General features: G+C 41.2%; 1 long non-coding RNA gene across 2 annotated transcripts; it reads right to left on the minus strand.

Moving 5' to 3' along the window:
* Positions 1 to 6,878: 6,878 nt before the first annotated feature.
* LOC114704880 lies at positions 6,879 to 44,113 on the minus strand. 2 transcript variants are annotated; one of them, XR_003736326.1, is made up of 5 exons: positions 43,729 to 44,113; positions 42,043 to 42,116; positions 40,045 to 40,099; positions 36,064 to 36,188; positions 6,879 to 7,161 (listed from the first exon to the last, which is right to left on the minus strand). It is a non-coding gene; the product is annotated as an uncharacterized LOC114704880 (long non-coding RNA). The 2 variants fall into 2 exon arrangements; XR_003736325.1 differs by lacking the exon at positions 6,879 to 7,161 and having other exon boundaries at positions 27,724 to 36,188; positions 43,729 to 44,107.
* Between the last annotated feature and the right edge of the window lie 27,976 nt (positions 44,114 to 72,089).

Here is a 72,089-nt window from a genome sequence, read left to right on the forward strand (position 1 = left end):
TTCTAATGCCTCATAAAATAAGCATGTCCAACACCTTGTATCACCAAATTACTGGCAAAAATTGTAGAAATCCTTGGGAGCTATGAAAATCAAGTAGTACTACTATTATCAGAATTATTAACATCTAGACAAATTAACAGATAAATAAGTAGAATTTATTACAAGAAATGTCATGATCCAGAGATGTCCTACAAATGGACAGTTAGCTTCTTGAAGGCTTCCTATGTACTTCAGAAATCTTGCTAGCTGCATATATGTTACAGGCATTGTGAACAATTTCTAGGAATGACTTACGAACATTATACACATTGCCTAGGAATTGTTTACAATTCCTGATTTAACATTCCGCTGAAAAAAAAATACCAGTTAACATGGTCATACACTCACTGGCTTCAAAGCAGAAGGCAGCATTTCTGCAGGCCTGCCATGTAATGGGAAGATTGACTTTTATATAAAAAAGGTAGACAATGGCTAAATAGCTGTGCTGTTAGCTTCAAAGACTCACATGCAGAAGACTACGCATGAACTGACGGGAATAAACCTAAGTGCAAAGAAAAATTCCTTGCATTATTTTTAAAGTGAATTAATTGTATGGCAGTCATAAATCCAAACATATAATGCATAAATATTTCAATAATTGAATTAAAAATTTAAGTCTACATTTCTTTCTTTTCACTATTTTTTTAGTAAATTAGCTACTAGCAATATTTCTTTTTATTACGCAGGATTTGTACACTCAGATATGTACTGAATTGTCTTAAGCAGTCCCCCTAAGAGTATGTTCTGATATTGCCATTGTTCAGAATATTTTTGAAATGCTGCTTTGAGAACTGCCTTCTGAGCCAGTTTATGAATGAGACGATAACAAAGCCACATTGTATTCTTATCACATTTCAAAACTTAGCCATTCAACATAGTAAGTACACAATTTGTATCAAGCAGATTAGTCTTAGAAATCAAAATGCAGCCACATTGTATCTAAAGCCCTGTTCCCTGCCACCCTCAGAACCTTTGCTCAGACTGGATGCAAGACAGTCCCTCCCTCTCCACTCAAGCACCCTAAAAGACATGCCCAGTTGAGAAGAACTGACTAAAATTTGTTCTAAAAGTCCAAACTAAACTTTTCCAATGAACTTTCATGGTATACTATGTTTGGCTAGACCAAGCAGCTCGACTGTAAGCTTCATAATATCAGTTCACTGACTTATTATTAGCACCTACAGCCATGTTTTGGGTGGTGTTGTTGCTCAATAAATACCTGTTGAATGGTAGGTGGATGGATGTGGGGGGAGGTGTTGATGGGTGTATGACTAGATGGATAAACTTCTTAAAGAGTTATTATGGATCCATCTTGAGATGTAGCTCAGTGATAGATAGAGCACTTGCCTAGCATATACTAGTCCCTGGGATCATACCCCAAGCATAGAAGTAAAATAAAATAGCTGTCATGGCACAGCAAGTATTAATGGGAAAGTGAAGTACAAATGATGGCTATATGGAACATTTTCCTTCTAGCAGTGAGCCCAGCATATCACTGTTTGCCAGTAGCTAACAAAGATTCTGGTGGTGGCTATAGCATACATCTGGATTGTGAGCTGGGTAGTTTAGAGCCATTAACAGAAGTTAGTAGTACCTTGCCTCTTTTGGCCCAGTTGCTGATACACATACCAATCATAGGCAAGGCCTCTGACATAGGTCAGCTTGCCTGCAAACAAGTGCCACGGGGTTTCATGTTCAAGGGTAACTAGTGAAACACCATTATCTAAAGTGGGTCGAGATAGGTTACAGAGCAAACTAATGAAGGATGCAAGAGCTCCCCATCTAATTTGGAATAGATCCTGTCCTAGAGACAGCAGCAACAGCAGTAGCAGTGCTACTAGTATAAAAGTAGTAAGAGTAAATACTAAAGCTCTGCTGGTTATAGTGTTGATAACAGTGCTGGACTGGCTGAGTGCTTAATCCATGGGATACACTAGATATATGTAGTACTTTGTTAGTTCTCCTGACAAAAGTAATGAGTCAGCAATGTTACCATTAGTTTTGTAGCTAAACAAAGTGAGCCTATGATAGGTTAACACACCAAGCTAGTCAGGGGTCAAAGCCTTTGCCTGCCTGACTCCGGTGCCAGAGAGCGAATCACAATAGCATGCTGCCTCTATGCATTATATTATGCCCTCTGACACATCCTCCCATGGCCAACAATAAAGATACAAAAGAAAGCTAAACCTATACCCTAGTTCAAGCCTAAAATGAAGTGGTCCTACTTTACTGTATTTGATAATAGTAGCTGCAAAGCAACCCAATCCTAGAGCCTGAACATCTGTTTTTAAGACCTTGAGTGAGTATGTTTTTCTGGAATATCCCTTCAGAAATGTTTTTTGAACATTTGTTCAAACAAGCTGAGGTCTGGACACCCTCTGATGCCTTTCTCGATTGGTTATGTGCCAAGTATGACATGATCTTCTGCATGTGGTTTGAGTTAGGTGGAAGTGTTGCACATGCCTGGGATACTGGGCAAGCTCACTAGAGCTGCCCCTGGATGCAGACAAGGCTGACTCTAGCAGGCCCACTGAGGAGATGGTAGATCTGTGGTGACTGGAATGGGAGCACCAGTTGGATGGGTCACCCCATCAACCCCATTGAGCTAGGCCATTTGTATTCCAACAATTCTTTCCCCCTTTGCTTGGATATTTAATTGTGTTTGGGACAAGTTCCAAACTACCCAGTGCTCTTCTCAAGCCCTGTGATTCGAGAGAGTTTCAGAGTGCTGAGCCTGAGGCACTTGTTACTATGGTCTGGCTTTCTTGCTGCAAACCACAGGAGCTCTACCTGCTGTGCCATGGGATCTTTAGGGAATTGATCAATGTCTTTGGAAAGCGCCTCCTCGTGCATATAACTGGAAGGGACTACAATCCCAGACAGTTTTACAGCTTTGGCAGGATGGAAGTATACACTGAGGATAGATTGAATGTCACCTCTTGGCCTGGGTTTGTGGGAGATGGCTGAAGAGCCCATCAGCAAAGCTGCCACGTGGCCAAGTCCATGTGAGTGATGGAAACATGGCTGGGGGAAGAGGCCAAGGCCAGTAATGAGGGAGGAGACACTCAAACCTATGGGGAATCCCTGAATCCCCAACATCTGTGAGAAAGATCAGATGAGGCTGGGGGGGAAAAAGCAACAAGAAAGCATTCAGCAGTTCTAAGTATCCACAGAAAGAAATGAAGAATACCCGTGTGCTGTGGGCAGGGAGAACTACAGGTGTCAGGCCTGCCTGAACATTCAAGTTCAGAGGCACAGCAGACAGTGAACGTGCTTCAAGATAAAATATAATTCTTAACCAGGAGCAAGTATTTCCTTATGCCTTACGCTATGGACTGCTGAAGTTGCCTCCAAATATTCTTGAGAAAACCCTTCTTTCCTTTCTTCAACGCAAAATGCATGTGTGCCACTGAAAATCACCTCTCCATACACTTAGCCTAACAACTGGAGGAAGGAAGGCTGCAGGTTATATGTGTGTTTGTCTCCTGATTGATTTAGTTGATAAAGTTTAGAGAGGATGAACCAGGTAAGAATGAATCACACATTTTCGATGAGAAGTCATGAGGGCCTAATAAAGGGTGCTGTAGTGAAGTGTGGAAGAGGTTGCCTGTTGGGAGATGAAACTGTGAAGGATCAGTACCACAGCTTAGCAACCGACTAGGTTTATCAGGGTAATGGAAAAATGTAAATGCCATTTTTTATCATTGTCAGTGATTGGTAAGGTGAAAGCAGCGCCAGTAACAGGAACAGGGAGAAGAACTGGTCTGGGGGAGAGGAGAAATACGCTTAGGGTGCCAGACTGAGACCTAGAACATTTTAAGATTCTTCTCTGACCCAGAAGAGAGGTCAGGGCTGGAGACAGACGTCCAGGCAGGCATAGCTTACATGTTCCTTTACCTAAATCCAAACCTGCTAGTTCCCAGTCACTATCAGCAGAGGCTGCAAACAATGGATATCTGAAACTTCGGCCTTCCTGCTTCTACTGCTAAATTCCCCTGCTGCCCAGTTTCTTCTGTCCTCTATCTCCAGAATGCTATAATAGGAGAACCTACCTGGTCTCTTCATCTATCGTAAGCAATCACAATACATGTAATATCTGTATTCAAGAATGACTCTTTACATTTCCAAACACATGTAACATGTGAGTAACAAATGATCCCAACAGATTATATTAATCAGTTTCCATTTCCTTGGACATTACTTACACAGATGGAAAACTTGATATGTATGAGAAAAACCTAGAAAGGAAGATAAGGTGAGTGCTACAGAGTTATGGTGACCATATTTTCTGAAACAAAAATTTGACACTGGTTCTTGTTGAAAAACTTGCTGAAATCTTCCCTGGTTGAATGAGGCAATTTAGGAGATACAACTAAAACAATGAAAATTGCATTTCCCAAGACATTTCAATTGTTCCCCAGGAACAATAGGACAAATACTTATCGTGGGAAATGCAGAGTAGAATACCAATAACATGATATATTTGTGGTTTTGTGCTTTAAAGTTTTTTCTTTTATTCTTTTCATATTCTATAACTTCCAGTCTAGATTTAACAGTCTTGGCATTTGCTCCTTCTCTAGAGAACCTGAGGGACCAAAAATACTGAAGGCCAGTATGAGAAGACACCTCAGAGATAAACTGAACTCTGTTTGTTTGTTTCTGAGACAGTATCTCATATATCTCAGGCTGTCCCCAAACTGAAAATGTAGCTGATGGTGACCTTAAACTTCTGATTCTCTTGCCTCTACCACCCAAGAGCTAGGATTATAGACAGACATGTACCACCATGCTTTGTTTATGTGGTATTGGTGATAGAACATAGAGCTTTGTACATGCTAGGAAACTACTCTACCAACTGGGCAACATCCCCAGCATAAAACCACTCAATTTTTTTTTTTGAGACAGGGTTTCACTATGTATCCCTGGCCGGCCTGAAACTTACTATATAGACCAGCCTTAACTCAGAGAGATCCACCTGTCTCTGTCTCCTGAATGCTGGGATTAAAGGTATGCACCACCACATCTGGCCTCCAAACAAACTTTTTAAGGTACAAATAAATTGAGATACAAAACTAAGAAATGGCTTGCCTAATGTCATACCACAAGTCAAGGGCAGATCTAGAACTAAAATCTGGGTGTCTTATCTTGACCTTACAAACATTCTTTTCTGAACACCAAGCCTCCATTCGGGGAACAGCCTTTCTGGTTAATCTTTACATCTCATCCCTAACCTTTGCTTTGAAAATCCCTGGAGGAACAGGGCTCACTACCAACAAGGCACAGTGCCAAAGCCCAAATAGCTGTCACCTCAAGTCCCCTTGATATGCAGCAGCTCTTGGCACACATTTCCTCAATGCCTTTCTCTTTTCTCATCTGGAACAACCACATCTCCATTACACCAAGTTTCTTCCTGTCAACTGGGACATCAAGAGAAATGGGTAGAACTTGGGAACCTGTTATTCCCATATGGTTAAAGGTAAGACCTTTGCATACATGTGTGCTGGACCGTCAGCACTTTCCACACCTTTCTGAATGTTGTTATGAGAACCAAACATCTTGCTCAGGGACAAAGAGTTACTGGTGAGAGAAAAATTCACTGCTGATTGCATCTCACTCCTTGAGTTTGCTAAACTCTTCCCTATGGTGAAGCATAAAAGTCATATTATATCTGTGTATGTTCCAAGAAGTGAATTGCTCAAACCCCACACAAGAGAGCTCCAACATAGGACTTAGTACTGTATGTGGCAGAAGCCTGCTCCATGGTCCTTATTAATTCTATGAGGCTGTTATAAATGGAATTCCATCATGTGTGATTTCTCTATGCGAAGCAAGCTTCTACAATGCCATTAACCATACGAGATACTTTAAAGGTTCCCCTCTGAGCCTATGAGCTCCTGGGTGTGTGGAAGAAGGACCTGTAGATAAGCATTATCTTTCTAGCCCCAAGGTCAACAACTGAACAGCGAAGAAACAAATAAGGAACTCAACTTAAGTCGGGGGTGTAACAGGAGATTAGATAGGAAAGGGAGGTCGGCACTAAAACGTGGAGGGTTTCACATGAAGCTTGTGGAATATGCACTTTCTGACATAGGCTATGAGTATGTGTCTTTGTGTCTTTCACAGAACAGAACACTTTCAATATCAGAGTAGATCTCCATAGCAAGTGAAACCTTTGAAAGCTATCCCCTCTTTAGTCCAGTGCCGGTACAAGAAGTTCTGAGTCTTTTTCTCTTTTACCATATGACAAACTCATAGTTCCCAGGCACTCACTTCAATGTGTCGCAAGCAATTTCATTGAAGCATTGCATATACCTTGGGCCTGAGACCAAGTGCAAGAAATTTCACCCCATCAGGAAAATCATTGAGGCAGCTTAAGGTAATGGAAACTGGTGCTTTGGATTAAATCTGTCTCTTTCCATCTCTGTTTTTGGTGCCTAGATAATGGCTGTGAAGGGAAAAAAAACTAGAAAGCATATAGCTTGCATATTTTGGAATTAGTGAGGGAAGAAAGACCAAATTGAGAGAATAAGGAGATATACTCTATTCTGTAACTCAGTTCTAAACTGCAATCTACAGAATAGTAAAAAATAGTCTTTAAACCAATGGTCAGAATGCTCCATCAGCACTACCCAAGCTCAGAATACTCTTTGGGCTGAAATTTGGGACTGTAGCCTTTCTCTGTGTAACTCTCTGTTGTGTATTATCAGAACAGAATTTGTCAGACCTTAACCATGGTGTTGGAAATCAAATGCTAAACGATAAAGAGAAATGAGTCCCAGGCATACAGTGCAATACAGTGCAAATTACCTATCACAGTTTTAAATGGCTTGACGGTGAAAAGGGTGGGGGGGGGTAGGAATAGCAAACACAGATGACTTTACCATTTTCAAAGATCATTTGCTTCTAAGTAATGTTCCCAATACTAAGGAATAGTTAGATAAGACCCCTTGGTCCATCATAACAAGATATCACAGTGTCCTGTAAACAACACATTCATCATCTCACAGTTGTAGAGGCTGAAAACCCAAACTCAGTGTGTCAGGATTGGTTTCTGGTGAGGCTTCTTTTCCTGGCTTGTAGATAATCATCATCTTCTCACTGTGTCCTCAAATGGCCTTTCCTCTGTATTTGTGCAGAGAAAGAAGAGGGGAGGAGAAAGAGGGAAAGGGGGAGGTAGGGACCCCAGGGGGAGGAGGGGAGGAGGGAGGGAGGGAGGAGGGAGGGAGAGGGAGAGAGAGAGAGAGAGAGATCTGATGTCTCTTCTCTTCTTATAAAGATAGCAGTTCTACTAAATTACAGTCCCATTAATATGATCCCATTTAACCTTAATTACCTCCCTAAAATCCCTATTTCCAAATATAGTCACATTGGAGCTAGGGCACCAAACTGAATTTGGAGGAGGACACAATCCAATCCCTAAAAGTACTGTCAAATGTACTTTTTTTTGAAGACAGGGGATCATGTATTCCAGGTTGGCCTTGCAATCCCGACCCTCCTCCCTCCTCCTTCTGAGTACTTAGATTACAAGTTTGTGCATCCATGTCTATCTTTTTTTTTTTTTTTGGTTTTTCGAGACAGGGTTTCTCTGTGTAGCTTTGCGCCTTTCCTGGGACTCACTTGGTAGCCCAGGCTGGCCTTGAACTCACAGAGATCCGCCTGGCTCTGCCTCCCGAGTGCTGGGATTAAAGGCGTGCGCCACCACCACCCGGCTTCCATATCTAGCTTCTTTGCTGAACTTTACTAATAAGGTGTAAAGCTGAAAAAGGTTTGGTGATTTGCACATACTGGTAAGTAGCTGAGGTCAAGACTAGAACTCAGCACTGTTAAGCTATGACCTTGCATTCTTTCTGTTATATTCTGTTGTCTTACTAAATGAATTAGGGTGTACCCCTCTGATTCTGTTTTCTTTCTTAGGAAGGCTGTAGAGATTGGTATAGGTTCTTCTTCAGGGAATTTTGGTCAAATTAATCCATGAATACACCTTGGTCTGATACTTTTAAGGAGATTATTATCAAACTAATTTTCTTAGTAGATAAGGGCCTTTCAAATAACCAATTCCCTTTGAGTTTTGATAGATGATCTTTTTTGAATTAAATTTTTAGTTAGGCTAGATATTAAAGGTTTTGGTAGATTGTCTTTTGGGGAATGGTATATTTCATCTAGGTTATCAAATTTGTGATTATAACATTTCATTATTATCCACAAGACTTATAGCTTTGCCTCCTCCTTAATTTCAGATTTCAGTCATTCATTACCATTTTTCATATTTTATCTGAACTTTCTATTAGTATATATTAATTATACAAAGTAATATTCATTATAACATCTTCATACATGAGATGTATGAAGGGAAATATACTCTGTTGTTGAAATATAGATGTCAGCTAAATCGAGTTGATTGGTAGTCCTGTTCAGTATGACTATATTTTTGCTGATTTTTTGCCTACTGGATCTGTCAAGAACTAATAGACTTAAGGAAAATCTTGAAATACAATAGCAACATTGTCTACTTTCGAGTCTTGTTTTTTTAAACCACAATGAAAACCTCTAATTTTTAAAGATTAACTTTTATTATATGTATTTGTGTGGATATATGCACATGAATGCAGGTGCCTGTGGAGTCCAGAGGGGTTGAATACTCCTGGATTTGAGGTTACAGGCCATTGTGAGCTGCCTGATATGGGTGCTTGGAACTGAACTTGGGTCCTCTCCAAGAGCAGCATATGTTCTTAAGCACTGAGCATCTCTCCAGCCCCAGCTAACTTTTAATTGGGAATACTTAAACTAATGGATGTTGAAATCACCACTGATGAAGTTGGATTAGTGTCTACCACACTTCTTACTATTTCTCCATTCTAGTTGTTTCTTGTTCTTGGTCTCACTTTCCTTCTACTACATTGCCTTTGGTTAAACACAGTATATGATTCCATTTTGTTTCACTTCTTACATTTTGGTTCACTTCTTAGTGTGTAAGCTATATATTTTCCTTTTTACTAACTGCTGGAGATATAACCCATGGTACTGCACTAGCTACATCACAGCCTCACATTTACTGTTTGCCATTGACTTTATAATATAAATTCCTAACTGATCAAATTCCATTTTCAATGAACACTGCACCACTTCACAAGTATTCCAAATATCTTACAACAATATTCCCCAACTATTCTTCTCATTCTTTACAATACTGCTGTAATTCATTTTGCCTATTAGATAATCACCACATAGAATATTGCTGTTCATCTATTAGAAAAATGAGAATAGCAATGAAAAAAAACTTTGTTTTTTAGAGTATGAGAGAAGAATAAATAAATATATCAAAGCTGCCTATGCTTCACATAAACATAAATATGCACCTATTGGTAGAAGCCAGTTAAAGTATTCATGCTAATCCATTACCATGGCTTTGTTTTAAGCCCAAATAATTAGCTCTGCCCATGTATACATTTCAAGACTCCATTCAAATTTTTGTGTTCCCTATAGAATTTGGCACATAGTAGGTATTCCACACATGGGGAATTTCTTTAAAAGGATTTTCATAATGAGTGGGGTAAATGTTATTATGCATATGATCGATTCCATGTGTTTGGAACGAGCATCATGTTTTGGAATGACCAAGAAAGGCTTCATGATGGAAGCTGAAACTGAATATTACCCTGAAGAATGGATAGGATTTACGTTGAATTGGAGGAAAATGAAATGGCATTTCAAGTTTTGGGCACAGCATGAGCAAAACTGCAGAAACAGAATAAGAAAACACTCTTTCTACTGTTAAAAACAGCCATCACTGGGACATCTTTGTGGCTTGAGATCTTAGAAGACATTGACAAAAACTATAGAACTGATTAGGTATGGTTATAGAGTAAGTGCACCCAGCTTGGGAGATACTAACTAAATAACAAAGACAAAGTTTTTTTCGAATAGTATTTAATAGTTAAGCAGTGCTTCTCTGCCAGTACTCAGTACTAGGTCTTTATTTTTAACCCAGGATTTTACTTGGAGCATTATATGTACTATGAAATTCAAAATATTCATTACTCAGCCTATAGCACATTGACTATGAAAACTGAACATAGAATGATCTTGATTGTTCTTCATTAAGAGGAGAACATAGTCTGTAGAGAGCATATTCTGCCAACTTGCTTTATATTTTTAATCTAAGTAGGTGCAAACACAAGAAGCATACAGGATACCTTCTCTTCAAGTATAAAATAACATGATTTTTTTAAAAAAGATTTTTTATAAGATCTTGAGTCATTCTATGAGCTCTGATAAAGGTATATGTGTGAGGGAATTTGCTAACTGAAGTCCAAAGAGAGAAGGCAGCTTTCATAATATCATCCAGTGAAGTGTGGACCCTGGACACCAATTCATCTCTATCTAATGTTAAAAGACATTATTTAAACAACATCATACTTCTCAAAAAAAAAGTTCAAAAATGGAATGACCTTTAATTGTGTCCCTAGAGGTAGATCACTATCAGGAAAGGATGTTACAGTTGTAATTTAAACATGGGGTTAAGAAGGTAGATAGACTTGATACTCAACTATTAAAGAGTCTTATGATCTAATCAAAATGTCTTAACATGCTTTACTGTCTTATAAAGTAGATATGCAAACAAGCATATACTTATATACACATGAAACAACAGGGGTTTTGCTTCCCAGCAAAATTCCCCACCACATATCCTTCCTTTGAAATTTCATCTCAGCTTCCCAATGTTCTGGGGTTTTGTGAGCCAAAATGCCAGCTCTTACAAGCTTCCTATTTTGAAATAAGTTACTGCTCCCTATACCCAGGAATATTGATCCTGCAGAATCCTCTAGACAAAACTCAAGTTATCATATATTCTCCACTGTAAAATGGCTGTCTGGTGAGCACTCTAAAATGTATGAAACAGCTGTGAATATCACTATAGTAAATTTGAAACACCATGAAGAAAATTGAGCCATGTACTTTCAAATCAAATAAAAAAAATATCAAGGATTTCTCTGAGTTGGGAAATCATTCAAGTCTTACAGCATTGTTTTTGCTTACTATTCTTAGTAAATTCAATTGGGTACTTAGAAAATGTTGACTGTTTACAACCCAGGGCAGATACTGTGCTGTGGCTGTAAAAGTACCTTGAGTACAGCCTCTGAGAGTCTCCTCCCATGCCAGCTTCAGGACATCCTGCCATCTCAGAGCTACAGGGATCAAAGTGCAATGAAATGGATCTTAGGCTTGAGATAGTTGGGCAGAGATGAATACAGCTTGAATCAGGCCTGAACTGCTGTCAAAAGCAACATCTTGCTTCATCTCCCTTCCCTCCCACCCTCTGAGTTTAGGGTCAGTCACCTGGAACTGGAATGACTAGCAGGAGCAAATTTTTGCTCAGACAGCAAGATGGGATTTAGGAATAGTTTGTAAAATGACAACAAGTTTTTGTTATTTGCTTAGCATAATCTAAGTCCAACATTGCTGTTAGACTTCTTCAGAATTCTGTTTTGGTTTCACTTCCTTTACTTCCTATCGAGTTACAGGAAAGCTCTCTTTCTCTCTTCAGCCCTTTCTCTATCAGCCTCCATCTCTCGCCCCTCCTTCTCAGATAGACCTACTAAGCTCTCTTTTATAATTGTGGAGGAGAGTTGGGAACTACTTCTCCCCTACCAGAGCATCTATCAACTCAGAAAAGACCAATTACAATTTGACAACTTGAGGCTCCCCAGATAGTAAAGGGCTCTAAAATAATAATTCTTTCAATTAAAAATATTGGTTCCCATAAATGTTCACACCCTGTGTTTTAACTATCTTTTATCCTCTTGCATGGAAACTTGGGATATGATACAGCCTTTGCATCTAAAAATTTGAAAAACTACTTGGGGTTAACAACCTCCATTTGGCTATAAATTAAAGGCAAGTTGGAGTCACAAGTTGCAGGCCTGTGGTGAACGCCTTTGAACCAGGGCAAAATGAAAGCAGTTGTCCATAACCAGCAGCCTTTTCCAGTACTGAGTGTGACTGAAAGGCTTCCAGGGCAGACTTTGAGCAGATTTCTTTGAGGAGTCCTCCAAAGCCTTCCCAAAGGGCTATTACTAAGTCTAAGATGGTGATTTCAGTTGTCTCTGTGTCCAGCTGAAATCCCTCTACTGAATATCAACTTGATATTAGAAAATAGATGAGCTTGACTTTTACCAGCCTTTAAGACTCCTAAGGATTCTGAATTTATGTGGCATGAAACCTATCTAGCAAGGCTTTCAAAGCCAGAGGAATAAGGTCACAGATCTGGGCATCTGAAATAGGGCCTTACTCAACGTGTGACTGACTATTTCCAACCACTCTGTATATTATGTTAAGAAGAAAGGAATGGCCAGGTGGTGGTTGTGCATGCCTTTAATCCCAGCACTTAGGAGGGAGAGGCAGGCGGATCTTTGTGAGTTTGAGGCCAGCCTGGTCTACAGAGCGAGATCCAGAACAGACACCAAAGCTACACAGAGAAACTCTGTTTCAAAAAAAAAAAAAAAAAAAAAAAAAAAGAAAGAAAGAAAAAAGAAAAAAACAACAAAAAAAGAACAAAAGAATGAGCCATAAAAATATTTTAACACAATTTTACCCAGTTAATTTACCAAGGGGTCAAAAGGTTATCTGAAATAAGGAAGAAATGGGAACAGATTTAAGTCCTAAGTCCTGAGCTGCCACTATGGAGCTCATAGTCAATAGAAATACTAGATACTGAATAACAACAACAAAACCTTCTTATTGAGCGTACTGAATTTGCACTTTCTTCTAGGAATACAGGCAAATAAGACACACTTGTATGTTCTCAAGGATGGTTACATTCCAACAGGGTCAACTTGACACATTAGCTGCTTTATAACTGCATATAGGACAAGAAAACCATACTGGTGGCTGCATTGGTATCTATGTGTTTGTAATGAATGTTTCCCCAGCTGAGCTGTGAGGTCTTCAAAGGTAATTCTTTTATTTATTACATAGAGCAAAGATAGTAGACACATAGTGTTATAGATTATAGAATAAAAATCAGGAAAGGGTCAAAGTTGGAAGCATATTATCTCATTTTTCCCCAATCTGCTCGCTCTACTTAGAGTAAAAATTTCCTGCAGATTTAGTAAGATTACTACATTAGGAAAATGGTTGTGCATTGCCTTGGGGATAAAAACATGAACATTTTATGAATGCCCAAGACAATCTATAATGTGCTCTCTGCCTGCCTCATTTCTCACCATAGTAGGGATGGTACTACTGTGAGCATGCACTGCAAATCACTTGATGGTGAAGATCACATCCCATTCACCTGTATGTTACCAGTGCCTAGATCAGTGTATCTCAGTTCCTACTTAGACGTAGTAGTATCTTCTAGTGACATTGGAATAATATTACTACATATTCAATTATCCTCAGATTCTCTTTCATTTAATTTTGCCTCACAGATCTTGTAAAAATTGTCAAATAATTACATATATTTCTATATGAGTCAATTAAATTCAGCTTCCAATCCTATCCATCCTGCACCATAATTTATCTCTGTGTGTGTGTCTCCTCACTTAGAAATATATCACCTTATTTTCTGCATTACATAACTCCTGAGATATTATATATCCTGGACTAAGTTGACACAAATAAATATTCTCATGTACAAATATTTTGTTGAGCAGAAAAAGTAATTTTATAAATGCATACTCAGAGTTCCAATGGTAATTAATATGAGCTGACTGAGTATGGAGGCAGACTGCTTAGATTTGAATCCTGGATCAGTCATCTGATCAGGGACTATTTTTTTTTATCACTTTCTTCATCTGTAAAGTGGAGTTATAATTATACTTTTTCAAGTTCTGTTGACGATTAAATGAGAAAATTCATATGAAGTTTTTAAACCATTGCCCTAGTGCACAGTAGATAGTAAATATGCTTACTTAGACACATGAATTCTCGGTGTACAGGGAATCAGTGGTCTTTGTGGATCTTAAAGCCACAGACTCACAGAGATGGAAAATTTTTGTCTCGTCTCAACAAAAAGGGATGTGAAAGGTGAAGCTTTAATGTAGGGCAAGAGCTAAGGGTGACTTTAAAGGATGAAAGAAATTTGAGACTTATTTTAACTGCTGGAAGACAGACCTCAAAATGGAGAGGACAGGACTGTGTCAAATAGCTTTGTGTCAAAAAACTGATCAGAAGATGAAAGGTCATATGGTTGGCTGAGCTCAGATGGCCTCATCTCTGTGAGAGCCACTCAGCTGACAACAGATAGAGTAGTATTGTTCTAGTTTCCAGCAGTTCGTTAAAGCTGAATTTATGACACTTGCAGTGAGTTCTAAGTGTATTTTTAGTATGTGTGTTTTTCTCTACCCTCCCCCTCCACATTTATTTCTGATGTTACTTTTGAAATGAGCTATTTTGGTTGCTTCTGTAGATCACACACAATTCCCAATAACTAATTTTAACTTTTTCATCTGGTTCCAGGAATGAACCAGTGCCCAACAGAGAGTTGCTGTTGCTTTTGGAAAACTGCACTCTCCCGAAAGAAAAGTGAAGTGTGAGCCTCTAATTCACCAGACTAATGGGCCTGTAGGTAGAGTGAGGACTAGTAGGGGTTTTGGAGTGTCTTTTTTTTTTTTTGCATTCTTTTTTTTAAATTAATTTATTTTATGTATAAGGTGCTCTGTCTGCATGTATGCCTGCACTCCAGAAGAGGGCACCAGATCTCATTATAGATAGCTGTGAGCCACCACATGGTTGCTGGGAATTGAACTCAGGACCTCTGGAAGAGCTGCTAATGCTCTTGACCACTGAGCCATCTCTCTAGCCCCCTGGAGTGTCTTTTAAACACCAAACTTCTCAATCCGACTTTTAATTCAGAATTATTCCTTTTAAACTCCTATACTCAAAGTAGATTTAAAATGTCCAATTCTTCAAGGGCTTACAGTCAAAATGGACTATTAAATAAACTATTTTAATAAGTTAGTTGTCTTTAGCAAAGAGCTGATCCACTCATAAAAAAATTCAAGTCTACTTTTCCATGTCCAAGTACAAATTCTAGGTCACTTTGGTCTAAAAAAAACCATTCTGTTATCAGTTCAATTGATGACTTCATTCAAATACATAATTCAGTTTACTAATGACCTGATTCTGCCTCAAAACTAATTAATTCAGTATAATGTTGTCTTAGTTATCAATGAATCAATCCATTCAGTCAGGGAAGATTTAACAGATTGTACTCATTTCATTCGATGAATAAATAAAAATGCTTAGGACAGGAAGGCACAGAGTTCTTGAACAATTTGGACAAATGAAGTAATAAATAAATTACTTTCCTTGTATATCTAAACATATATGCATACACGTTTGGGTGCTTTTGAGATGTGGCCCAGTCCTCTTGCCTGGGTCTCACAAGTGTTGAGGTTTCAGGCATGTGCCACCACCTGGCTTCCTTGCATATATTAGGTGTGTTAAATTAAAGAAAACTCATAAAGACCTTAAAGAACAAATTGTAAGAAAATAAAGTTGCCAACAATGGCTACTCATTAACAAAAATCATGAGTTCTTAATTGCCTGTGGGGTTGTTTTTGGTTGTGGCTATCACATTTTGAAATACTCCAGTTTTTTAATTCCACTACAAGAATGATTTTTCAATTTTTATCTTTAACAAACCATTCTATAAGTGAATCTTAACATCATCAGAATGTCAAAGATAATTTAATAAGAAAGCTACCACATAGGGATATTGAACCAAAATTTCTACAGGATAAAGTAGATATACAAATATACTGTATGCAGTTATACTGTATATAGCAGATATGCAAAACTACACTAAAATATTAAATTCAGAATGTGCATAACCATTAACCTGTAGGCTTTCACTTCCAAAGACAATAAATATACCTTATGAGTATATACACATGTCATATCAAGGGAGTCTCTGATTCTCTTCGAATTAATTACAGAAGATATTGTGAAGTTGGAAACCCATATTAAAGGAAATATTCTTCACTTGATATTAGCCAAAAGGCCGAGAAGCGATTAAAGCAAATATTCTTACACCTCCATTTTCCCTTCATCGTACCTCATGAAGACCACAGGGCCACATGTTAAATATACTGAAATATTGTAAATTCTCAAGGATGCATTCGTTTCTGCTTCTGACCTCACCCCATCTCCAATGTATTACAATTTGCAATTAAGATTTCTATAATGAAATGTCTTTCTTAAGGCCTTAATTTCTCATCCTACATGACCACTAAAATGTTCTTTAGTAATTGTGAAGAAACCTCTATAATTATGAGTTCTTTTGGAATGATTAAAAGAGGAAAATGTTATGTTCTTCAAGATAACAAAAGAATATGGACATTTTCCTGCACATTATTTGACTATTCTAAACCAAAATAATAGGAATCAGGAAAATGCATAATGAAATGTTTACTAAGCTCATTGAAAGGAGAAACTGTATTTTCACCAGGAGTCCTCCAACACCAGAATGTCTGGTATACAATATATTTTGAAAATAAATGAATTAATTCCTACAAGGCATTTAATCATCAGCAAACATGAAGACATGTCTCATGTTCTCAATGAATTTTTTTTTTTTTTTTTTTTTTTTTGGTTTTTCGAGACAGGGTTTCTCTGCATAGCTTTGTGCCTTTCCTAGAACTCACTTGGTACCCCAGGCTGGCCTCGAACTCACAGAGATCCGCCTGGCTCTGCCTCCCGAGTGCTGGGATTAAAGGCATGTGCGCCACCGCCGCCTGACTCTCAATGAATTTACAACATAACAATCCATATATAAAGTAAGTGCTAGAATGGAATACACAGGTGGACTGTGAGAGTAGATGAACAGCAGTTAATTTTGACTGGAGGCATTTTAGAAAGCCCCCTGGAAAAGGCAGCACTTGCACATCAGTTCCAATTTTATACACCCATTTTGTGCCAGGAACTTTCTGACCTGGCTACTTTTCCCCAACCATTTTGATGTGACTTAAGATAAATAAACCATCATGTTTTCTTCAGTTTTATAAATTACCAAGTAATGTGTAAAACAGATGTCCTCACCTCTTTGCTGAGTCTTGCCCCAGTGCTAGCCTTTACCAGAAGGTGAAGAGCAGGGTGCAGAGTAGAGTTGGCATAGTTATACTTTTCATTTACAAAGAATGGTGGCCTGGCCTCCTTTACTCGTCTCTAAAGTCCAACAATTCTACTCAGTAAATTATACTCTCATTCCCTGAGAGTTTACATGTATCTGAATCTATATACTTCAAATACTCCGATTTTCTCCCCTAAAATTCAGTGACACTAAAGAGAGATGATGTTTGACCAACACTGTATTCTCTTGTTCTTAGACTTGAAGTACACAGGAAATTTTCAATTGGATTTCTAACTGCAATTTCATGCATAATATAACATTCCTTTAGCTGGGGACTTCAAAAGTATGATTGACACAACCTAGAAGTCAACTTGTAGATGCATGTTCCTCAGTGGTACAGTGCTTGAATTTGCAAAGCCCTGGGTTTGATCTGAAGCAGAGAGGTATAGAGAGAAGTGGAAGGAGAGAAATGGGAAATAAGTTAACCTAAGTGATATATATAAAGCTGGGCATGGCATGTAGATGTTATTCCAGTTCTGAAGAGGTAGAGATAGGCAGATCTCTGGAACTCCTAGCTGAATTGGTGAGCTCCAGGTTCAGTGAGAGACATTATCTCAAAAAGTAAGGTGGAGGGCTGGAGAGAGAGCACAGTGGATAATGTGCTTGACACACAAGTGTGAAGACCTGAGTTCAAATCCCCAGAACCTACATAAAAGTTGGACATGTATGAGCACCTGTGACCACAGCACTGCCACCAGGAGAAAGAGGTGGAGAAATGGGAAGCCTTGGCTGCTCACAGGCCAACAAACTGGACATACACAGTAGGAAACAACAGAGCCTTTGTCTTAAAGCAGAAAGCAAGGAAGACATACAAGGGTGTACTCTGACCCCCATACATGTGGTGTGGCACATGCACAACCACATTCACAGACAAGCAATCATACATATACATCACACACCAAAAAATATAGGGGGTTGAAGAAGTCACCTGCTGACTTCTATCCCCGCCTCTCTCTCTCTCTCTCTCTCTCTCTCTCTCTCTCTCTCTCTCTCTCTCTCACACACACACACACACACACACACACACACACACACACACACACACACACGCCCACATACACACTCCAAACAATAAAATAATCAAAGAAAGTAACACAAGAAAAAGCAAACCTCTACCCTAACTGGCACTGCAATTAGGTAGGGATGTTACACCAGATAGCATTAGTTTCAAAACAAGTATAGTTCCCTGTTGGCTTTTTTCATAATAACAGATCAAAAATGTCCTGATTTAGATTTTTTTAGTGCTGGTCATGGAGTCCAAAGCCTTGCCCATTGTAGACAACAACTCTGTCACTGAGTCATAATCCCAGCCTCCAGGACTGAACTGGAAAAGATGAGGGTCTAGAATAAAAGAAGCTGGTGGTAAGTGAGAGCCTTACCAGAGTAAGAAAAACTGTGTCATCAAATGAGGTGCCATTATAACCAACAGCTGCCTAAAGATGTACCAGCTTAATGAAATGGAACCATGAGGAAACATTTTGATACCCCATGGAAGTGAGAGATAGTAATAAAGGTAGAACTGAATAAAGGTACAAAAGTAGAAATTTTAAACCTGTATACATGTTTATATTTGTCTAAACTTTATTCTGTGTTACATACTACAATAGGTAAGAAAAATGACATGTTTATGTTTTCATTTTATCGGAAAGATAATACACTGAGCAATCTATTTCCTGAACTATGCATGTCTAGGTAGTGGTTCTAAAGGTTCTAACCAGTCCCCTGTCTCCCAATTACTGCATACCAGAAAAACTAAATGGAGGCAAAGCCTGTGAACATGAATGCTGTAGAAGTGGTCCATATCCTTAGAGAATCTGATAAAAGCCAAAGACTCAAGGAAAAAATGAATATGAATATACACACATTTTGTAATTTCTGGAGGTTCATAGGCTTGAAGTTAAGGGCTCCTGTCTTGGTTTCTTTTGGCACTGAGCACATTGTTTCCTTTCTTGTCTAAGCATACTGCATTCTTAGCTGGTTATTAGCAGCATCACCTTCCAGAAACAGGTTCCATACTCACTCTTGCTCTTTGCCTCAGATGTTATGCTAATGGAGTGTGGATAGTGGCTTAACTCAACTTGACTTGGGGTCCTTGGGAAACTGGCATGTTGCCACAACTGCTAGCCCTGTCTTGGAAGCTAATGTGCCATCTCGTGTGTAACAATAACACAGTAAAAATAACAGAACAGGAATTCCCTAAACCATTTTTTTAAACCTAGCACATTGACAGGCATGCAAAAACCCGACTGGAGGTGTAATTTTTTTCGCCTTCTTTCTTACGTTAATTTTTCTTCCTGATTTCAATTAGCCAAACTTGAATGGAGACATTACAGACAGTTCAACCCCACCTCAGAGCTGTGCAGACAGCTCTTGTTGCCAAGCTGTCTATCACCAAGACAACTGGGCCAATGTGCTTTGCTCTGGGTAAATAGCTCATCAGGGCCAGTTGCAGAAGGAGCCATTTTACAATGACCTCCCATTGGATCAAAATCCTTATGCTCAGCAATCCAAAATATGTTTTGAAAGCACATGGGGTTATAAATAAATAATCATTAATATTTCCACAAAATTTTTTACACTGATGAAAAGTGGCTTAGCTCCAGAGGTCGTTTGTTTGCAAGTTAATTTGAGGGATCTAGTAAGTGCAGAGTTCCTCTGTTTGTGAGTCATTGTTATTTTTTTTCTTTGCATTAATCATAAGTTTCTTCCAACATTGTCTTGTCAACCACAAACTCACCTGAAGTCATCAGTAATATAGCAATCCTCCTGTCTCTGGTCCCTTCTCTTGAAAGCATTTTGAATAAGAAGTTATGATAAACATGTGAGATGGTTGGCATTCTTGCCTCAGATGAAGCACTCAGCTGAGGTTAGTGCTTGGACACAGTGCCACTTAACAAAAACAAATTTATATGTGCTGATAAGTTCAGCACATATAAATGCGTCAGAAATAGAGAAACTCAGCAGATTCAAAGAGAGTTGCTTTTCAGTTGTTGTTGTTTTAATTTGACATACAAGTTCTGAGTTTGGGGTCTTTAGGGATCTAGCAGAGGTGGCAGACCACTGTTCTCCTATCCAGCCTCCGTTGATGCTGATCCACCCTAGGCAGCATTGTAAGCAGCCCCTCATCGCTTTATTGTTTTCTGGGCTCCTTGGTGGCAGGTGTCTGCTAATCAAAGGCTTAAGAAGGTGTGGGGTTGAGGAGTCAGCTCTGACTGCAAGGAAAACTTTCCATTCAGCCTTGGGCAACAATATTGGAGCTTTTTTTTTTTTAATGTTGTAATCAACTCTGTGCCAAGTGGGGCCCAAGCTCCCCCTACACAGCCCCAGGAATCCAAAGAAAGAAGTGTTTTCAATTCTCTTCAGAACGTCTGATCTCCCACACTGCAGACCAAATAAAAACAGTCTGGGCCAATTGTGCCTCCTCCTCCCCCCATCTATTGTGGAATCCGCCTGGGAGAAACTCAGGAAAGTTGGCCTTGGGCCAGCACTGGCCTTCCATGGCAGCAGAAAATTTCCCTCACCTTCCCTCCATCAACTGTTTTCAGAAAATGAAGGACAAGCCCCCATCTCAGATACCCCATGGGAAGGGACAATTAAGAGAGACAGAGCCAAGCCTAAAATGATTTAACTGGAATAGAACAACCCCCAAAACTCTAAGGCCTGAGTTGACATCTTCTGTATACTTACTGCTTTTTGTTACCTTTGCTCCTAGCTGGGAAGAAGAACGCACAGTTACTTGGGAGTTGAACTGGCCACAGATTGGCACTCAGTGCTACAGCTTACTTCCTAACGACAGACTTAAACTACTTATTCCACAGACCAAAACTCTCATCCCTGGTCTCCACTAGCTAGCAGTGTGGCTCAGCCACACTCGGACTTTCACTTTCATTCTCCCATTGTAGAAACTCGAGGTCACTACTAGTGACCTCCACCAGTCAAGCATTTCAAGTCACTTCTGGAGTCCTGAGTTGTGAAAACACATAAGTGGGATGACACTCCTGAAGTTACCATCTACCTAACTCCCAACCCCCACCAACTTCGACAACTCTTGGCCACAGATTCCTCTGGCTGTGTCTCTTAGGGGTCTCGAAGTCCTGAGAAGCATGAGTAGGACATGCTACACCAAGTCATTATAAAGTCCAGGTGGCCATGTTCAAAGCAAGAATAACTTAAAACTAGGTTTCCTGGCCAGACACCAGTTTATACACTAATAAAGTTCACAGCAGATTTTTCCCTAAGAATTTTACCAAGCAAACCTTCCAAGGTGAGTGAGAAGTACCTTGGAGAACATGGCTCAGGACTACCAGGGTTTTCAACTATGAGCTAGAGGAGATGGCGAAGGCCTAGATAAAGCACAGATATTGGAATGGGGACTCTTAGAAACCAAAAACTTCTCTAGACCTCAATAAACAAAAGGTAAAAGGGCTAATCCTACAGTTGCAGGTGCATAGGAGTGTGGTAGGGAACAGTTGGAAGACTAGAACCGCAGCTTTGGAAAGAACCCCATGCGGCCCTCTTCTTCCATTCTTAAGATAGAATGGTCCCTACCTAAAGTTGTTGGGGGAAGGCTGTGAGGGAGAACATAGTGGAATTTTAGGCAGTATAATGCTTAGTAGAAATACAGGCTATTTCCATCTTCAAAAAATTCTAGTCTGGATTTATTAAAATAAAACTAAATAAAAAAGGAACAAGGCTAAACTCAAACTTATGTTTTTGTGTTCATGACACTAAATAAACAGATTTTGGTAAATTCTCCCCTTTTAACTCATTGGTTGGTATTGTATAGATGCAGCCAGCATCTAATATGCTTTCAATTGTGTCTTCAGCCCTCAAGACCCTGGGGGTCTGAAATCTCAGCCAACTTTGCAATTTAATCCAAAACCCAAAGCAGTTCAGATTCCAAGTAACCTGTTACCCTCTGCTAGCAAAACATCACTGGTGGTTTGAAAAAGGCCATTTTTAATAACCCCTTTTCAGTTTCCTGGCAGGCCCCTAGCTTTACTTCAAAGTTGATTTTCCCCAGTGAGAGTACAGCTGGAAGAATCCAGAAGTGCGCTGTGCCATGCTTCCACTTCGAAGGCCCAGCTGTAGGGCAACAAAGAGGACTGGGATTGGAAGGCAGACAGGGGGCTGGGCAGGCTGTGGGGGGCTGGGCAGACTGTGGCTTACAGGGAAGTTTCCTCAGCTAGGGCCTTCCCAAAGACAAAACAGTGCATCACCCATAACAGTGAACTAGCACAGGAACAGAATCCAAATTGAATTTTGGGATTGTATCACTTTGGCTTATTTTAAAATAAATTTGATAATAAAAAAGAAATTGGGGCTGCCTCTTGAGTGTTACAGTAGTTTGGGATTTTTTGTTGTTGTTGTTATTGTTTTCTCTCAGTGGCCCATTCTTCAGATGTCACACAACAAGGTGCCAAGAAAACAGTCTGAAGAGAGACGCTGGAGGCAGGGAGGAGGCAAGGGAGCAGAACTTCATTTGTGCAGATGAATGAAGACAGCTACAGACTGAGATAGCCTGAAACTCCAAGACAGCAGTAGCCTCGCAAGCCTGACTTTTCTCTTGTGTTTCTTGCCCAGGACTAGTGAAGTTGGGGTTGCCAGTCAAATGACCACTTAACTCCAAATGTCTCATTTAAACTCCAAGTCGTCTTAAAACAGCAGAGAAGGACTGGGGCCAGAAAGTGCTTTCTAGTACAAACACTAGTGCACTTTTATGAGGCAGGTAAAGCCTGAAATTATGTTGCTAATTAATTTTATATTTCCTCCAGCTACCTAGAACTAACTGCAGCCCAACATTCCTCAATTGGGATTTGGCCAAGAATTTAGATAATGCCATTTATGGACTATGCCAACAGTTGAGGTCATGCTTTCTGTCTAAAGGGGAAAAAGAAATAGGGAGGAATTCATGGAAAGTACATATGGGGAGGGGGGACAAAAGAGAGAGGAAAGAGACGAGAGGTAAAAATCTCTCTATAGCAACCAAGCCCAAACAGACACACAGAGGAGACAGGCCCAAGAGGCATCTGTACAACTTGGGGGCGGGGGGAACATGAAGCAAAACAGTCTAAAGCAGCATTCACAGGGAAAGCTCAAGAAACAGCAAGGTCGAGTCACAGAAGCAATGCCTCCAAAATTGTGAAGGACATCAAAAAGCCTGGTGCCTTGCATCATGGCTGCTAGCAAACGTTCTTTGCTTTATGCACGCCAGGAATGTGAACTGCCTGCCACCTGGTTCAGGTTTGGTAATTAGAAGTGAGGTTTTGTTTCTAGCAGGAATTCAAGGATAGGAGGACTAGAGAGAAGCTCTAGAATCAGGGTAGCCTGAATATTGCAGTTGGATAACCCTTTGGATGTCATTGAGTCTAATCATTCCTATTGAGATGTGAAAAAGGAGGCCCTGAATGGGAAAATAGCACAGCCAAATGGTGCTGTTAGCCACAGAGAAAAGACTGGCACCAGCTCCCAGCTCTTCATATTGAACATTCCACTGCTCCAAAAGAAAATGCGAAAGGCAAGACTGTGCAAGATTATTTTATAAAGTTAAAGTTTCTAATCCTGATACTATATCATCTCTGCTTTCTTTAGTGTCAAAATATCTTTTTGGGAAACAATGACCCCCAAAAGTAACTGTTGTTTTAAAAGGTTTTCTCTGTTTTATAGTATAACCAGCAAGAATAATAACTAGAATCTCCATGCGACACATCAGTATTTGGGGGCAAATATTTGCCATGTAAAAACAGTAGTCTAGTCTGGTCTCCTGCCACATATCACCAGTCCACCCAAATTCTCATCTGAGCCTAAGTTTGGAAGCCATTGAAAATGCTACTGAAGTGTTATGCAGGGAAGAGTGCGTTTGAAATAGGATGGCTTTGCTGGGATATGAATGCAGGGTGAGCTTGGGAAGGGAGGAAGACTGTGGAGAACCAAGCTGCCTTGGGTTCAAATTCTCAGCCTGTTTTGTTTTATTTTCTGTTATTTTGTGATGACAACTTCAAATGATCATTGTATCCTGCTTTAATGGCAAATATCTCTGCTATTATATAGTTATATTTTTGATTTGAGAATGTTTTTAAATTTTCCTCATGAGGAAAAAAAAGTCATAACACTCATTTCCCATGTGGTATGCTTCTTGTATAAAAGTTTAGAGAGGTTTTGTGACTTACCTAAAATTACCTGGTTCCTACATGTTCTGCTTCATTCTAGACCTTTTAGTCCTTCCTCTAGTCTCCATGTCTATCCTATTTTTGTTAATTTAGCTTCTCAGTATGACCCATCAGCTGGAAGCACTCCCCACCCCCAAATGCTCAGAAGCAGCACTCTGCAAGGCAGGGCCAAGACGCACCAGGCTTCAGGTCCCAGAAAAATTTACCGGGGGTGTAAAGATCTCTGCCTCCTCACAGCCCACTGATGTGACCTCTGGGAAATTTGTGCCCTAGTTGTCCCATCACTGCAGCCACCCTACTGCTATTGCTTCTAGCCAGATAAAGGCCAGAGCAGAGAATCTGCATGTCAAAATGCACACCCAGTATGATCTTTGTCATCTAATTCTCATGATCCTCATTGAGATGACTCAACGATCATGTTAGGAATATATTTCCTCCTAGGGACCACCCTGTACTACTCAATTAAGAGTCAATCTGATCATGAAAAAGGATTTAACCATTAATCTTAACCAAGGTAGAGTAAATAACATGGGCAAAACAACCACAATATTCCAAATCCCAAGCTGAATGTGTTTGAGATTCCTATTTGGAACTGGGGCTGTTTCGAATTGTTTCTAGCTGGGATCCTGGTTGTTTGTGATGATCCTCATATATATATGCCCCTTTATGTGTGTGTGTGGGGGGGAGAATCACATTTCCTAAGAGAATAGCAAAGATAGCCTCTGGCTCCTGGCGAGTTTGGTGATTAGCAAGTTCCAGAACCCTGACTTAGCAAAAGTACTGCGAGGGAAGACCTAGTAGTTACTTAGCTGTGGCTCAGACAGAACCTGCATCATTTGTAATAAATAACTTTTGAAAGAAGTTGAACTTGTATCTATCTCTGGGCAGGCAGGAGCCCAGTACAGATCATAGATCTGGCCCATCAATAAATGTTCATCTCTCAGACCCTGGCAAAATAAAACAGGACTCAAGGGCTTTGGGTAAAACAATCAGCTTCCCAGACTCACATGGGAAAAAGTTAATATGGTGGTAATGAGCCACTTAAATGCCTGTCTGCCTATGTTACAATAACATGCCCTTTTCATTCCTTCCAACAGCTCCCAAAGGGCACTGTGGACAGCCATGTTTTCTGGGTATTTAGCTCCCACTCCACAAGCCTACCAAAAGCAAATCACTTCCTACTCTCCCAATGTTTTTTTTAAACATGCTGAGTCCCCCCTCCCCAGTCTTTTTCTTTTATATTGTCTATTTGTCATGAGTTTTCCTTCTCTTATGCCTTTTACAATTCTTTCCCCTTTATTCTTTCAATGTTTAGGACTATTTTTTTATTGTTGCTGTTGGGGATCTATTTGCCTTTCCCTCTCTATTCTATTTCTTTGCTCTGCCTGTCATATTTTTAGTAATTTCTTTTTCTGTTTAGTAGAACCTCCTTTACTATGTTTTTGTTGGGTTTTGCTTTGTTGTTTTTATGGAGTTTTGTGTTTGTTTCTTTATTCTGTCTTTTTCTCACTCCTAAAAATGGGGTTTGGTTTACTTTTTCTTTGCCATGCTTTTTTTCTTCCCTTGGGTCTTAGCTGCTCTGTTTTTCCTTTTTGCTTTTTAGGAGGTTTGTTGGGAGGGAGAATAGTTGTTTTTAGATTTTTTTCATAGATATATTTCTTTTAAAATTTTCATATATATATATATATATATAGTTTTCTTTAATTAAACTTTTGTCTCTGAGCCATCTATGGTGGTACACGCTGATAATCTTGGCATTTAGGAGGTGGAGGCAAGGGGATTATGAGTTTAAGGCCAGCCTGAGTTACACAGTGACATCATCTTGTCTCAAAAAAGAAGAGAGATCCATTTTCCTCTCGTCCTCCACCACTGTATTCATGTGTTCTCCTTTGTCTTTCAACTTGAAGCAGCATCATTATTTTAACACAACTGTCACAAAGACAGTATTCAACATCCTCAACAATGGGCTTCCTCTATTACTAATGTCTCTGATTCAGGATGTATAATTTTTATACATTTTATTATGTATCATGTTTTAACTAAGGTCAATTCTTTATTCAAATGTCCTTAGTTTCTACCCAATGTCCTTTTTCTATGCCTGTCTCCCATCTAGGATCCCAATGACATTTATTTAGGTTTAGGTCACATCTCTTTAGGTTCTTCTTGCTTGGACAATTCCTCTGACTTTTCATCTTTTTGGATTATAGCGATAGTTCTGAAGCATAGTGGGCAGGTGTTTTGCAGAATGTCCCTCAATTGGGACACAATGATGCTAACCTTAGTCTTGTGCTTTTTTTGGGTTTTCCCACTATGAATGGACTTTCTCCTTTATTCTGAACTGCAGTTTTGGAATCAAATCCTTGCTTGGGATGGAAAGGATTAAGCTCTACCTTATGGAAGATGGCCAGTGCCACATTATTTTGTTGCTCTGGTTCTTTCAGATTGCCTCTCTGGTTCCTTATCATCACCCTTCCATATATTTTTTTCACTCATTTAACTTTCTAAGCTATTTCTTTTTATTTATTTTTCTTTGATACTTATTTGCTTCATTTTTAATTTCAATTTGCTTTCCTCTATCTCCTTTCTCCATCCCTTTTTCTTCTTTACCTTTTAATGTTCTCCCTTGTTTCTTTTTATTCCATTTACATTTCATTTGTTTAAAAGTAATTGTCTTCATTTGTATGTCTATTAATCCTTTTTTTACATAACATTTTCTTGACTAAGGAAATTAATATACACTACATAACTAACATATCTTACATAGCTAGGAGAATAATACAAAGAGGCAAAGGGGAAAATGGAACCTCATTCTCACCCTCTAAGCCGCACTTGTTCATTATCTACTGGACTTCACACCACTCTTTTTTTTCACACCACTCTTGAAAGCTGTGTGCCCTCCTGGAAATGATCAACAGACCCTGTGCTTTCTTCAACAACTCTGATCCATCCGTGGTCATAGCCATTAAACTGAAAATTGACTGGAATATCAAGGTGATAGTTGCATATTTTCTTGTATATAAGCATCCACATTACAATCACCTTAGCCACCTATGAGTAAAGGAGCTGTATTCTACACAGACTTTCCCTAGATCTTTTTAACTCTTAGCATCAGGAGCGTGCATGTGTGTGTGTGTGTGTGCATGCTTGCATGCATGAGTTGTGTGTGTGTGTGTCTCACACTCAGTGAGCAACTAGAAACCAAGGTTAAGATGTGAGTTGGAGCCTAGGGATCTTGGGGAAGGAGGCTTTGTGAGAAGTGACTATACATGTGTCTGGAAGGCATCAGGGAGGACTCCCCCCCCACACACACACGCTTCACAACTCAGATGGCCTACTTGTAGGCCTCACTCCCTCATCACTCTCTCTTATCCTAATGATTTACTCTCTCTGGGTGTGAGCTCTGGAACACTGACATTCCGGGCCTGACCCCATATGCAGCAGGGCCAGCGAGCAAAGCTGAGCTGCCAATTCCTCTGCTGGTTTGCACTCCAGTTTCCCTGAGTGGGACAAACAACAGCACAGCCTTTCCTGACAAGCCCTGCATTATAGAGCGTGCTTTAGGTGTAACTCCGCACAGGAGCTGGGCAGGGGTTGGGCATACGCGTGAATTAGATGGCCTCGTAATCCCTTTCTGATGGTGAGATTCATCTGAGAACTTTTTAAAAAATGTATTTCACTTTATTTTATGTGCATTGGTGTGAAGGTATCAGATCCCCTGGAACTGGAGTTACAGACAGTTGTAAGCTGCCATGTGGGTGCTGGGAATTGAACCCGGGTCCTTGGGAAGAACAGTCAGTGCTCTTAACCACTGAGCCATCTCTCCATCCCCCATCTGAGTACTTTTGTCGTTGCTGTCAATTAAAACTGACACCAGGAGGCAATCAAACACTGAGCTAGGAGCTGAAAGCAAAAACATCATCCTAGCTCCTACCAGAGCCCTTCTCCCCCCACCTCCTTTTCGTTATGATACTACTACATGTTGAGAAAAGAAACCAGGAACAAGTCTATAAAATGATATATCCCATTCTTCCAAGCCAAGGTTTCATTGTATCCCAGTTAGAGTTGGATTGTGCTGCTGGTCCACCACCCTCACTGAAAAAGTAGTTTTCTGGTGGTGAAGATCCACTCTACATTGTCACAGAGTGGTTCTTCCTATCTTCTGCTTGCCTCTATACATCAGCCAAAACTGGCATTGGGCTAAAGACCATACAACTTTATCTTCCTTCAATGTGGTATTAATTTTCACCAGGAAAAAAAAGCAGTCAATGAAAATCGGGCACTTAAGGTAGTAAGGGGGACAGTTTTGCCTTAGGGCAATGCATAAGGGTTTGATTTTCTTTGAATTCTCAACCTGATTTTGAGGTTAGCAATAACTAGTATAAGGGCAGTGCAAATACATGAGGTGAAGCCCTCATCCAAGAGCCAGAAGAACCCACTGGCTTAGCAGTACAATGATTTTAAACAGTCCACATATTGAAGGGCTTTTAAACAATGTGGTTGTCATCCACAGTGACCAGATTGAGCAAGTCTACTATACAAAGCAAGCTCAAACAGGCAAAGTAACATTGGGATGGAGGGGGCATAAAGAATGGTTCATAAGAATGATAGAATTTCTGCATTTCTGGTTCATTTCCTTGTCTACAGCAGAGGAAGAAGAGATGTTTACAAGGGCAGTTGGATATGGGAGATGCTCAGAAGGCCTCCATACAAGCATCAGCCTCTTTGAGACTATACGGATCACTGTTGGTGTTAATTCAAGCATCAGGAATTCCCTAGGCTGACCCTAGGAAAAAATATTGACACCGTAAATACTGAAGTAGAGAAGTAGAAGTAACAGAGGAAAACTTGACCTTGGAAATGTAAAGTACTTGTTTCAAGGGAACCAATGACTTACAGAGCAGGAAATGGTCATAGAGATATGTTAATTGTCAACGCTAACTATAATAAACAGTTCCCAAAGGCTAAAAATTATAAATGACAGGGAGACTTTGAGTTGAGAGCAGAAAGAGGCTGTAAGCTATGTAGGAAGGTGAACCAGGAAAACTTTAAAAAAGTTAGGGGACTTTATATGTGATCTTGAAGGAAAGAGGCAAAATGGCAATAGGAAAGATGAAAGGGGACAGGAAATGCTAGACCAGCACACAGCAGTTATGCTCAGTTCTGATATTAAAATGAATTTCCAATGAACCATAAAGGTAGAAATGACTCTTTTGAATGGCCATACATATATGTGATTTTTTTTCAGTTCATGGTAAATGAACTCACATAGGTACTTATAGGATGGAATTGAAATAGGGTGCTTCTAGTAAAGAAAACCCCCAGCCAGCCAAGCCTGATGTTACAGAACTGTAATCCCAGCTATGAGGGAGACTGAGGCAGGAGGATCACAACTTCAAGACTTTCCTAACTCCCAGTGGTGGTCAACTTAATGAGCTATCTGGTCTCAATATAAAATGGTCAAGAGTGCTGTGGTTGTTTCAGTGCTAGATAGCCTATCTGGAATGTGTAGGGCCCTGGGCTCATTTCAATACATGCTGAGCTGGCTCTTCAGCTCAGGTCAGAAACAATTGATTTTCCAAGCATGTTTGCCTTTTTGGAGGCTGCTCTCCTGTCAGGTTTCCTTCACAGCAACATGGAATTTGCACATCATGTCAGAATCACCAAAATTTAGGCAGGCACCAGTCTATTTCATAGGAACCAACTCTCAGGAAAAAAGTAGCAAGAGCTTTAAGGGTCCAGAACAAACTGCAAGAGTGTACACTCTGTAGTTTATAGTCTACACGGAGGAAAAAATAGTTATTTGTTGCTGTGCATACCTATATCTTCATCAGAATGGATTACAGCAAGAATTAAGTTCTAGTAGGTACTTGCTTTGTGAGTGTATCTGTCATTGGTACTAGAGATTGAACCTATGGCTTTGTACATGCTAGTTAAGCATTTTACCATGGAGTACCAGCAATTATAAAGATAATATCCATACCACCATGATTTGTATATGGTCCGAGTGTGCCTCACAACTTTATATGTTGAAACCTTCCCCCATTGTAATGTATTAGGATGGTACAAAATTAATTCAGTGATAGTGTTTAGAGACAAGGCCTTTAAGATATGACTATGTTTAAATAAGGCCATTATGGTGCAGCTCTCATGGTTGAGTTCTGGTAAATTAAGGCAAGAAGGAAGACACGGAGTCACACGCATGTCCCTTGCCTCTTGTCATATGATACTCTATATAGCTTTAGGACCCTGGTTGCAAAGTCAAGGGTTCTTGAACTAAAGTAAAGTCTTTAGTTTATAAAGTCTCCAGTCTCCTGTATTTTGTTACATAACAGTAAATGGACTAATATAGATATTTAGACTTCGCAGTACTGTTGTAAGTACTAAAAGAATGTATGTGCATGAAAGTGTTTCAAACAGAGCCTTGTATAGGATAAGACAATATATGTATGAGCTACTGTCGTCACTATAGCTGTTGATTGTTGTGGCTCCTGATGCTGTTACTGTAAAAGGAAACATCTTAGAGTTTCTTGAAGCTATTATATATTTTCTTCAGTTTTTTCCTCACAGGTTTCTCCCAAAATGAGAGTGGTTAGCTGTCACTGCTCTTTCTCTGAGATACCATCCCCACCAAGAGCTAAACTCTAGAATGAATAGTTAATCAAAATTGTACCCCCAAAACTGCCCTGGACACAAGGAAAGCTTGCCCTTCCCTGCCTGTCATTCCACAGCATCACTGAAGCAAGCTGCCTCGCATGTCTTACCACTATTCTTGTACAGACATGGAAAAGATGCAAACAGGCCAGCACGCACTACACTCTCTGAGAATTAGCCTAGAGCATACTGCTTCCATTCCTTTGTGTGATCCAGTTTTTCTTCCTTCCTGTGCTTCTCAATGCTTCTACAGAGTTGCACGTTACTGACTAGCCACAGACAATGCATTGCCTTATCCTTAGCTAGGCCTTTAGGCAGCTGGGACTGGTGGGACAGGCTAGACTCCACAGGCACTGGCTCATTCCCATTGTAGCTGGAGTCCTCCATCTCATTCCCGTAAGAAACCAATGGGAAGGAGAAACCAAACTCACAGATGCATACCCCGTGTTTGCTCACCCCCCCTTTTCAGGTAAAGGGCAACTAAGACATTTACATTCCCCCCCAGCAAGTTCTGTCACTGTCATCTGCTTACTTTCTCCTACACTTTAATTGATCCTCGACTCCTGGTGCAAGCCTTTGTATGATCATAGGGATTTCAACATCCTTGGTCCAACTACCATAACCCCTTCCTTCACCTACACCACTTATCCACATCCTCAGTCACGCCCAGAATCTTTTTGTCACCAAAAACTGCCCCACCTGTGTCATCTTCTACTCTCTGGCTGCTTCTGTCCCACTGGGAACTTTTCTCTGTTTCTACTTATTGCATTCATAGAACTCTTGATTTCTCCCAATTTACCAGCCTCATTCAGCATAATTACCTTCTCTGACTGGCCTGGGATCTGCCATCCATTATTTCAATCACTGCCCTTTCCATACTCTTAACCTTCTCCATCATCCCCTGGTGCCACCTGCACATCCACATTCTGCTGCTCCAGAAGAGTTCTTCCTGGAAATCCTGGCCAGTTCCCACTCTAATCACCTCTATAGCCTCATCTTTCCACTGCTCACTGCCTTAACTCCTGAATCTTTACCTATGTCCTCTCTACTGGGAACATTATGCTCTGACCTCTCATCTTTAAGGCAAAGCCTCTCAGCCTTACCTCTCTATTTGCTCTCCCCCTCCTTTTCTTCCTAAGGTTTTGGGATAAATAGTGTATTGTTACTGCCTCTTCTCACAGTGCAGTCTGCTTCTGTTTCCTGAGTACATCCTCTTATCATCAGTACTGTTATTATAATTAATAATTGTACTGTAGCCACCACTAGACATAAGGACCTCAAGTGGGAGCATCTTGTCTAACTTAGCTATGTGGCCCCAGAGCCTAGCACAGTGCTTGATTGATAGGAGGTGCTCAATAAACGAATTATGTCACAAACACTTACTGAGCACCTACTAGGAACCAAGCACTATATCGGCTCTGTTAGAATCCACAGAATTTGGGCCCTAATCCATCATAAGACCCACATTCAAGAACCATTGATTCTCACAGAAACCATCTCTCCTTTGTGAATGCCCATGACCACTGCTCTGTGCTGGGCCTTCCTTGCAAAAGTCAGTCAAATTTTATTGAATAAGCCTGATAAAACCCAGCAGATCACAAAAGACTAATTGCTTATATAAATGGCCATGGGTAGGTTTGTTAAGGGGTATGGAGCTGACAGCATGTTTTTCAGGCTTTCAGAACCAGTTCTGAACAGCTCTAGGGCAACACATTAACTTGCAACTCTAACTCAACACAGCTAAGCTCTACTAAGCTTCTACATGACCTTGCCCTGGCCCTTCAGCTTCTCTCACCAAATCTTTGTTTCTAGGTTTTTATCTTCCACCTTCAAAACAGTGAAGAAGTGTCTTGGTCGCCTACTCAACAGTATGAAGAAATACCAAGTAGAAGTTCTGCTGAGTTCAGGATCCCACTTCACATAATGTACTTCCCCTTTCTACTCAGAGGCTACCTTTGGTAGCTCTGCTTCATTCTACCAACTGGATCCTATGCCAGGTGGTCAATAGGAATAGAATTTGGTTTTAATGGCCAGGGAAAGGCTTCACGGACAAGAAAGGGACACTTTGTGATTACAGATCAGCAGATGGAAATGCTCTGGCTAAACATGAAGATCTCTCTCTCTCTCTCTCTCTCTCTCTCTCTCTCTCTCTCTCTCTCTGTGTGTGTGTGTGTGTGTGTTGTGTGTTTGTGTGTGTTTCATAGTTTTCTTCTTGGAAGGAGACAGCATGTATAATGCAAGATCAAGAGGTACAAATGGAGTAAGTGCTCTCCCCACTCCTGCCAGGGTCTCCTCTCTGGGTGTCATCACTGTTTCTTCTGTGGCCTTCTAGAGATGGTGGATACATTCACAAATACTGGTATAGCTGCATTCTAGTCACTGACTTAGAACATGGCCAAAGATACCATAAGCAGAGGGAACAGGTATGTGCAGAAATGTTAAAGTAGGAAATGCCCTTTCATCCAATATACTCTTCTTAAGTCCAAATCTCTCTTAGTAGCCTCTTCCATCCTGCCAGGGAGCCCAAGTTCAAATTTCTAAACCCCTCCAATTGGTACCATTGTCTGCAGTTTGAAGAGTATAGTCATAGCCCCTGTTTCTTGCAACTTTGATACAGTTCTGTGAAGTCACTTTCTCCTTAGCTGTCTTTGCCTTAGAGTTAGGCCAATTAATAATCCCTGTACCTCCACTGTAGCTAATTTGAAAAACATTTCCATGTGCAGCTACTTCTAACCACTGTCCATTTGCAAATTTTATCCCTCTCCTTCAGGTCCATGTTGATTCTCATAGGCAATACTGGAATTTGGAATGAATGCCTACCTAGTGGCCTCAAGCACCTTAGGTAAAATCAAATGACCTAAGTACTGTTAGAGCTCACTAGCACTCAACAAATATTTGTTTCTTTCTCATCTTCTCTCTGATATCTCCTTCCCACCACCCTTCATCCATTCTCCACATAACATATGCATGTAGATCATCAGATGGTGTACAATTCATGAAATATTTCTTTATGTCTTTTCTCTAATGAAATCAAGATCAGAACATTATAACATGACAACTTACCTGAACCCTAGAGGAAGGTACTAGGAAATTCCAGGTATATACACTGCAAAGGAAAATCACTTCTAATGCCTCTTAAATCATTGACTTCAGAATGTAGAGTGGCATTACTGTCACTTAGAGGCTAAGAAGGTCAATACTTACCCTGCATTGCAACCTTAAAACACTACGTATCTTTTATGACTCATCTCCAAAGTCATCTTCTTCCAAAACCTGGGCCAGTTCATCTGTTTTCACAGAAGTCTGAATGAACTTTTTCCTTTCTGTGCATTGCCAAAGGTGAGTCTGTTCTTCCTGGTCTGATGCAGTACAGTAAGACTCCATTACCCATTCCAACTCATTATCCCACCTCCTAAGGCATGTCCAACTAAATGAGGTGGGTGGCTATTGAGGAGCACATTAGGAGCTTCCCTCAACTCGTATGTACTAAATTAAACTTAGAGTATGCTTTACCCTGAAACTGATTTATTCTCCTTGACCTAGTTCAGTGCATATGATGTAAGTGTAACTTAATTTTTAACTTATATGCCATCTGCTTTATTTCAATGAAGTTAAAATGTTTTTCATGTCATCAACTGTTCTTTGAAAATAATTTAATGATTTTATAAGGCTTTCATCTTGTTTCAGTCCATAGTATATCTCTTCCCCCTCTTCGAAGGCTCATCTATTTTTCCTATTTTAGCTTTTACAGATAACATTATACTAAAGGTGTATAAATCTGTAACTGAACATCTATTTCTCAGAAGACATACTTTGAAGTTCAGTTTCTCAGTCATGAGGTACTAAGATTTATCCATGTTTTTGTAGAGATTATCAAGCCACTTCCTATGACATGGTGCTGATTTAAACCACTGGTAGTATACAAGAATGATAAGATCATTGCACTGTGGCCAGCACAGTTCATAAATCTTTTCTAATATGATAGGCAACAACACTTGCCTGTCATTGTTACTCCAACTTGAATTCTTTTATCGTTAGTAAGATGGAAGAGTTTTTCACTAATGTTAACATGTGTGATTTGTTTGCCCCTGTCTTGTCATTTAACCTATGTATTTCTTTTGCTTGCTTTCTGATGACGATCACATTGTCTCCCTTATAAATTGATATGTAGTATATGTAATCAGCATGTTTGCTAGCAGTCATGCTTCTTGCTATTCACAATTGATAAGTTTGATAAAATCATGGCAAACATTGTACTAGTGAGTGCTGGCCCATAGCATATAGATCTGATTTATTAACAACAAAATCACAGCCAGCAGCACCGTCACACATGACTGAAGCTCATGTGATACCCCTAGTTTATCTGTGAGGTATCTTCCAGCCTTCTTTAAGTTTAGAAGCACTAAACATTATGCTTGGGGAGTGTTTTGAACAGTGAAATCATCAAAAAATGTGATGATTGTGGCACCAAACACACCATGCAGAGAGCTTTATTTATAGCCTAAGATTGGAAACAAAAGCTGTAGTTGGGATTCTGCATTTATCCAAATATGACCACATAAATAGCAGAATTGATCTTTGGTTTATCACTAAATTGCGGCAAAATGGATGATTTTGCAAATATGCAAATCATATATAAGGACAGAATGTACCTTATTATATTATTGTCTGAGTGCCCAGATGACCAATTATATTTTAATGTCATTCAAGCTTTTATAGAATTTTACATTTTTAATTATGTAAGCATATAACTCTTCCCTTTTGTTGTTTCATATATTTAGTTTATAGAAACCTGAAATAATATAGTCACCTTCATTTTGATGTACACGTGTGTACAAATATGTACATATTTTATTCTAAAAATTCTTTTTAATAATACACCTTCAACTTTACTTGATGAATGATGTGTGAAATCATTTGGACAGATACCAAATATAGGTCATAAAGACCCCATCATGAGCACTGTGGCATTCCAGTTCCCGGTGCAGGCTCCTCCGAACACAGGCAGGCCAGTTCTGGAATACATAAGCAATTGCCAGAAAATAGAAAAGAAGGGAAGAATGGCCTTACCTTCACCATTCCATGAAGGTGCTGGCTCTTAGGCCACTTAAGTAGTGAGGGTGCTGATCTCTCCAGGCCAGAAAATGGTATTCTCTGAAGTGCTTCTAGAGCTCATTCTGTGCCTCTCTGTGAACCTGTTGAGTCAGAATATGGGTCACTGGGTGTCTGGAATCTGCATTCTTAAATCATGTTAAACTATATAGAACATGAAGTTTACCAATCTTTTTTAATCACACAGTTCAGTGGCATTTACCACATTCCCACCGTTTGCCGCTGTTCATCTCCAGAACTTTCTCAGCTTCCTTCCCAAAGTTGAAACTTTGTACCCACTTCACAGGATCTCCCATCCTCTCTTCTACCTCACCAGGATTAACCACTATTCTCCTCTGTCTCTTGAATCTCCATATCCTAAGTAACCTACAGCAGTAGCATCTTACAGTATTTGCCCTTTTGTGTAAAAAAAAGTTTATTTTAATAAGAAAATGGCCAGTGCTAAAGCGCATGCATGTCTCATGCAGCATCACTTATTTTTGAAAATCTTAAATTTCTCAGGGACCTCTGAGGGTCCCAAAACCCTCCCAGAGGAACTCATGAGTCAAAATTACCTAACATTAAGAAACTGTGAGAGGACTAGATAGATGGCTCAGAGATTAAGAGCACTTGCTGCTCTTGCAGAGCATTTAACTTCAGTTCCCATCACCCACATAAGGCAGCTCTCAACTGCCTGCAACTCAGAATTCAGGAGATCCAATGGCCTCTATGTGATATGGCAAAAGACTGAATGAGGAAGACACTAAGTACAGTTGTAGTGGGTAGCCATTCCAGCTTTATCTGGAAGTTCCAACCCCCATTGAGGCTTTGGTAACTGTCACGCCTACAAGGCGGGGCCGAGAGAGGACCCTGAAGACCCCAGATGCAGATGGGCCGGCTCTCTTGGTTCCTGGACTCTGGGTGCTGGAGGTAGACTAAGCAGAGTTCTCCAGAGAACACCGCTGGACTGTGCTACACCTTTCCCAGACCCTGTAAACTATCCCTTCACTTGTAAGTTACCCCACAAAATAAACCTCCCTTTTAACTATGTGGAGTGGCCATAATAATTTCACCAATATACAGTTACCAAAAAAATGAACTCATAGATGTTTTATTTGGAAATTATTAATTGTTTCTAATCAAAAATAAGTTTTGTGAACTGTTTTGAATTTATTGAAGCTCTTCTTGAATTAGTAGGTTTTTGAATTCTGTTTTCAGTTCTAACATGCTAAATATCAATACACATAGCATACATAAACAAAATGTCCAAGGATCCCATAAAACATTTAAGAGTGTACAAGCAACCTGAGTATGCGTGCACACATCTATATTTCCAGGTACTGCTGAGACTGAGGCAAGGGGATTGAAAGTTTGACACCAGGACAGACAAGGTAATTTAATGAGACCCTCTCTCAAAACCCAAATCAAAAGAGGTAGAGGTGTGGTGTAGTGGTAGCACTTGCATAGAAGACATGGGAATCTTGGTTGGATCACCAGTTCTGAAAAAAACAGTGTATGTAAAGAGTCCTAAAACAAAATTGATAGCCAAGGATGATGCCACACACCTGTAATCCCAGAACTCAGGAGGCTAAGGCAGGAGGATTACAAGTTAGAGGCCCACTGGGCTATAAGGAAGATCACAAATTAGAGACCAGCCTGGGCTATATAGCAAATTCAAGGCCAGCCTGAGCTATATAGAAAAACCAGACTCAAAGGGATGAGGGTTGGTTTTTTGAGATATGGTTTCTCTGTGTAACATTCCTGGCTATCCTAAAACTCGCTTTGTAGACCAGGCTGGCCTTGAACTCACTGAGATCCACCTGCCTCTGCCTCCCAAATCCTGGGATAAAACCACCACCTGGTTAAGGAGGGGGGGACTTTTATTCTAACCTTTCTACAATAAATGAGACACAGAATAGCTCAGAATTGGGCTTTAAAAAAAAAAAAAAAGATTCCCAGGGGAAGCTCATGAGTGTCACCGCCACAAATAATCAGCATATCATAATGACTTAGGAAGATAGTGTAGTTTATCAGGTATGCTGGCTAAAACACTTAGGGAATTTAGCCCTAATACATATATACATATGGCAGTGTTGAGCCAAAAATACCAAAAATGAATTAATGAATCCTTAGGATACACCAATAAAAGGATAGTGTCCAGAATGAACGAGATGGTTTTCCTTTTACTCCACATCATTTCAGGAGTACTGGGTTTAGCTTTAGAGTACCATACACCAAGAGTGACAAAAACAAAATATAGTATGTCCTCAAAGGGACAAATGAGCTAATAAGGAGGCTGGAATGCAAGACAAATGCAGAATTGTTGAATCTAGAGGCTAATCTCTAGAACTATCAAGCCCAGAGAACTGGAAAAATGTGGTTGAATAGCTATCATGTGGAAGAGACCCTTCCTTCTGCCCAGGTAAGGCCATCCACACATGTGGCTAGTAATTCTCAAATCTGTTTATCCAGAAGGGGGCACTCCTCTGAGCTTCAGTCCTCCCCGGGTTCCCTCAATCCAGACTTCCTCAGGCACCTCCAACTCCACAGGACTAGAATCAAATTATTGGTCCTATTTTCACAAGTAAAGAACCAGAGGCTCACTTGTGTTGAGGTCCTGGTCCAGTTCCATGGGGGCTCCTCAGCCACTGGTTCACAGTTCATGTGTTTCCACTAGTTTGGCTATTTGTCCCTGTGCTTTTTCCAATCATGGTCTCAATATCTCTCACTCATACAGTCCCTCCTCCCTCTTGCTGATTGGACTCCTGGAGTTCCACCTGGGGCTCGGCCGTGGATCTCTGCATCTGCTTCCATCAGACACTGGATGAGAGTTCTATCATGACAGCCAGGGTGTTCAACCATCCAATCACCAGAGCAGGTCAGCTCAGGCACTCTCTTGACCATTGCCAGTAGTCTACAGTGGAGCTATCTTTGTGGATTTCTGGGGACCTCTCTAGCAACTGTTTGGGAGGCCCCCAGGCAGTGGAGCTGGGACCTGTCCTTGGTGCATGAGCTGGCTTTTTGGAGCCTGGGGCCTATGCTGGGACACTTTGCTCAGCCTTGGTGTAGGGAGGAGGGGACTGGACCTGCCTTGACTGAATCTACCAGGCTGGACTGACTCCCCAGGGGAGACCTTGCCTTGGAGGCAGTAGGAATGGGAGGTAGGTTGGGGGGGGGAGGCCTGGAGGGGGGAGGAGGGAGGATGGGGGAATCCGTGGCTGATATGTGAAATTAATTATAAAATAAAATATTAAAAAAAAGACCCAGAGGCTCAAAAAAAATTTTTTAGTGTATTTCCTTCTGGGCTCCAGGAAGGGAATTAGTCCCAGTCTGCCTGACTCTGAGTGTATACCTTTACATTTCCATGATGTTAGTTTATATAATAATCAGGAAGAAATGAAAACACAACCCTACAGACCTATCTTGTAGCCATTTTCACAGGGGATTTGGTCTTGCCTCAAAAATGAATGTGCTTTGAAGCCTAAATTTTCTAGATTATATTAAAAATTAATTTCTGGCACTATCAGGGACAAAATCATTAAGTAAAAAAACTTGGAGAGGTCCCTGCCCCTCTTTAGACCACACTTTCCTGATCATTAAAGGGAAGATCTCCATGTCTTCTTATAAACGGGTCCTTCCAAGTGTCTATAGCGGACAATGTTCTGGGGAAGGTACAGACATTATGAATAAGTGCTCATGCCATTTGGCCTGTGTAATAGCTCAGCTGTGTTCCAACCTCATCCTCCAGGACCCGCTGGGCTGCAGGCTGATCATATATCTTCACAATACTCTCATCAGCTCCAGGCACCCAGCCCAACATGACGTAGTTGTGCACAGTCCTGATGCGCCTCTGGAAATACCAGTGGGTTACTCAACTGGAGAAGGGATCAGGTAAGAATGAAAACCCTGAGGCACATACAGTACCTTTCCCCATACCCCAAGAGCCCATGGGTCACTTACTAGCTTCATTGCCTTGGACAAGTCATGGGACTTCTCTGAGCCTCAGTTTTCTCATCTGTGAAAAGAAGAAAAGGGGGAGGGGGATAACATATAAGGCTAAGGATGTCGTTCAACTGGTAGGATGCTTGCTTAGTATGCACCAAGTCTAGAACTGGCACACACCTATGATCCCAGCACTTAGGAGCAGAGGTAGGAAGATGAGAAGTTCAACGTCATCCTTGGCTACAAAGCAAGTCTAAGTTTTTAGACAACGTGTCAAAAAAAGGGAGGGCTAGAAATATATAATTTACCTAATTGTTGTGAAATTTTACATTTTTGGCTAAGCCAGGCTAGCCAATGCCAACTCTGCCTTGCATTCACTAGTTCTTATCAAGGTCCCTTTTCTGTCTCCTTCCATTCTGATAATTGCCCCATCATCCACCAGCCAAAGAATACTCAAGGAACTAAGGCTACATCTGGGGACTCCCAGCTCAGTCACTAGTACAAATCAGGTGGCTTCTGCTTCCTTTCACAGGGAGCAAGGTTCCTTCCCACTGAGGCCCTCTAGGCAGCTCTGCAGCAGACCCCACCCAGTCCCTCTCATTCTGCCTCTGGGGGCCAAATTGTGCAGATCAAATCCTCTTAGTCATGACAAGTCTAACGATGTCAGAAGGCAACAATCATGTCCTATTCACTTTCTAGGCTTCTTTCCTTAATTTCCCCTTTGTCTCATCCCCCTTTTAAAGAAATATATAACCAAGCACAGTACTTGAGATATGGTTCTACAAATGCTGGTCAGAAGAAAACAATCAACTCCTGCAATTTTAGAGCCTATCCAATAATTAATATAACCCGAGTTTGCATTAATTTTTCTACCTTAAACATAGCTTCATCCGTTAGAACTGTAATTTCTTAAAAGAATTTTGTCTGTTTTATAAAAACAAGCACAAAATGTCCCACTTGCTCTTATCAACTTTATTTTGTTATTGTTGGATTATCTTTGTGGTCTAGTAAATTCTTCATAGATTTCTAGTTCTGTCATCCAGCATATTACTTTCTCCTTGCATTCCAGGTCTGTCTTCCCACCTCCTTAGTGTGATATTCTACAGCTCCACCCAAGCCATGAACTAAAAGGCTGAAGCCAAGCCAGAGCCAGGTAGAGCTCTGCAACCTTCTACCCAGGAACTCTCTATAATGGTGAAGCTCAATATTTTTCCTAACTCGATGTGCCTGAGAGACCATTCATTTTCATCATCACAGTGGCTCACACAGCATCTTGGAGACTCAGGGAGAGACAGGTCTCCTGAGAAGAAAGCTGAACTGGGAGAAAGGAGAAAGGTGTTTCTCCAGGTGCTGCTGCTAACCCAAAGAGAATGGGGTCCTCATCCTTCACAGTGAGTGAGAATTCCTCATCCAGGAAAAATACAGACAATAACTGATATCCTTTGTGAATGGTTTCTTCATGTGCATGGGTGGCTCTGGGAATTAAATAAGCAATGTATGTTAAGTATCCAGCATGTTTGATACCTTTAAAAAACACATTCAGAATCTAGCTAGGAGAGGAATGCTGACTCATAGTTCCTCCATCTTGTTCACAGAGCACCACAACAAAAAGCTTTGTCATGCTCTTCTCTGCCCTACAGACACACTGTAATCATCAATTAATTCATTGATTTCATCAAAAAAGGTTGTATCTCCTGGCTCCCGATTCTGACTACACGGCATAGTTCCCTAATAGGAATATTGTGGCCAACACTATACCATGTTATCTACAGCCCACATCATCACACTTCCAGCTTCTCCTTTACCTGATCCTGCTTTTTACAGGGCCAGTAATAGAATCCAGGCAAGGTGATCAAGGCTGGTCTTAAAATCAGGTAGTTCCCACATTTTTATGGCTAAAGGGAAGATTGTGATACCCCATCCTGCTCACCCCCACATCTCTGACATGATCCCCACCCCCACCCCCAACTCCTGCCTCTCCCATCTTGGCTCCCTGTGGCTTATGATGCTGCGTACCACATCTCAAGGCTTCCAGTCACCACAGGTCCAGGGTGAAGTCGAGAAAAAAGTGAATCTGCCATCGGAGAAACCTGTGAGTGTGCAACACCAAAAGACATTTTATACTGGGTTTCTTTAGTACTGCTTGGGTAATAATCAGCATATTATTATAACAACAGCAAATATTTACATGTACGCTTTATAGTTTATAAAATTCTCCAGTGAATAATTTTTTTCTTTGATCCTCAAAATAGTTCAGTGGCTTCATTTGTGGAAAACCATTGCTAAAAAAAAATTTAGAAAGAAATTGTCTTTATCAAGCTAAATTATTCACACACATACACAAAAATAATCCCTGCCACACAATCCAGTTTAATAAAACAAAAATGTTAAAGGTCAGCTACTTTGCCCCCAAAGGCATTAAACTCTAAGGTTTCTATCTTTTAAGGAAGATATTAGCTGTATTTTAGAAATAAGCATAATTCTCTAAAAGATTAATTTGCTCAGAGTCCACACAGCAAATAACAGAGATGGCTCTTAAAGCCTGGCTTATATGACTCTAAACCTAATTCTTTCTGTCTCAATCCTAAAACGCCATTCAACTGCCTTCAGTAAAATGGCCGCCATCCTCCCTTTGGAGAAATGGGCAGTGGCCGACTGAACCCATCTTAAACACACAGAATCCTAACAAATTCTCAAAAAAATTTTTTTTAAAAAAAATATCACCTTTTCCTCTAGGCATCCAAGTTTCTAGATCATTCTAGAAAAGCTTTTTTCTCCTTAGAGGTAGGGAGCCGCAGAACCGCATGCACCCCCCTGCCAGCTGCGCCACCCAGCTCTGGCCCCACCCTCCATCTTGCAGCAGTCCATCACACGTCATCGTCATCAAGTCACGGGGCCTGCCCACTGTCCCACTGCATCAGAAATGCCGCAGTCTGGGAAAATGTCATTGTTTTCATCCTCCATGTTTCAGCCCCATCCTTTCCACTGCAGTCCCCGCAAACGACAGGAACACACTCACATGACAGAAATCCAGACCACACAGTCCAGTTTCTACATAAAGCCACAGCCCTGAGGAGAGCCCATGCTAAGGATGAGAAATGAGGTACTATTCTCAAGCTGCCACTTCTTCAACCACCTTGCAAAAAAATAATCAGGAAGCAAATGCCCCAACTCAATTCTCATCAACTCACTCATTCATACCTTGTCTTACCTATTGTAATTAGCTATTTCTTCAAAATTGCTCACTCCCTCCTAATTTAAATGGCTAGCTCAGTTAAAGGGGTGAAAAGGTTGTCGTTTTCAGAGTGGGACTATCAATCAAATAGCCTGAGGTGAGTCATATACAAAGAATGGCCCTAGGAGCTGGCCTGCAAAGCCAGGCATCATCACTGCACCACAAACCACCCAGTCTCAGCTCCAGCCTGCCAGATGACGTCAGCATCCAGACTGCCTCCCAGATCCTGAATTTAGGGCCCCCAAACCCTGCATTGCCTCCTAGAAATGACCTTTCAACCTCTAAAGATAAATATATGTCTATATAAAATAAAAAGCTCTACATATCTATATATCTATATAAAATCACTTCAGGTTATGCTAACCTCCTCTGAGCCTTCCCTCTATCAAGCCTACTTCCTCTATTTTCCTGTCTCCTTGTCTGTTCTCTTTTCTTCCCCCCAGATTACTTTCAACTTTTATAAATACCTGGATCCTTGTCTGGCCTTGAGTCAGCATAGTCTTCAGCCATCTTCCCGAGTTTGCCGACCTCAGGCTCCAGCTCTACACAAATGGCTTAAACTGGCTCAAATGGATTTTAACTGGACAGAAATGATTTTTTTCCTTTGTCATACAATATCTAAAGTGATCAAGATCAATTTCTGGCCATTTTCAATCCACTTGGTCCAGATTAAAGCGCTTACGCAGGAGCTAGGCACTGAGGGGCTCAGGATGCATCAGGAAGGAGATGAAACTGCGTCAAATCTGCTCAGAAGACCAGTGGGGGACAAAAAGGACCTGATGCTGAGGACCATACCATTAGTAATGGTGACGCTGGAGGGGGAATCAGAAAGAACCTAATAGTCCATGAGGTAGGATCAAACCACTGTGGACCCCGGGGGAGGGGCTAAAAGCCTGATGCTCAATGACGCAGTATCTAATCATTCCTGTGAGAAAGGAGGGGAAAGATGCTGATGCTCAGCAGATAGGAACAAACCACTGCCATGTACAGGGAACTGAATGGGGATGCTTTAGTGCAAGACACCATCAAACCACTCTAGGTTACGAGCTAGATAACTAGAGGGAAGGCTAAAAGCATAGAGGGCCTAATAATCTGTGATACAGGAGCAGGCCACTCTGGAGGTTTAGGGGCAAGGATGCTGTTCTGAGAAATAGGACCAAACCACTGGTGAAAGGAGGGGAGCAGGAAAGAGCTGAAATCTCTTAAAGCAAATTTAATTCCCCCTAGTGACATAAAAGAAGATTCAATATTCTGGGAGACAGAGTCAAATCCTATTTCATGATTTACAATGGGTTCGACATCTATTATCTCCTTTGCTCTTTACCCTGCCCTGATGGTTGGATCAGACCATCTTTCCACAAAAGCTTCTGCAGAAATTCTGAGCTGCCCCTTGAGGGTTGCTAGGCAACAGTGCAGCAGCTGCCCAGCGAACCTTGCCCTTTTGACATTAACCCCTTAGTTTCTGAAAGGAAAATAAGATGTATGAAAAGTAAGGAGCACGTTGAGGCAATTATCAACAAATGCTAGTCAAGGAGGAATGGATCCTGTACAAAGACTTAGCACATTTAGATGTAGATAGTGAGTGGGTGGGAAATGATGGCTACACAGAAGTGGGAATATCGTTACACAGCAACCATACTGTAGCCTTTAAAGAATCAAAACCAATCCCTGGTCAAGCCTTTGAGTCTTCCTATGACGTCCCTGACCAGTGCCTCTTGAACATCTCCTAGAGCTTTTTGAAGGCAGCTGTTGTAACTTCCTGGGAAACGTATCCCATTTTCCTAGAACTCTGGTGATCCTTTTTTCATTCTAGCAAACATCTCCATTTTGGCCCCGAGGTCTGTGTTTTATCTTCTAGAGCAGTGGTTGCTAAAGGCAAACTAAGACTCACAGGCCACATCCAACCTGCCGACTACTACTTTCATGCAGAATACAAGCTAAGAATGATTTTTGACATTTTAAATAGCTTTCTGTAAAGCAAAGGGAGGGTGGCATGCTCTTTTATTTACACACACATAGGGCTGCTTCCCTGTCACCAAGGTAGAGTTGAATAGGCACATAGAAACCCGGACAGTTCTCAAAACCATAACATGCACACTGCCTAGCTCCTTAGACAATGAGTGTGCTAAATCTCATGAGGCCTGCCTTTTTAGTTGGGAAAAACAACTGACCCTATAGTTTGGTGGTCTTTCACTTAAGAGACCTCGAATACTTTGGAGACTCTGTCAGCCCTTCCTCCACATCCACCTTACTAGACTGGACAGCTGGGAAAGAAGTGAGGCCCGGCCTGAGATACAGTGACCATGCAAACAAGCTAGCTCTTTCTGGTACTGATGTTACAAGGTCCTTAGCTCCCCATTGTGCCTGCCTTCATGAGCTCAGGGCTAACTAACCTGGTCAGGAAGACAAAGCCCACAGTGATGTCTGCCAGGCATCCAGTCCCATTTTCCATGGCCTCTGTTGATCCTGGAGCCAACCTTCAGGCTGGACTCAACAGATTCAGGACGAAAATAGGCGCTTGGCCGGGAAGGCTGGCTTTCCACAAAGTGCTCTTTCCCCCAATGGCCAAAGCAAACGCTGCAGGCTGGGGCTAACAGCCAGCCAGCCAGCCGCTCCCGACCTCTGCCGGCCAGCACCAAGGAGGCCCAGAGTCAACAGTGCACGCATGGGTCTTCTATTTCATTCCTCCTTAATTACTCCAACATCAGATCTCCCTTCAGAGAATCTGAAAAACCAAATAGAACTGAAGGTGGCTCTCGCCTCTAGGAAAAACTCAGAGATCTTCTACCAACCTCAACTTCAAAGATTTACTCTCGTAGACTTCTCAGGTCACCTTCGGCAGCCTCAGTTTAAACTGATTGCTCCTGTTTCTTAAGGGAAGGAAGGAATGAGCTACCAGCACCCCATGTTCTGACGGGCTCACAGGTCACATGGAGAATCGAAACAGTCAGACCAGTCCTTCTTCCTGAGTTAGGTGGCCAGTCTCCCCTCACTGTGAGAGGGCTTGGGTAAGAGCCGGGATTTGGACACTGAGTAAGAAGGAGGGCATGGAGAAAGGGAGAGGAGGAAAGCCAAGGAAAATGATAGAAGGGCCTAAGAGAGACTGAAGAACACCTTGCATTCTTGGTTTTGTTTTGTAGTACTGAAGATGGAACTCATAGCCTCAGAGACACCAAGCAAGCACTCTACCCCTAAGATACATCTCTAGTCCTCTCTTTACTTTTTGTTTTAAAACAGGGTCGAAGTTGCCCAGGGTGGCTCTGAACTTGGCCGGTAGCCCAGGCAACACTTGAATAATAATGTATAATATTGAATATATAAATTGAATGTAATATATAATAAATATAAGTGAGATCCTCCTGCCTCAGCCTCCCAAGTAGCTGAAATTACAGGCCCAGCAGAAGAAACTATGCCCATCTAGCACATGAAATCTCTTTGAACGCCATGACATGATCAATGAGTGACAGTGGGGCGGGGAGAGTAGACCTAGAAAACGACACTGCCTTAGGTATGATGTTTTCTTGACTGTCCATGTAGAAACTACTCTTCCAACGAACCTCCCTCTCTAATGATAATAACCGACATCGCTCAATAAAAAACCAGCCTGTAATTAATGAGAAATACATTCTCAGCGATGTTTTATTCCTAAACTGGTCAACAACATACCCCAGGATGACATAGCCAACTCACAAGGTCATTGTAAGATATTTTAAATTTTTGAGGGAAACATACAGCTCATAAACTGGTACTGTTGCCATTTTTACACCTAATTGCTCAATAAGTACAAATACAACATAGTTCTTTTCACTTAGGGTTCCATAAAGAAAATTACTGAGTCAATGGGGGTACAATGAACCAAAAAGTACTGGGCACTTGTGTATATACACTACATGTATTCTTTCATGTACTCTCCAGCCATTACCAAGTAAGTCCTAATATTGTTTCTATTTCTTTTTTTAATTTTATTTTATAATTTAATTTAATTTTACATATCAGCCACAGATTCCCTTGCCCCCCCCCACCTTCCCCCAAGCCCACCCCCTTATTCCCATCTCCTCCATGGCAAAGACTTCTATTTCTTAAAAAAAGAAACTAAGGCTCCAAAAGATGAAATCTTTTCCCCAGGGTACCCAGGCAAGTGACACCACAGTGAGAGCCCACTTGTGGGAAACTGCAGATAGTGTTTAACCTGTTCCGCATAACTAGCTCTAGGCCTATTGAAGTTGTAGGCTCAGAAGAATGTCTTCAGAGGATAGAATGTCCTTTGGGATATAGAAATGTTAGTACTATTCTAGGAGTCCAGAAGTGTCTTATTTCTAGACCAACACAGATACTATAAGAGGTATAAGGAAAGAGGTACTTCCTAAAAATAAATACTAAATATAAGCAAAAATTCAGATACCTTTCAAACTATTTCAACTATTCAACTGCTTTGAATAAATTTGGGGGATCTCCATGCCTTATATAATCTTACCTTAATTCCTTGTTTTATTAGCATATATTTGTTGTACATAGTATATGATGGGTTTAGTAAGGACAATTTCTTTCACGTGTAAAAAGTACTCTGATTATAGCCATTTCCCATACTCTTTCTTCTGTCCTCCCTCCTGCACTCTGTCTCTTGCTCCCCCTCTCATCTTCCTCCTGCCAGCAGTCTCCCTTATGCTTTTATGTTATAGATATGGTCTTGTGTAGCTACAGAAACTAGAGGATCTATGAACGGGAGAAAATACACAATATTTGTCTGGCTCATTTCACTTACTACGATGATCATAAATATAGTCCATTTCCAGCAAACAAAACATTTTTATTCTTCATGACTGAATAAAGCTCTATCATCCATATGTACCATATTCTCTTTATCCATTCATCTGTCAACAGACTCTGAGGCTGATCCTGTAACTTGGCTGTTGTGAATAGTGTTTCATAAATAAGAATGGCAAGTATCTCTGTGATATGTTGACTTAGTGTCTTCGAAGTATATAGCCAGTGGTGGTACAGAAGTTACTCTAAATTTTAATTATCTTGAAGCATTTAAATTCATTGTTGTACTACAGTGCAAGGAGCAATTAGCTTTTACCTGGTGGAATATAAAATAGCCCTAGTTACCATTGCTCTCCCCTAAAGTAGGGACAAAAGAAAAAAGAAAAAATACAGTAGAGTATTCAAGAGAACCACAAAGGAAAGGGGCCGGTGTCACAGCTGAACCAGTGTGTAGCCTGGCCAACATCTGGGCTTTCCTGTCATGTGAAGAAAAACTCCTCAGCATTTTTTTTTTTGTCCATTTAAGTTGGGTTTGCCATAATTTGCAATCAAAACATCCTCTGTGGGAGTTACTTTCCTAAGTCCTGAGCACAATGTTCTTTATGCCCATGCATATATATGAACCCAGTTTCAGTGTTGGCTATCTACAGAAGACTGATCTGAACCACAAAACACAGTTTATTGTTCCATCCACTATGTATACATAAGCCATTATACATAGTTTTACTCTATAACACATCACAGTGAGTTACTTATGTATAGTTACTTCTTTACCTACGCTATCTCCCACTGTTTAGTAAATTTGCAGTGCCTTACAAAGTATCAGAAAACCTTCCAGAAACTGAAGTCAAGTGTTAACTATTCAGTTCCCCTGCCGCTGGTGGACCAAATGATGCCCATAAGCCCTGTTCTTACTACATTTTCTGGAGGCTCAAAGACTTGACCTTTTATCTCTAGGCACATGCAGAATGGCTATAAATGTCAAAGTTCAGTCTGCTAGACCAGCATCCAATGTTCTACACCAAACCTGACACCAGAAGTCAGTGCAGAAATCGTTGGCATGAGCCATGAGTCTCAACGAACCCAGCACACAGATGGTGTCATGATGATGACCACAAATGTGGTCATGGAATTATAATCAGAGTACCACAAAGATTTTCAGAGCTGGGCGGTGGTAGTACATGTCTTTACTCCCAGCATTTGGGAGGAAGAGGCAGGCAGAGTTCTGTGAGTTTGAGGCCAGCCTGGTCTACAGAGCAGGTTCCAGGACAGTCAGGGGTACACAGAGAAATCCCACCTCAGGGAGAAAAAAAGGACATTTCCAGGAAGTCCCCCCAAATGTACCCATCTAAACTTCTCTTCTGTCATAACCCCAAGAATGTAATTGTATCATAGAAATTGAACTGTTGTGATAGCTGAAAATTCAAGCCATTTTTACACTCTGATGCCTCACTGGACAAGTAGCTCCTTCCTTCTAAACACCCACAGGGCTGTACATTCTTCTGCTACTACTTATTTTATTGACTTGTGACTATCTGTGGATGTCTGTCTTAGTAAACTTTGAGTTTCTTAGGAGAGGGATTGTGTCTTCTTGTTCACTGCATCCCATTGGCCCAGCAGAAAACTTCAAATAAACAGCTGCCCAGAAAGTACTTTTTCATTTTTCTAGTATGTATGTATTTTTTTAAAAGATTTATTTTATTTATTATGTATACAGTGTTCTGCCTGCATGTATCCCTTCAGGCCAGAAGAGGGAGCCAGATCTCATTACAGGATGGTTGTGAGCCACCATGTGGTTGCTGGGAATTGAACTCAGGACCTCTGGAAGAATAGTCAGTGCTCTTAACCTCTGAGCCATCTCTCTAGCCCATATTATGTATTTTTGTTTTCATTTCTCAGGTGTTGGAAAGCATTTTTAGCTTAATAAGAACTTCAGAAAGGGCTTAAGTCTTTAATAATACAGTGTTCAAAAACAGAACCAAGGTAAAATTATACTTTTTGAATTGCAGACTATAGAATTCTCTTTAGGTGAAAATTTGTTTATTAATATTGTGGAACAGTCTTGTTAATATAATGTTTTTGGGTTTTTTTTTTTTGTGTGTGTGTGTGTGTGTGCATGCACGTGCTTGCATGCACACATGCACAGGTATGTAAAGACCAAAGGGCAAGTTTGGGGGTCTTCCTCAATCTCTGTCCACCTTAGTTTTGTGGACAGGGTTTCTCACTGAACCTGGAGCTCCCTGATTCCGCTAATCTCTCTGGCCCAAAGCCTCAGGGACCCATCCTCCTGTCTCTGCCACCCCCAGCTGGGGTCATAGGTATGTACCACCACACTCTGCCTTTTACATGGGTGCTAGAGATCCTAATTCTGGTCCTCATGCTTGTGCCTAAGTACTTTACTGACTGATCTATCGCCTCAGCCCCATCTCCTCAGCTGCTGATGCTTTTATTTCAAAGAAAAGATTGCATACATTTTCATGAAAACTAGATATCTAATCATTGACCCTAATGGAAAACATTCTCAGGGGCCAGGTTTTTAATTTTAATAGAATCTACCGGATATATTTGTCCAGTATAGTGCAACGTCAATTTCATCTTTAAACCAGACTGAGAGAATGATGTTTGAGGTGAGTATTTGCTGAATAATATCAATGGGTTTTTTTTTTTGCAATTGCAAATTTAAAAATATAATCTTGAGAACTGGTGGATCTCAACATGTGACTCTGGGGTTATTGGAATCCTTTTAGAAAATGTACAAGTTCACCCTCTTTTCATAAGAAGACTACAATGTTGTCTGTTTTGCTAAGTTGAGCATACACTGATGTGGCAGAGGCGGTACTGGTAAAACCATGGGGCCTTACTGTAGTGGGTAGCCATTCCAGCTTTGGTCTGGAAGTTCCAACCCCCAATGAGGCTTTGGTAACTATGACACCTGCAAGGCAGGGCCAAGGGAGGGCCCTCAAGACCCAAGATTGGGACACGCCCCGCTCTCTTGCTGCTGGGAGCCTGGCTAGCTCAGTCAGTAGAGCATGAGACTCTTAATCTCAGGGTTGTGGGTTTGTGCCCCATGTTGGGCGCCAGATATTGGTGAAATTATTAATGCCACTCCACGTAGTTAAAAGGAGATTTATTTAATGGTGTAACTTACAAATGAAGGAATAGGTAGGTTGAGGGTTCTGGGAAAGATGCAGCGTAGTCTGGTGGTATTCTATGGAGAACTCTCCTCCATCCACCTCTAGTGTCCAGGCTTCTAGCAGCAAGAGAGCAGGGCACGTCCCGATCTTGGGTCTTCAGGGCCCTCCCTTGGCCCTGCCTTGTAGGCATGATAGTTACCAAAGCCTCAATGGGGGTTGGAACTTCCAGATCAAAGCTGGAATGGCTACCCACTATACCTTGCCATGAGTCCAGGTGGAGAACCAAGATGTGTTAGTAAGCACTTAGGGAATGTCTCATCTTGTAAAAAGGTTGAGTTGATGTATGATGTAATTGAAGTGCGTTTTTAAAAATCATAACCCTTTTGGCCTTGGCCTAGGTGGTGGTTTCTTCAGAGCACTGCAGATGCCTCCACCCACCCACCTGGGTGGGTTGCTATTGTTGTTGATATGGGCCTAGTCTCTTCTCTCCATTAGACAGTCCATCAGTGCTCCTCCTTCAACAGTGGTCAAGGTTGGAAAATAGCACCAATAGTCCCAGAACCTGCACTACAACGGCATTCTTGCAGATGAGAGACCTTTCTCATTCAGCCATTTATGTTTCCAGAGCACCTGCAGGCTGGATAGTGAGAGACGTCATCTAGGAACAGAGGTGATTATGAGAAGAAGTCACCTCTGAATGCCAAATTCAACTAGTCACTGCATTTCATGCATGCCCTGTGACTTTTCCACCTTCACATCTTTGGTCTTCCTGGTCTGGGGGTCATACATGCCTTCTTTCCATTTCTTCTCAGTGCCAAGTGCTAATTGACCTGCAAACACAGTCTCCTGGCTCAAATTCCACCAGTACAGCAGTCTCCCCATTGAACCCAGCAGTTGTCATTTCCTTCTCTTTCTGCTCCCTCAAAGAACCTGGGTTCTGGCTCTTCCTATATTTCCATCATCTGCCTCCATTAAAGTTTCTAACTTACCCTTTCCTTCTGCACACTTATTTCTTGCCTCTAATACCACAGCTGCATATAAAGTAGCCTCCCTGGCAACAGTCTTTCTACCCTACAGGCTTCATTATGCTATCGCCAAAGGCAGCTTCCTAAAATGCAGAGCACCACTCTGATTTAAAACTTCTCATTGGAGAAGACTGTAAACTTAGTAACATAATAAACCACAGTAACTCTGTGAACTCAACAGATCAGAATCATGGGCCCGGGGAAATGGAGGAGTAGTAAGTATGTTTAGAAACGTAGATTCCCAACAAGATTTGGTTTCCTGAAAATCTGTAATTTTAAAAGCTTCACAAATCAGCCAAGGATGGCAAGTATGTTTCACCTCATGAATCAATTCAAGTTGGCTACAAGTAGCCATTTGGAGTACTGTGGTGTGCTGTCCCATCCAGTTTGAGTAGGAAAGAACAGCATGTCTGATTAGCAGCTGCTGCCAAGGGCAGGGTAGTAACTGAGAGCAGTGATCCTGCCAGGCATTTACCGTACCTACTCGAGAGAAAGAACACCTTTGTGTGCTGCTCGCTTGTCACTGGGAAGAACACCCCCCACTCACACTCCCAGCCCTATAGTCCCTAGAAAACTCTGAATCATCCTCCAAGTTCAGTTCAGTGTCTTCTAGTCTGGTAAGCTTTGGCTGACTCTCACATCATTCTTTCTCATCTGGCCTCTCGTAACAATTTGTTCATAAGCAGAATGTACTATGTTTGCCATTTCAAAACTTTTTTAATAAGGGTAAGAGAAATAAACAACATTTTTTGAGACAGGGTGTCTCTCTGTAATCCAGACTAGCCTTATTCTCATAATTCTGTCTCAGGCTTGTAGGTACTCAAGTTACAGGTGTGTCCCACCATGCTTGGCCAATAAAGTCATTAAAAAGTAGTAACTGATGTTGCAAACCGTTGTGTATTACTGTCCTATTCAACACTGGTGTGCCAGAGTCTAAGGATTGTACTGCATTCAGCTCTGGTTTTATACTAAGCCCTCAGCTCAGTGCCTGGTATCCTCAGAGCACTCAGCAAGCATAGACTAAACCGAAGGCAGACCCCATGTAAGGGCATCAGTGAAGGAGGAACCAAGAAGTCTAAAACTACCTCAAAAACATCTTTCCTTAGAGAACTATGGAAATAGGAGATCAGATCCATGGGTGCAAGTGACCACTTCTAAATGAAGAGACACACCGCATCGGCAAGAATACTGCCTGAAATAGATGCAAAAATCCAGTCTTTCCTCTGTAACACATGCTGCTTAAGTGTCAATGGCCACCCAGTATTCTTAACCAGCACTTCCTGTTTGTACTTCATAATTTGGCATCCATTTGTTTCAGGCATGTGAGAACTGTTTCCACTGCAAGACTACTTTTTAAAAAATGTGTGTGTGTGTGTGTGTGTGTGTGTGTGTGTACATACACAAGTGCTGTAGCACACTTGTGGAGGTCAGAGAACAACCTTGTAGGAATGGGTTCTTTTCTTCTACTGTGTAAGTTCCAGTGATTGAATGTAGGTCATCATGCTTGGTGGCAGGTACCTTTGCCTCTGAGCCATTTTGCTGGCCCCTAGAGCACTCTTAAAGAGCAAATATCGGCAACAAAATCTTCAAAGCTCCCCCAAGCACATAGCAGGTCTAGGCCCCAAAGATAGACTCAATAATATATTAAAAAATTGTGTTTAAGTTTCCTAAGCATGTGCACACACACACACACACACACACACACACACACACACAAAATGCAAAAGAGGCCATAAATTTGAAGGAGAGCAAGAAGGGGTATACAGGAGGGCTTGGGAGGAGGAAAGGGAAGGAGGAAATGATGTTATTATATTATAATCTTAAAAAATGGAAGATCCGCTGGGTGGCGGTGGTGCACGCCTTTAATCCTAGCACTCGGGAGGCAGAGCCAGGTGGATCTCTGTGAGTTCGAGGCCAGCCTGGTCTACAGAGCGAGATCCAGGACAGGCACAAGGCACAGAGAAACCCTGTCTCGAAAAAAAAAAATGGAAGATCAAAATGGTATTATTTATAGTATAACAGTTGAAGTTGTCAGGGAATGCTTGCTTCAGTATTTATTGGCCTCCAAAATTAGAGAAGAAAAAACATTAAGGGAAACTGTATGGAAAAGCCAAGTTCTTCCACCTCCCTATTCCTCTCCTCAGAGCTTACAAGTCCAGACAGATAATGCCTTGGGGTTTGCCCTATAGTTGAGAAATAAGTCAGATTTGTATGCCTAACTGTACAGCAGAAAACACTTTGGATCTAGACTCACAGGACTTGAATTCTTATTCTGACTGCCCACAACTTGCTGAAGTGCCCCCTGGCATAACCCCGCCCCAAATTCTTACTCTATTACATGAGAGAAATAGAAGATCTCTAGGGGGCCCTTTCTAACCCAAGTTCCATTGTTCAATTAAGACAAGTGTGTCCGGCATGAGGAATATGAGTGGAAGAATTGAATCAAGCTTTTCCTTAAGGCATTTATAGCCTTATCTATTTATTGTCCAACTGAATTTTGCCTACTTGCATCAGACACTCTTCTGGAACCTGGGAACGTAGCACTGAGCAAAACAAGACCCCCATTCCCTAACTCCTTACATTCTAAATGGGGGACGATGGACCATAATCAAATAAACAAAGTCATACCATATCAGTGAGCATAATGGAAGAGAACAAATGCAATCAAGAAGGAAAGGGGGTCATACCGAATGTCACTGCACTTATGTGGGGTCATCAAGAAAGGCCTTTTTATAAAGTAATATTGGATTAAAGACAAGAAAGAAGTAAGAGCCAGCAATGTACATGTCTGGGGGAAAATAACTCCAGGATGATAAACAAAAAGTAAGAAGTCCTGTGAAACAGTATGTTAGAAGTGCTCACAGGCTGCTGCGGCTGGAGCAGAGTAATAGAAGAACAATAAAACAGGAGACAGAGGCAGCAGGCAGGTAGAGCATAGAAGACCCTTGCAGGATGTCACAGGACTGGATCTTACTCAGAGAGAGTCTGAGAACTCCTGCAAGGTTTGCTCACAGGAAGTAGTATGACTTAACTTGTATCTTGAAAGGAATACTAGGCCATGTTCTTGGGGCTGGAGTATAAAAGGGGCAAGAAGAAATTAGAACAAGAAAACCAGTTAGAAGGTTATGTTAAAGGTGTGCTAGCTGGCTGGGCATGGTGGTGCATGCCTCTGATCCCAGAACTCGGGAGGTAGAGGCTGGCTGATCTCTGTAAATTCAAGGCCAGCCTAATCTACAGAGTGAGTTCCAGGACAGTAAGGGCTACATAGAGAAACCCTGTCTCAAAAAGCAAAAATTTAAAAGGAGTATGTTAGCTGAAAGAACACAAACCTCTCTATACACGAATCAAGGAGAGACTCAAACAATGATGAAGTGACTGAATGTGGAAGAGAGTTCAATTGCTGTGATGGTGGGCAGGATGGTGGTATGAATGTATCTGCCATAGATAGGCAAATACTCCAGCTGCGTCCTAATGGATGAAGAAGGAAGATCTATAGAACAGGAATAAGATGAGCTACTAGGATCCAGGGAGGAAGAATGTTGACCAATTACAAACCAAATTCATGGCCTACACCTAAGTGTCCTAACTCTACCCTATGCCCTTCCTGCTGTAATTCAGGTGCCTTGGTTTCATCTAAATGTAGACATTCACTTTTCTCAGGTAGTCGGCTCTCACTCATGTGAATCTCATATGTGCCCACAGCTCAGAGACATCATTTAGCATTCCCCATGACTTTTCAAGGACTATTTCCATGCCAGAAAGCCAGGTGTGAACTAGCTAAGTGTATTTTTGCTGGATGAATCTGATTTTGCCAGGCTCAGAATCGTCGTGTTTTTCTCTCCTTCTCCCCTTTCCTTTATTTCCTGAGCGTTCCTTGCTCCAGCATGTCCATCACTGGGGTTCTATGGCTTGTTCCTGTTTCATCTTTCTCTTTAGCATTCGGTACCATCTAACACACTAACTGTGTAAGTCACTAACTGTGACTCACTTACTTACCCTGTTTGTCTCTCACACCCTCCAGCTACAAGGTAAGCACTAGGCTGGCAAGTAATGATGCTTTTTTTTAATTTTTTAAATTACACTCATGATATCCATTAATTACACTCATGATATTAATCACATTTGTGGTATTCATAGATAGATTACATTCACAGTATTCATTCAATTACATATATATATATATATATATATATATATATATATATATATATATATAAATTTTAAATGCCTAATGTCATTTCTTGAAGTTGGGAGGAGGTCTTAGATACAGGCTTACAGCACAGTGGGAGGACCCTGGAGGGCAGAAGTTCGCTACTGATGTTTTATAATCTTGTGATGCTTTTTTTTTTTTTTTTACTGCCCTGTCCTCAGTACCTTCAACAGTGCTCTTCAAATATTAGTCACCCAGTAAAGGTTTATTGAATAAGTTGAGTGGTGATAATACTATTGAGAACACAGGTTCCAATTTTGTTCTACCATTTGCAATATGTAGCTTCTAATTCATGGTCCAAATCGGCTACAGGGAAAAAAGAAATGAGAAAATGACGAAGCACATCACCCAAATTATACCTAGCTCTTATACTGGGGAAAATTTAGTGGAACCATCCTATCCAGCTGCCAGAGATGCTTGGAGATACTCTAGAGCTATGCAGCCTTGTATCTAGCTTAAATATTCTTTAGTGCAGAAGAGGATAATATTGGACAATCAAGAGGCAATAGTTCACATAGCAAATAATATTAATATTTGCGAACATTTTATAAGCCTAATTATTCTATCACCTAACCCCTAACATATCCATAGATGTCAGAGACAGCCTCTCTCCTCAGAAAAATATCAGAAGTGCAGTAACATTGTCTCCTGCTATGTGTGTCACGGTTTTAGTTATTGAGAAACCTGTAAGTTGCCATTCTTTATAACCTGGCCCAAGTAACATTTCATCTTTAAAAGCTTGATTTGTTGTCTATTGAACAGTGAAGATCTAAGTTTCATATTCAGTAAGAGATAGAAAAGTAGCCTATAAATTGAAACATGGGATATAACCTAGAAGCTCATTAAAACAACAGTGAACCTCATCTCAGGCATGCTGTCAGGGAGGCAGCCCCAAATTATTCTTTGCAGCTGCCCCCTAAACAGAGTTTCAATTTGCTGCTTCTGTACACCAGCTTTTCTCTTTATTGGTCTTGGTTACAAGTGTCCATCCCAGCTACTAGAGAAAAGAGTATCCTACTCTGCAAACTCTAGTTACTTGGGAAACAATTCCAAAAACTGACAACTAGAACCTCCTGAAAAGCTTCTGCGCAGCACAAGAAACAATCAAATGCAGAGATGGCCTACAGAATGGCAGACAGTCTTTACTAGCTCTCCATCTGACAGGAATCCTATCTAGAATATCGTGATGGCTATTCTTGGTTGTCACTTTGACTGTATCTGTAATTAACTAAAACCCAAGTTGCTGGAAACACTTGTGAGGGATGTTTTTCTTAATTAAATCATTTGAAGTAGGAAGACCATTTTTAATCCAGATATTCTGACGTGGAAAGATCCACCTTTAATCGGGGCCACATCTTCTTCTGGCAGCCTTTATAAAGGACATGGAAGAAGGAAGCACTCTCTTTGCCTGCTTGTCCTCATTCTCGCTGGCAAGTTCATTCCTTCACAGGCATTACAGTCTAGTTCTTTGAGATTCCAGCAGATACTAAAGCTCAACTGAGACTACTGGATTCTTAGACCTTCCATTGGTAGACAGCCATTGTTGGACTAGCTGGACCACAGCCTGTAAACCATTCTAATAGTGTGTGTGTGTGTGTGTGTGTGTGTGTGTGTGTGTGTGTTCATTCTGTCAGTTCTGTTCATTTAGAGAACCCTGGCTAATACAAATATACAAAGAAATTTAAAATTTAAAAAATCAACAAGAAATCAAACATGTCAATAATGAGCTAATAAAATGCCGAAGTGTTCTCAAGAGATAAAATACAGATACCCAATAAAAATACGAAAAAGTTCAGCCTCACTAGCTATCAGAGAAATGAAAATTAAAACAATATTGAAATTTAATCTTGTCCCAGTCAGAATAGCAATCATTAAGAAAACATGAAATGCTGACAAGCTGTGGATAGAAAGGAACCTTTATGTACTGCTGATGGGAGTATAAACTAGTCCAGCCACTATGGAAATCAGGATAGTGCTTCTTCAGAACACTAACAATAGGTCTACTGTATGGTCATGCTATCCCACTCCTGGGTACTTACCCAACGGACTCCATGTCAACATATCACAGAGATACCAGCACATCAATGTTTATGAAAGCACTGTTCACGGTAATTAGGTTATGAAACCAGCACAGTTGTCCAATAACAGAAGAATGGATGGAGAAAATGTGGTAGATATACAATGGAATTTTTAGGCATAAAGAAGAATAGATGCAACTGGAAATAATATTGAGCCTGCCTGCTGCCATGCTCCCCACCATGATGGTCATGGACTCACTCTCAGCAACTATTAAGACAGATGATATTATATTCCTAGCATCCCTTCACTTCTGTTGGCACATTCATCAAGTGTCCTATCTTGTTCTTACATCACAGATGTGAACAACAGGTACCAGGAACTCTCCTGTAAATGGAAGAATTTAAGACACAGGGAAGTAACGACTGACTTGCGGTTGTGCACAGTGCAAGTTAGTGGCAGATCCATAACTAAACCCAGGTCTTCTGTCCCCACCTCTTGCCCACCAGCTAGAATCTATCTAGTGGAACTTGCTTCTTCATTAGAAGATGATCTCTTCCTGTTGGAAGCTGGCCAATAAAAGAAATGCAACCAGCGGCAAGCAAGGATACCCCCCAGCAACAGCTGGTTCCATGAACTCCTTTCCCCTACCCCACAGGCTCAATTCTAGGCCTGAAAAATGTAAGCATCAGCCAGGCTGTGGGGGTGCAGTACAGAATCTGGTCCCCTCCTCCTCTTCCCCTCTAGATCCCTGGAGCTTGAGCCTTGGAAAAGCCACACATTTCAGGGAGGAGGCCTCCCCATGACAGCTGCAAGCAGGTTATTCCAGAGAACGTTGAGATGGCAGGAATATTTTCCAGTTGAAATCAACCCAATTCCCTTTGTGTTTGAGTCTCGGGAACATTCATGATGAAAATCTAGACAGCATGACATTGTATGAACTCTGAAAGCCGGGCTGATGCTCCTCTGGCTGGTGTTGCCTTTGGCTCACACTGAAGACCTAGTCAGAGCCCTGGAAAGGTTTGGCCAAAGCAGCTTCAGCCAAAGACCGTGTGCCATCCAGATTTTAAAGGCTGCTGAACAGAGAGCTGACCCAGTCTCAGAGAAAATTATTGGCCTTTTACACTTTTGTCCAAGGAAATTCTGGGGCTGTGGGTATTACCACTTGGGGTAGGACAAGAGGAAGTGATTGGCTGCATCTTTCTTCTAGCTCCTAAGGTGAGAAAAAAGGATGACCAAAAGGAAGCCTGAGAGGCTGAAGATAACGGTGATTCATTCTCTCCCAGAGTGCAATGGTGTTAGACATGGCCAAAGGATTTCTCACCAAAATCAGGGTTGAGAGTAACATCATATTAAAGGAAGGACTCTGGGCTAGACATGAAATCTAGTCTCTTGATTTTCTTCTGCCACAGTCCAGCCTAGGCCCTCTCTGAAATATGAGAGTTTCAGTTTGCTCATAAAAATGGCCATCCTTGGGGATGGAGAGTTGGAGATGGTCAGCAGTTAAAATCACATCGGTTCCCAGCTCCCACATGGGTAGAGGGGATAGCTCATAACTGCCTGTAACCCCAGCTTCAGTGAATCTGACACCCTCTTCTGGTCTGTGCAAGCACTGAACTTGTGTGTGCACACACAGTTAAAATATTTCTTTTAAAAGTTAAATGATCAGTCTTACTCCAGCTGTACAAGTGGGAGCATGGACTATTACCTGGAAACCAGTAGAAACAGGCTGTGCCACTCACTGGCTTCCTGAAAACTTCCTTACCCTACACTGGTCTTTAGTTTCATCATATTCATCTACAGGGGTAATAAGCCCTGTCTGCCTCATAAAGTATATTAGTTACTTTTTTATTGCTGCAATAAAGCACCATAACTATAAGCAACTTGAGAAGAAAGGGTTTATTTGGGCTTACAGCTCCGAAGGGTTAAGAGTCTGTCCCCATCACTGCAGGGAAGTGTTCCAGAGAGCATCAGGGATGAAGGCAGGAACAGCTGACAGCTCACATCTCTAAGCGCAAGCAGCAAGCAGAGTGTGTGCACTGAAAATAGCACATAGCTTTTGAGACCCCAAAGTTTAGCCACAGTGACATACTTCCTCTTGAAAGGCCACACCTCCTAAACCCACTCAAACAGTGTCACCAACTGAGGACCAAGTGTTCAGATGCCTGAGAATATGGCAGACATCTCATTGAAACCTCTGTGAGAAACAGACGAGATAGTGGGTACAAGGGAGCTTTGAAAGTTGTAAACTATAAGGCCCTTTCTTGAAACTAGGCTCTTAGGAACACACTAGGTGATACAACTCACATGGGGACACGTATACAAGGAGTCTCCCAAGACCTGGGGCTTTGTGAGAGGGGAGGAAGGAAGATCCAAGTTCTCTCTAAACTGTGAGTCCTGGGTCTGTAACACATAGAAATCTGAGTGCAGAAGAAATCCAGACAGCAGAGAACAGCACTGGGCTTTCACAGGTCTTCTCGGACAGGAGTCTTGATGGAGCTCCAGCTTCCAAATACCGTCATCACTAATGGCTGAAATCCTAAAGGAAGTGCTGGTTGTTGAGCTAAGTCATCTCTTCTGTTAAAAACACAGGGGGGCTCAGCATGGGAAGAGGAGTGAGTCTGTAGCATTTGCACCCTCTTGTAAAGGTTTCTTTTTAGTGCTTTGCTCTCTCTAAACATGGTTTCATTCCACTCCACCATGTATCACTGCACTGCCCTACTACAGTTGCCCACTAAATTGCGAGTAGTGCCACAACTTAGCTCCAGAACCTTCAGCAGCATCCCATTCCCAACAGGACCAAAAGCTTCAACCTGGCATTCCAGCTTCTGAATCATCTTGCTCTAGCCTGCTGCCAGCTGTGCCTTAAATGAATGCCATCTGTGTTCTGGCTAAACTTCTCTGTTCCAGAAGCCGCAGAGAGAGCATGCATTGCATTGCATGAAGAACACACTGCACTAGGAGTCCAGAGAACTGGTTCCAGTCACAGCTCTTTTGGTGATCTTATCTAAGTTGTGTATTTGACCATAATGTCTACAATGGTGTGATGACTTATAAAGTATATCAAATCTATTTGCTAGTAAATTACAGTAGAGGTGCTTTAATCTCTCTGGGTGTTTGTATGTGTGAGTAGGAGACAATGTCGAGTGTAGGTCCTTGCCTTCCACTCTGAGAGTGTCCCCTGTTCACCACTTCATATGCCAGACTCACCAGCCCTGAGCTTACAGCCATTCTTCTGCCCCTGCCAATCATCTCATCATAGCAGTGTTGCATTCACATACATGTGGTACTGTACCCAACTTTATGGGGGTCCTGTGGAAGCAAACTTACATCCTCACATGTGCATAGCAGGTGCTTTACCCCATTGATCCATCTCATTTCTTAGGATGACTTAATTTATTTTTTGAGAAGTTTATATCTGAGTGATGTATTTATATGATTCTCCCTCTTCTCCCTCCAGTTCTTCCCAAGTCCTTCCCAATCCTTGTCAAATGTATAGTTCCTTATTCTTTAATCATAATTGTTACATATACACATACAGGTTTATAAATACTATAACATAGTCTATATCCTCTCTACATTGTCACCCATGCTCACTTTCTTTGCTTTATGCTTTCCAGAGTGAGGAGGACATTACTTAAGTTATAGCCAGCAGCCATAGAGTTACCCAGAGTCCTAGATAAACCAAGATTCTTCTAGTTTTAATGCTGTGCAAGCTAAACTCACGTACTGACTATTCTGTTTTGTCTTTTCCTTTACATTCATGTTTCTTAGAGTCTTTTTACCTTCCTGGATAAATGTCTGAGTCCCCTCTGTTTAAGAAACCACCACACTCCTAATAATAGTACTTCTTTCCACAGGAGGACTGGACAAGCTTCTGGCCCAATGAGCATTCCTTTACTCTTCTATCTCCAATAATGGCTGAGCCTAGTTTCTGGTTCTTTGTAGTCACACTGTGATTTCTCTGTCAACCACATAGAACAATGTGCCTTACCTAATTTGACTACTCACACATAATAAGTAAATAAGTTCCTGAGGGTGTCTGTCTATCTTCCAGGCTTTGACAGAGACTTATAGGTGATGAGATGTGAAGGATTTGTGTGATGATAGATTCAATAAGACATCACCTTATCATTATCACCACTACCACCGCCATCCCTGAAATATATAGAACACCATTTTAAATATGTTTTTTATCCATTATCACATGCTATCAAGAGAATGAAAGCTGGAATGGCTTCAGATGATTCCCATTCAATGATTCCTTTTGCCTGGAAGGCTTCTCAAAGGCCCTGACCCCGCAATGCAGCGGTTTGCTGGGCCTAGGATGATGCCCAGGAATTGGCATTTTGAATTCTTAGGTGATTGCTGATGATGATCTGAGCACTATATTTCAAGAATCACTCACCTAGTCTGATCCTACTACTTTATAAATGAAGAAAACGAGACCCAGCAAGAGAAAGAAACTTGTCTAAGGTTACCCTAGAAGTCAGTGTCCAAGCCATGGCTCCTGACTCCTAAGCCATAGCGCTTTCTTCCCCATCACAGCTAAAACTGTTCCCCTTCTTTCTTCCTTCCCAAAAGGACAGTGAACATGAATTAAATGTTGTCTGGAAAAGCAAGCCCTTTGGGTCCTGCACAGTTAAGATGTTCATAACCAGGTGGCAGTGTTATTGCTCTGCAGAGACATCTGATCCCAATTAGGGCTCTCTGCTCACTGCCTGGACTCATGTTTAGATGATCCTCTTTGCCCCCACCCTCTCTCCCAGCTGTGTCTGCAACAAAGCGCCACCCTTCCTGGCCCACAGCCAGCTGGGGTCACAGTTACTAGCTGTGCTTTCCCCGAGGCTGTATGCAGATGGAAAGGCCTACTACAACCAAGGGGGTTGATTAGGTGCCTAGTTTGCTTCAAGCAGAGCTCCAGATGGGACGAAGGCTCAGGTTCCGTCTCTGACCTGTACATACCCCCAACAAAGAGAAGTCTGGCAACGACAGGCCATATACAAGTCCTGTTGGAAATGGAGGATGCTCTATATGCCCTTGGCCCACCATGCACCAGCTCCCAAGTGCAAGAAGCCCATGCGGCAGTCACACCATAGTTTGTACAGGGGTTAGCGATGTATCAGTCACAGGTGGGATTCTGTCTGTGGCCTGTGGTTGTACTTCAGATTATCTAAGAAAGGGTTTTGGCACATTTAATGGGATTTCAGACTCCCAAGGAGAAGATGATGGTGGCGGTAGCAACAACAGACCATAGTAGACCACGGAGCTTAATATATTGACTCTTTGCTTCTTATAGAAAAACCATGATGACCCCTGGACTTTTGAACCCCAAAGTTCCAAGTGTCAGACTGAAAAGTACTTTGAGAGCTCAGGTAGCTGAGGATCAAACTGCATTTCTTGATGAGCTGGGGTTCTAAAAGCAGCTCAACTGATGTCCCTGAGGTATCCACATCTCTACCCCTTCCCACTTACCAGATAGGACACATCAATTTCATCTCTAAAATCAGTCGCTTTGCTTTTGAAAATATTACAAATCGGTGACAGGAGGAACCAAAGACCCCCCCACTATGTTACGTGAGAACTGAGGACCAGATTAGAGAAAGGTCATATTCAGCAGGTTACTCAGAGCCAAATAGGAAAGTAGTGTGCTGATTCACTGGGTGTCATAGAACTCTGTCCTCCCACATGACGTAGCCAATGAGGTCTTGAAATCATTCAGATCAACTATGGCTTCCTGAGAGGGAAAGAAAGACTCAAGATTGGGCCCACTGACACTCCTTCATTGGGGGAGGGAGAGATCAAGAGACAACACACAGGCAGCCTCAGTCAACCCGTGAGTCAACCCTTCCAGTACGGTTTCTGGGCTAAGGACATTTGTAGGGGTGGTATACCTACGTCTACTCCTGTAATGGCTCACTCATGTTCCTGCAAGTAATGCCAATTAAGCTCATTGGCTCACCAAGTTAGGCTTGGGCAGAATCAATTCTTTGATCTGTTATTGAGGTTCTATCTACAGTAAATGTGTGGGCATTTGTTCTTGCCTCTTCAGGAAGAGGCAAGAACATGGGATTTTACATGTCAACATTCCACAAAGTAGATGAAGTCGGTTATAACCATAATATTGCCAATTATCATTACATGGAGTTTATCACTTTACAAAGTTTGTTTGCATACCTGTCATCCTAACAGCATATACTTGTATGACTTTGCCAGTTCCACTAACACAAATTCCTTAAGATGATGCATGCCAGAATTTAACATTACCCCATCTAGCCCTCTCATACACATAAGAAAACTGTGACTCTAAACATGTGGGTGACTTTACTTTCCGTACATAATGAACCAGTGGCCTAGCTTGTTCCAATACACTATGCTTAGTGTTAGAGTGCCAATCCAGCGTGTGGGGGCAGGGGAACTATGTGAAACTGCTTGTTCTCAGAAGATGAGTCCAGTTTCCACTGTTGCCAGTTCCTTGGAAAACTAGGGCCCGAGAAGTTTCACACAACTCTCTCCTCTCTACACTTAGTGTCATATTTATCTCATCAGCTCTGATGGCTTAAAACGCCATCTGTTTGCCAAAGACTCCCAAATTATATTTCTAGCCACAACTATTTCTCAAATTCCAGACTAATATATCCAATTACCTATTCAACATCTCATTCAGTTGTCAAATAGAATTCTCAAATTCATCATATCAAAAACTAAACTCCATGTCACTTCCACCTTCCAAATACCTACAGAGAACAGGCACCAACTGCTTGGAGACCACTAGAGCCAATCCAAAGAATAGAATCTGGTAAATACAGTGATGAGTAAGGGGTCTCCGGTACCATACAAGCCAAGTTCTTTCTAAAGAGGGGAGAAGTTGGCCTTTAGCTATCTCTTTTCCTCCTTTCCCCACCAGAGCATTCTGGGAGAGCACAAAATCAATTAATCTCTAAAGCAGCATGAAATTAAAAGCAAATGCAAAAGTGGTTTGTGGGATGTGTTGCTCCTTTTAAAGTGACTATGAGGGTATTGAAAAAATGGGTAAATCAATCTAGAGACTGATTATCTCTGAGGGTATTGAAAAAAGGGGTAAATCAATCTAGAGGTTATCTCTGAGGGTATTGATAAAAAGGGTAAATCAATCTAGAAACTGATTATCTCTATGAGTAGAAGGTGGCAAGCTAGGAATGGAAGCAAGAGATGAGAGTCAGCATGAACAGGAAGCAATTAGAAGAGAGAAAAGCAGGAATAAATATTCCCTGTGAGCCCATTCAGCTAGAGATTTAGGCCTAAGGTATCTCCGAAACATCCAACTGGGATCTGGGGAGGCAAATGGATCTTCCTCTTCACTAAAAACTCCAGGCCCTACCCCTTCATAATGACCATCTGTAAACACTCTGGCCCACATTGCAATTGTACTCTGCTTGTAACAGACCCCAAAGCTTTTGAGCTTCCCTGGCCACAACATACCCAGCTCAATGAGGCAGTATGAGTGCACTATGTATACTGGCCTTGGGCTCAAAAGAACTAGGTTCCAGACCTAAATTGCCTCAAACATCCTATGAAAGCTACCCCTACCTTCATCTCAGACTACAGCAGGATCAAATTCAAAAGAAGAGGATTTACAGGCAACTAAGGAATGCTGAGAGCAGGAGAAATCGTCCTCTCCAGGGAGAGCACACCAATCGATTATCCAATACCAAATGGTCAGGCCTGAAAACATAATATGAGTAACATTATACAGACTGAGCAGTTTATATTTAGGAATACACACACACACACACACACACACACACACACACACACACGCAGTAACAATCACTTTTTAAAAAGAAGTTATAGATTTGTAGGACAGTAAGGAAGAGTAGTATACGGGAAGGTTTGGAGGGAGGAAAAGGATGGGAGAAATTATGTAATTATATTAGAATCTCAAAAGGAAAAAAATAAGAGGACACTGGGGTGTCTGTTTCCAAAGCAATAGCAAATCTTCAGAGTCTCGGTGTCTACTGGAGGTTTCCATCACTTTGCCAGCTGCATGCCACTCTGGCAAATGCACACAAAGATGGAGCTTCTGTGCCTATATCCCTTGAATAAGGCCAAAAATAGAGAACTACCAGCCAGCTCCTACCCCTTTTGGCATAAGAAAGTGAATTAAAATCTAAGACACAGAGAAGGAACATAATCTCATAGGAGATAAAGAGGACAAATAGATGTGTCAAGGCCACAAAGCAATCTACTAGAATGAGACCTAGAGTGATAGTCAGGAGTCTTGCTAGTATTCTTTCTGTGGCTGGCCAGTTGTGTAGCCATGGGCAGTTCCTGTTTAGGATGTTTCTTATCTCAAAACTAAGTGAACTGATTTGCACATAACTCCACTGGCCCCCGACTGATGGCCCTCTAGGCCAAGTGCTTCTTCAGCTGTGCTCCTTCCTCTGAGCATGTGCTCTTGGTGTGCACTGAATGAGTCTGGGGATATTAAAAATCAAGTGGTATGCATCTGCAATCTGAACACTTGGGTAGCAGAGGCAGGGGATTAATGGGTTTGAAGACAGTCTGGACTACAAAGTGTGTTCGAAGTTAGTCTAAGATACATGGTGCAACCCTGTCTCCAAACACACACACACACACAGGCTGAGACAACTGAAGCAGATGAGGGATAATAAGGAGCTACTGATGACTTTTGTACAAGGAGTATGACAAAACAGATTTCACCATGGAGACAGTAAAGGTACAAGGTGGGAATGGGCGAATTTCATATGTCTGCCGCTGTGTTGAGGGGAAAGAAGGATCAGGGAACACCAAAGTGGGTCCTGGTGTGCCCTAGACTGAGATTCTAGCCAATTTCTTTAAGAAAAACATAACAACCTCTTTTTTAATGTCAGTTCAACCCCAGTTAAGTTCTCGGGAAGGGTCTCTGAGCTGTTTCACCCACACGGGAGCAGAGAGAGCAGAGAAAGCAAGGGAAAGGGAGGCCCGGGCAGACAGCAATGGCTCTGCTAGCCACTGTGATCTGGAAGCATTTAGAAAGGAGCGAATGAGACAGCAGGGTACAAGCCCTAACTGTACTGTGGCATACCTCAGGAACCAGCTCAGGGATGGCACACACACACACACACACACACACACAGCCTGGCGGCCACTAGTGCTTCCCCACAGCAGGAGAAAACCAACCTTCCCAACAGCCTGTGCAGAGGCCAAGCAACTGAGGGGCTCCTGAAGAGACAACTTAGAAGGCATAGGAGGGTGCTGGGTGTGGCCAGACACAGTGACCAGCAAAACCTTCAGAATGTTGCTTCACAGTGGGTGTGGCCTAGTATTGTCAAACAAGTCAGGGAAAAAGCCTGACTTTGTTTTGGTTTGGGCCTCACTTTAGAGGGGGCAATAAGTGCCCACAAACAGTTGGCTATGAAAACACACACACACACACACACACACACACACACACACACACACACACACACACGTGTGCGGGCACGTATATATTCCCTCTGGAAAATCATGGCCTTTAGCACATTCCCCAGAATGACATCAACCAGGGAACAGTGCCAAAAATGTGACTTTCACATTTCTGCAGCAACAGACGATTTCCTCTCCCCACTTGGCTTTTTTCTTATATGTATAAATAAAGGAGCCAGTCAATCGTTCAAAAACTATGAACATCTTAAGCACTTCCAGGCTTTGCAAGTAGTAATTATTAATAGAAGCAAGTGACCATGCCTCTTAGAAATGTTATTTCACATAGCTCTTTTCTGGTTCTTTAAAGGAGATTTATATATGAGGCCATGCTGAACTGAAATAATAAGAGTTGACACAGTGACCACACCAAAACGGATTTTTTCCCCACTTGATTTATATCACCAAGCTTGCACATGAATGTTCCATTTGGTCTGCCCAAAGACTCTCAAGTCTGAGGACAGGAGACTGGAGGTCACCCAGCCCATGGTGACTGAGAATCCACCCAGGCAAAGAAGGTGAACGGAAACATCAGGGAAGCCCAGCTGTGTAAATGGTTTGCTGTCCTTCAGACTTACCCAGAGGTCACTGCAAAGTCTAACGACTCAGAGAGACTCACGTGCACTTGGTTTCCTCAACTTCTGTCCCCTGACCTTTACCTCCCTCTTTCTCTCCAAGACATAACAGTCTTTTAAACTATGGACATGACGTGTTGTCTTCCTCCACTACCTGAACACCTCTCATCTCTCCACCAACCAGGATCTAGCACCCTTCCCCATATTAGTGAGACTTAAAAATCGCCCAGACACAGTGACTCAAATTTGTGTCATACGCCTTTCCATGTGAATTATAGCTGGGGTAATAAGGGAAACTGAGGCCTTAAGTGTTTCTCTCTATTGAAATCCGGAGGGGAGGGGTTCTGATTAAATTACTGCATAGACTACTTACGAGTTTCTGATGGTTCTTCTTGATTGTCAATGTGGCAGGATCTAGCATCACTAAGAGAAAAGCCTCTGGGAATGTCTGTGAGGACATTTGCAAGAAGGATTAACTGAGAAGATCCTTCCCAGAGTAGGTAGCCCCTTGATGGGTGACCCAAATATATTAAAAGATCCAAGAAAAGGCAATGTTGCTTGTCTGCTGGTGACTCTCTCCTTTCCTGCCGCTGCTGCCGCTGCTGCTGCTGCTGTTGCTGCTGCTGCTGCTGCTGCTGCTCCTCTGCCTCCACTGCCACCACCATCAAGAAGAAGCCTCCAGATTGGGACTTCCAAGGCATCCAATTTCATGGACTGAGCAACTACCAGGTTCCCAGTCTCTCCATTGTACAGATGGCCACCATTGTTGGACTACCCACCGACTATCAGTTGCAAGCCATTCCAGTGAATTCACTTTATAACATACATACTTTCTATCCATTCTATTCCCCTAGAGTACTCTGCCTATTACATATATAGTTCATATTTTTGATGAATCCTTCCCTGCTGCTCAAAGGATTTTGCCCTCTAGCTCTAGTTATTTAGCTAACAGAGCTTCCTCATTCCAGAAGGTGGCAATAGAGATGCTGAAATAGAAATCTCTTGTCTATTGCTACCAAAGTGAATTTTAACTTAGGAACAGGTGCGTTTGCAATCAGGCATCAGACAGCAAGAAATGCCAACTAACAGTTTCACTGAGCAGTGATATTAAGCTACGGCTAGTTCTCCAACTACACTGACTTCAGGGGGCAGATTAAAAGACTAGTTTTTAGCTGGCATGGCTAAATCTGTAACCTCAGTACTTGGGAGGCTGAGGCAGGAGAATTGCCACAAATTCAAGGTGAACCTGAACTACATAATGAATACCAGACTGGTCTAGACTACAGCATGAGATCCTGTCTCTAATAAATAAATAAATAAATAAATAAATAAATAAATAAATAAATACATACATACATACATACATACATACATACATACATGGAGGATAGATCCTCTAACACTTTGGTGAGATGTTAGTAATGTTGAAGAAGTATAAGGTAGTCTTTCTAAAATTACTAAGGTTCCTAAAGAAAAGTTGGAAGACTTCGGCTCCTACAAGCATACCAGCTCTAGTACGTACTGACTTTGATGGGAGCCCATCAAGATAACACCTGGAGAGACAGTTTAGAAAAATATGCAACTGCTGTCTGATTAAATACGCATTTGAAAAATGATGTGAAGACTTGGAATTAGCTCAATCAATCCTTGCTGTTGCGAATATGATCTGGGTGTGTCCCTCTAAAGTTCATTGCTGGAAGCTTAGTCCCCAGTGTGATAGTGTTGAAGTTGTGGAACTCTTCACATGGGTGGATCTTCTAACGTAAGGTAACTGAGTCATGGGTGCACGGTTTCTAGAAGAGATTAATGCTTATTAGAGTACTTGTAGAAAATGCCATCCCAATAACTTGACCAGTTACATGCATAGCTACTTCTCATTCTGTTTCTTTCCCATATTATGACATAGTTATGGGGGAACTCATCATAGATGAGATGGAAAGATGAAACCACCTAATCTTGACTTTTCAGCCTCCAAAACTGTAAGCTACACAAATTTCTTTTCTTTAAAAAAATACCAAGTCTCTAGTATTTTATTACAGCAACAAACTGGACTGATAAAATTCCTTAACACAAATTAAGTCATATAATTGAACACTAAGTACATAGGGTCAAATATAACTTGAAATAAATTCCATTGATGTATGTACCATCCTTAACACCCAGTTTCCTAATCTGTAAAATTGGACTGATAATTATACCAAATTAATAAATTTATTGCAGAGACTAAATAAAACAAGATTCTGTATATATAAGCCCATCATTGTAGTGCTTGGCATAGGGTAAGCACCCCATCAATAGTAAAAATTGACATTATTATTAATAATATTATTAAAACTCAGAATTCATAAAACATAAGCCATATTTGTAGATGTTAAACATCAAAAAGCCCAGATACCATGAATCTAAATCTATGGTCCCTGTATCTGAATAGGAATCATCTTACAAGGTCACAAATAACAGTGCTAGCCCCAAGAACACTAGCTTATTAACACTGGTAGTAATAAAAAGTTAATCAAGTAGGGCAAGGCATTTACTACACTTCAGGTCTAGTAGTCATTTTTTATAGCAAGATTACTTTTTATTTATGATGAAAATAACAAGTTCCTAAATAGGAAAAATAGGCAAATGAAAGAAATCATAGCATAGATTGACTGTAAGGAAGGGCTAAAGGACTTCACTATGTCTAGTTTCAGTCAAGTTGGTGTATTGTTTGGGAGTTTTTTGTTGTTTCTGTTATTTTGGGTTTGGGTGGTTTTTTGTTTCTTTTGGCAACACATACTTTTCTGGAACCTAAAATTTTCTGAATCATTAATTTATTCTGCATTAATAAATAATTTCTATCAGTATGCAAAACAAACAAAACTTGATTTCTCAAGAACTGTCCTTCCTATTCTTGTCCAAATTCTTTGTTCTTTAGCAATGGAAAAATCATCAAATTATTTGTCTATAGTTGTCTTAGTTAGAGTTTCATTGCTGTGAAGAGACACCATGACCACAGCAACTCATATAAAAGAAAACATCATATTGGGGCTGGCTTACAGTTCAGAGGTTTAGTCTATTATTGTCATAGCAGAAAGCATGGAGGCACTCAGGCAGACATGGTACTGGAGAGATAGCTGAGAGTTTTATAACCAAATTGGCAAACATCAGAAAGAGTGAGCCACTGGACCAGGCTTGGGCTTCTGAAACCCATACCCACAATTACACACTTCTTCCAACAAGGCCACACCTCCCAATAGTGCCACTCCCTATGATCCTATGGGGGCCATTTTCATTCAAACTACCACAATAGTCATCAACTTTACTTCTTTACTTCTGTTTCTGAACTCATTCCAAATGAGCTTATATTAATAAAATCTCACCAAAATTCTTTCACTGAGCTTATCTGGCTTCCATGTTACTTACTATGGAAGAAGTGTCTGTGTCTTCATCTTATTCAGATACTATCTCACATTCAACTTTATTAATCACGCTCTTCTTTCATGAAACACATTTTTCTCTTACCTTCTGAACATCATATACACTGGGTCCCTTCTTAATCTCACTGGGCCTTCCTTCGAACTTTTCCTTACTACTTTTATATCCCAGGACACCTTTCCTTTCCATTTATAGACACTCACATGAACATTTTATTTGGCCTCATAGATTTTACTCAGAGCA

This window comes from Peromyscus leucopus, chromosome X (assembly GCF_004664715.2).
Source record: "Peromyscus leucopus breed LL Stock chromosome X, UCI_PerLeu_2.1, whole genome shotgun sequence".
In the NCBI taxonomy this organism is placed as follows: Eukaryota; Metazoa; Chordata; class Mammalia; order Rodentia; family Cricetidae; genus Peromyscus; species Peromyscus leucopus.